Below are 72,089 nucleotides of genomic sequence, written 5' to 3' on the forward strand. Positions count from 1 at the left end.
CATTCCAGCAAACAACTAAATGGCATAACGGTGTAAACGGTCAAATATCAAGCATGAGAAGATGATAAAATAGGACCCTGAAGAATACATATACAACTCAGATCCAGACCCAAAATTTTAATATAACTTTATACGCCTAATTTTATTAGAAGCTTTATACAAAATCATCACATAAGTTCAAATTTTATTATAAATTATACAATTATAAATCTGAGTTTATATAAAAAAAAATTTTTAAAGAAAAATTTCAAATAAATTTTATTGAAAATTTTAATAAATATTATTAAAAACTATTTAAAAATTCTAACAAATACTTAAAAAATTTTTTTAAAAAAAATTATTAAAAAAAATTATTAAAAAATAACTTAAATAAAATTTTTAAACAAAATTGCATGTTAAAATTTTAAATACCCAATAGATATTGATGCCCAATATGTATAATATAGTAAGTTTTATGCAAAAATTTGGGTGTATACTACAAAATAAAAGAAAATACATTTTGTTATATATCTCACCACCCAGTGATCGTAAAAAGATGAAACACAGCTCGTTGGATTCGTCTTGACAAGACGAATCGAATGGTAGTAGTTTCGTGTTTCTAGGTGTGATAGATGATGAGCTATACCACACATCGGCACTTTGTATTTTCGTCTACTGTGCATTTTTACATTTTATCACATAACTCGGCATCTATCGCGCCTAGAAATATGAAACTACCACCATTCGACTCATCGTATTGAGACGAATCTAATAAGCTGTGTTTCATTTCTCTATGATCACTGGATGCTGAGATATATAATAAAATGTATTTTTTTTAATTTTGTAAATGAATTTTAAAAAAATTTCTTCATTTTTATTAAAAAAATGTCTTTAAACGAACCCTTAAAAACTTCTTAAACAAAAAACAATTTCTATTAAAAAATATTTCAAGTGTTTTTTAAAACAAATAAAAAAACTCTTTATTAAAAAATATCTTAAAAATTTCTTAAACAAAAAATAAAAAAAAACTTTAAAAAATTTTAAACGTATATAAAAAAAATTACATAGTAAGTTTATACAAAATTGGATCCCAGTATTATATGTATTCTTCGGGGTCCTGATAAAATTCAATCACCAAATGTAATTGCCAAATATTAAGAACGAACAAATTAATTATGAATTGGCGTAGATGGATAAATAATTAGCTGAAAAGGATAAACATTTAAGAAGAGCAATGATCTACATGATGTAATATTTATCGGATGATTAACAAAGAACCAATCGAATAATTAGAGTCGATCAATTGCGGCTTAGCAATCTTTAACAATAAGAACAATTAGAAAGAATAATTATAAGCCACAAAAGGTAAATCATATAAAATGGAGGGATAGCGGACTAAAGGAACACGCATAACGAAAGTACATACATTCATTCTCATGTTTTATTATTTCTTGCGGACATTTATTTTTCTTTCTTGAAAAATCTCTATTTAATATTTCTTTTATCCTAAAAATTTCTAAAGATTCATTCTTAAATTTTATTGTTTTGAAGATAAACTTCTGATTACAAAATTTACAATATATCTTAAATTTTACTTCCATAAATAATAATATAAAAAGATAATATAAAAGATAATATAAAAGATAATATAACACATATTAAAAAGAACATAAAAGATAGTATATAGATAGAATAGAAAGTAGCATAAAAATTTGTATAAATAGAGAGCGGAATTCAAAGTAATTCCATAGTTCTCATCTACAGAACTCAATAAAAATATAAGTTTCATTTAATTATTTGTTAGTAAAGTTTAATATTAATTAAAGGTAATAGGTTCGCCCTAAACTTTAATTAATGTTTGCTTAATTAATTTTAATTGAATAAAATGGAAATTTTAAGATGGATTAAATATATATTTTGAAAAATAATAATTCGTAGCGAGAGCTATCGAAGTTTGAAATTAAAGGTAAAAGTGGATATAATTTGGGAAAAATTTAGAGAAGTTAAATTTTATTTTATCTTGTTTGATGTTTTATATTACTAACGCTATTTATGTTGTGAACCAAAAATGTTGTCGTTATATGTTATTGTATGTTGTTCGTTGATTACGTTGTTTGTTAATTATGCTGTTGATTATTTGCTTGTTCGTTTATTTGTTCATTCGTTCGATTATTTGTTCGTTCGACCATGAGAATGCCCGTTCGATGTGGCAATTCTGTAAATTAATGACAGAGGGAATTGGGGGATCTCAACGGCAATAGTAGACCATATATTGAACAAATGTTCAACCATTGTATGTATATATAGTCTGCCATTGCTTGCGGTTCCATCTCTGGGCAAAAGGAACATCAATTGATATTTGCACTGCAGCGGGTGATACCTGAGCTTTAGCCTACTGTCCAACTGTTAAGGCTCAGTTTCAACAGTTGGAACGCGAGGGCTTATTTATGGCCAACTTAATTGCTGTTTTAGAATGTTCTGAACAATTATCTGCACCAATAATACTGATTCTTTTATTACAGGAACTTTCTCCTTTTTCACTAATATCTTCATTACCAATATCGCCAATACTTCTGCAAAGTATTTTGCTTAAAAAGATAATTTGTTTAAACTGCCCTTTTGCTGTTTTGATAAAATAAACTTTTCTTGTTTCTTATCCAGAAACGAGGTGAGATAGCATCTGAAAAACAAGTTCATCCAGAATCTAATACTGTCAGTAGAATTCTAAATATAGAAGTTAGAGCCTAGCTTCCTGCAGATACTTCTGATGTTCTATTATGGAAAAGAATTGAACAGGCCAAGAAGTTCTATAAACTATTCAGTGCATTGGGTATTATAGATAAAATCTATTGAATTCGTTTCTTTTCTGCCAACTCTATCTCATATAACGTATAAAGACATCCAGTATACACTCCCCTACAATAAATTACCAGATTTGACAAAATTTACATAGCAATTTTCATGTTGCATATAAGTTTACGAATTTTTAATAAAATTTAGCCAGAATTTTTTTATTTGAAAGTTGATCGTAGATAGTTTTTATGTATCAAAATAAATAAATATGATTAATTATAAATATAAAAAAGTTTTCTCATTGCAAAATAATATAAAAAATCATGAAATTCTCACTTTTTTTCAGCAATGGGTCAACTCTTTAAAATTTTAGAAAATTTTCTTTATTTTTTAATACAAGAAAGCTACAATTGATTGGCTTTCAAATAAAAAAGTTTTGACTAAATTTTATTGAGAATTCATAAAGTTTCATATAGCCCGAAAATCAACAATTTTACTAGTAAATCTTATAAAAATTTGTAATTACATAGTAAAATTAACAATAATTGACAAATTTTAGTCTATATGAAACTTAACGAATTCTCTACAAAATTCAGTCAAACTTTTTTTGTTTGAAAGCCAATCAATTGTAGCTTTCTTGTATTAAAAAATAAAGAAAATTTTCTAAAATTTTAAAGAGTTGACCCATTGCTGAAAAAAAGTGAGAATTTCATGATTTTTTGTATTATTTTGCAATGAGAAAACTTTTTTATATTTATAATTAATCATATTTATTTATTTTGATACATAAAAACTATCTATGATCAGCTTTCAAATAAAAAAATTCTGGCTGAATTTTATTAAAAATTCATAAACTTATATGCAACGTGAAAATTGCTATGCAAATTTTGTCAAATCTGGTAATTTATTGTAGGGCAGTGTATTATAGACAATGTATCCTTTGATTATAACATCGGAGACTACACTACTGTAATTGAATTGCTTAATAGTTTACTAACAAATATTACTGATCAAATCAGTAATTCTAAGTGTTTTGAAGTGTATGAACATATTTTACTAGCGCGATCTTTATATTTTTAGCAAATGAAAGAAATTCATATGGAGACCCAACTTTGTGAATTCAGTTCACGAAGTGATAAGAAAATTCTGACTTATTATGATTCACCAGTTTTCCTGTCCAAAAAAAATTGATATTAAAGTAGATAACGACAATAATCCCTGGATGAAAGAAATCATGAAGGCTTTCAAGAAGGAAGAGGCCAGGATGGAGAAAGAAAGACAGAACGAAACATTACCAGAGGTAAATATCCCACTTTTGATTAATAATCAGGTAGGAGATAGCGGTGGATACTGAACCTGAATTGTTATATAATGTAAGTACTTCTGATTCTGATGATAATTTAGGTGATGATTTCGATGATTCTGATAGCGATTCTGGTAATAAGTCTGATAATACTCGATATAGCATAGTGAATATTCTAATTTTATCACAATTTTAATGATCATTTATCGATCACTTATTCACATAGAATAATGAATAATGCCATTATTTATAAATTTTGTGTGTATTTTTTTGCTAATGTTTTATTGTAAAATCATATGCTAATGTTATATACATAGCAAATTTTATACATGAGCAGGACGTGATGGAAAACCCTCAAAAAGTATTGTGTTTATTCAAAAAATGATATACAAACCTTATTTTCAATAATTACACGAAGAGAAGAGAGGTATGATTATTTATTTTGTCTTTTTTTTTTTATAATAAATTTTGACATGGGTTAGTCCACTGCAAGAGAATAATAGTGAAATATTGGCAAAAAGAATAAGACATTATGAGGATTAACAAAAAATATTACAAAATATGATTATCGCCATTTATTAATTGCGCATCATCTTTCATGGAATGAAGATATTTCAAATAAAGCATGTGGATTGTGTGATAATTGTTTACTAAATTCAAACAATAATCCAGTATAGAATGACTTTTCAGCCGATGTGATTAGACTGCTAAAAATTGCCAAAGAAATTTTGGAATCTAGAAAAATAAATAAAATGATACCTTTGGATACTGCAGCAGTTTTTTGTAAATTAAAAGAGCCAACGAACTTGGGCTTTCAGAATTATCTATTTATAATGAACTATTTGAACGAAAAATAAAAATAAAGAGAATGTTTTATTTGTTATAGATGATCTATGTGTTAAAGGCTTTTTGATTTTGAATTTCCAGCTTTGAAAGACAGCAGCTTTGACCAAAAACTTTTCATTCAAACCAATAATAGTTGGATTGGGAGATAATGCTGAAAAAAAAGTAACGCGTATTATAATATATTATTTTTTTACAATGAAACTAAAAATTTAACTTTATTAATAATTTTAAAAGACTAAAAGAAATAAAATACACATAATACGCGTAAAAAAAAGTTAACTTGTCTTCATAAGTATAAATATTTGTATATAAGAAAGCTAATTATTTTATTAAACGTTAGGTTTTGTTAAAAAAAAAGGTTTGAACATGAAAAATTTACATATGCATTATATATCATAATATATACTGATCATTTTTGATTAGCCATCACGATTAGTGAAAAATGATCTACAGTGTGTACTCTAGCCTTAAAATGATAAAAAATACAATTATTAATGATAACTTTGAGAGGATAACTTCTTCAAAAATGGTCAATTGAATTCTGTCTCTAAAAAGGAATTTTCAGAACGTAAAAAGGTTTTTGAGAAAGTGAACATTACACAGATGGATTAATTTCCACCTAATAGTATTAACACGTATACTAGTTTTCCCATACAGATAAGCTGGAATTTATCAGTGGAAAAAATTGATACATTCTTTGAACGTCAAGATATACGCGAATACAAATTTGACATCGATTCAAGAGGAAACGTATTTATAGTTGAATTGAAAAAAGTGGAACACGCATTTGTTATTGCACGATTTAAAAATTATTTTGACGTTCCCAATAGAGATGTTGCCAATAATCCTCCGATAGATGTTGCGGGTGCTTTAAATAAGATTTTCCTTTGGGTTATTTAGGCTTGTTATCAGTTTTATAATCTACTTATGTTCTATAACAGCTCATTATAAACCACGTGAAAAAGGAAAATCCTTAGCACCTGATATAGCTATATACACTGGTAAAAAAATGGTCTATCCTACACATATTCTACACATATCTTACATATATCGAGCTTTTCCAAAATGTAGAAAATCATACACAAATAATACACATATCATATACATATTAGGTACTTATATATATAAGATACCCATTGCAGATCTTATACATGCCACCCAAATTATTTGGACTGCCGTAATTATAAGTAAAATCCCAAATTCAATTATGGCATCCCAAATTATTTTGGAACTTTACATAGTAAATTATATATAAACCGAATGAATTATGGCATCCCAAATTATAATTGTGGCATCCCAAAATAATTTGGGCAGCATGTATAAGGTACCTGATATATGTATGATATATATATTAGTACCCGATATGTGTATGATATGTGTATTATTTGTGTATGATTTTCTACATTTTGAGTACCCAATATGTGTAAGATATGTGTAGGATAAATCATTTTTTTACCAGTGATATCCAAGTTTGAGCATTATTCCAAAACTTCCAACTCCAGCTCCACTTCCACAACGTGAACTAAGAATTCTTAGAGCTTCTTGTAGACCTTTCTGATATTGTGAAATTCCTCCAGTTGATAAAATGGTTGGTTCTGTCATATCAGATTTTGTTCCTAATTTTCCTAGTCTTAATGTAAATTAATTATATCTCGTACGCGGATAATATGTGAAATTGCAGTGTTAAAGTTACGATCTTTACGAGAGGTTGGAATGCAAAGTGTTGTCATTGGATACGATAGCAATATATAAGATGTATATTCAGAGTTAAAATTTATCGTCAAAGAGCTACAAGAAATGCAATTGGACAGTTAGATCGATGTATGATTGTACGTGTCATACAGCCTATTTATTATTCAATGATTTTGAAATTTTTAAATTTTTTCTATTTCTAATTCTAGGCCAGACTTTGGACATGTCAGTTATAGAGCTCTGAACAGGTTAGCCAAATTCAGGTAACCTGACCTAACCTGATTGACCTGTTGACCTGAAACTATTGATTCTACTATGAGTTGCAGTATTGCGATTCACTTTTTTATATAGAATTAATATAAAAAAGTGAATCGCAATATCGCAACTCACTTTTTTTTATATAGAATCTATATAAAAAAGTGAATCGCAATACCGCAACTCACTTTTTTTATACAAAATCAATATAAAAAAGTGAATTGCAGTATGGGGATTCACTTTTTTATAAGATTTTAATATAAAAATGTTGAATCGCAATATTTCGAGAAAAAACGTTGCGAAAACATTTTTTTATAATATTATATTAAAAAAATGTTTTGTAACGTTTTTTTTTTGATATTTCAATAATAACGTTGTGAAAACATTTTTTTCATAATGTTATATTAAAAAAAACGTTTTGCAATATTTTTTTTCAATATTTTAATAAAAAATGTTGCAAAAACGTTTTTTTTCATAATATTATATTAAAAAAAAAGTTTTGTACCATTTTTTTTCAATACTTTAATAAAAATAGTCCTGAAATTTTTCAGGTTTCAGGTCAGGTCAGGTCAAACAGACAACCCTGATATAACTCGACTCGACACGCATTCGAAAAAAATTTCAGGTCGGGATCTTATCAATTAACCTGATCTGACCTGACCCATTCGGAGCTCTAGTCAGGTAGTACCAATACCAGAAAGACATATAGCAGTAGCAGGATAGCCAGGAGTTTATTATGAGAAGGTAAGATTAGTATGCCATTGATGTTTTTGCATTCAATTTAAATTGCAAATATCTAATATATAATATAAACTTACCAAATTTTTTATAGTGGAATTTCAGTACTCACAATTATCACACTGGTGCTCCTACTACTTGCACAGGACCAGGTTTACTTAATTATCAAGTTAATATCCCAACCCAGGATGTATTCTGGGACTCTTTTGTGATCAGGGGAGCCTCCTCCACAGTTGGGTATGCCATCACAGTCCCCGGTGAAGTCACTGCCCCTAACTTCATTATAGATTTGTATCAAATTCAGCAATTGGTCTTGCTAAACCAAGAAAACTAGAACATAGATTATTGATTAATAAGTAATAGTTAAGGAGAAATTTGCAAACTTTATTATAATAATTTTTTGATACACAGAATAATAGTGTATAATAATAAAATTTGTATCATAAAAAAATCTATTGCTTGGCTTAAGCTTATTAATCAAATTTGATTGGACAATCCGTGTTTATAAATAATTAGATCGGATTTTTGATTTTGTATTAAAAGTAAAATTTAAAGAATTTTATTCAATAATTATAGGTAACATGTGAAATGGGAGGTAATTGTAAAGGGGTACACCCTGGATTAATCAAATCAAATTGAATTTTTAATTTGTGAATTGTGTTACTTGAGCACAATGCACTATTTGATCATCTATATAAAATTTAATCCGTGACGTAGCACCGCTTATCTTCGGAACTTAATCACTCAATCAACCTTTTTTTTCTAAATGTCTTCAAGTTCCAGCAATTATACAGCCCGAATTGCCAAAATACAAATTTATGATGATTTACATAGTTCTAGTAATGATTTAAAAATTGGACTTAGTGAAAAATTATGGGACGAATTAATTAAAGAAACCGTAGAAGACGAATCTGAGGGTAATTTTATTTTGTTTTATACTAGCTTTATTCTCGTTATAAAGATAAACTGTGTTTGCATTTACAGCTATAAGAGCGACGCTTAAACCTTATATTTGTGTTTCTGTCACACCTTTGGATTTATATTTGAAAAATCCACTTAGAACAACAAAACATAAACCATTAATTTCTTCAATTTTTACATACGCAAGATTACAATATCCTGATAGATTTGAAGACACGCCCGAGGTAGACAATAATATATTATTATTTATCCCATATATGTTTAATATATAATATTTTATCATTAACTTTTTCTGTAGGAGCATGTTTGTTATGTATCAAAAGATTTCGTAAAACAAAATAATTTAAGAGATGCAATCGAAGTAGAAATTAAAATTGCCGATCCAATTGAATTAGAAGAGGTGATTGTTGGAGCATTGAATAATGAATCATATGAAAGTTTGATAAAAGGTTTAGTTTTTGTTTTTTTCATAGAAAATTTGTGTTTGAAAGATTTTATTTATTCATTATAATTTTATTAAAATGTTTTATCAAGAAAAGATCCTTCCGCAGTATCAGCCTATTTTTATTCATCACCGCCTGTAGTGGTTAGACAATCGCAAATCTATAGTTTTCAACAAGTTTCTATCCCTGTTTCATCAAACAAATTTAAGGTTTTAATGTGCAATCCAGTTTTACAAGGAATCATTTCAACCAATACGAATTTCATTATCACCAATTTGTCACAAGAAACTTTAATATATGATAATGAAGAAGGAGAAAAAAATATTAATAATCATGATATCGCGGACTTTTATTTTGAAGATTATTTAGATGAACCAAATATTTTAAATTCGAAGGATTATTATATGGAAACTCAACTGGCCTTACTAGAAGTTAATGGGCAGGATACCGGAAATGGATCCGAATCAGATTGGACTACTTCTGCGTCTTCAATATCTTCTGATGAAGATTGTTTAAATAATGTAGCTTCCATTTCAAGAAAATCAACTTTTACTCCTCAAATTTTATCATCTCCTTTTCCTGTTACTTTAATACAACCTATACCAAAAGAAAGAGAGGATCCTGAATCAAGAGTCCTAATCAGTTTAAAGGACTTAGCCAAATTGGGAATTCAAAGTGGAAGTTGGGTGAGAAGTAATTTTATTATTTTCGCAACATTTAAATTCATTCTTGTTAATATATTATTATACCATATTTTTATTAGGCATTAGTATCAGGTCCTATTAATGAGAAAACTAGGTTATGCAAAGTATATGCCATCGATATTTCATTATCAACTATAGAGTATTTATTATTATTATTGTTGTTGTTTATATAGAAATGTAAATAAAAAAAACATATATTTTATTTTAAAAATTTTTTCTAAAATTCAACATTCTTTAATAATCTTTTATTTAGAGTTCCATATCCTCCTGCTTATATTTCACCATTGCTTTATTTTAACCTTGGATTTTCTGATACAAACAAGTTGAGTTCTGAACAATTATTCGTTCAGCCAGCTATTAGAATGCAATCCTTACCTCCAGTAGCTAAATATTTAGTTGTTGCCAGAATAGCTTTTCCAAATTGTACAGATAGATTTATCTATAATGCCAGTATGGATGGCTTAGAAAGCTGGTTTGAAGAAGCTGATAGAATAGTTTGTGAGGGAGATATTTTCTCTATTCCTATAGACGGTAAGTGTTATTATCAAGTATTTGCTTAAAATTTTTTAATTCACTTATTGAATCTAATAATTTAGAGGAAGCTGCAAGATTAAGACCGCAAAAAGTTGAGGGGGATGTTGAAACTTTAGAAGACATTAAAGTTGCTACTGCTCCATTAAATCCAACAACTGCTGTCTATTTTAAAATTTCTAAATTGAAACCTCAAAACAAGAAAAAAATTATGATGTATGGATATGGTAGATTAGTTGATACCAAATTAACTAGAATTGAACAAATAGGGATGGTGCATTCTAGAGTTCCTGCCGTGAAACAATATTATGGAATTAGTTCCGAAATTCCAAAATTACCCAATTCGAACTCAATATTAACATCACCTGGAACATCTTATGCTAAACTTTATGATCTAATTTCATCTTGTCTTCATCCAAATGCCGCAACACTTAAACTTAGTTGTACGGTTCTTTTACATGGACCTCGGGGTTGTGGAAAGAAAACGACAGTTTATTGGGTGGCGGAATCAGTTGGTGTGCATGTTTTCGAAGTGAATTGTTTTGATTTTGCGGGAGAGACTGATGCAAAAACAGAAACATCACTTCGTATGAGATTGGATAAGGCAGTGACATGTTCTCCGTGCGTATTCTTATTAGGTCATGTTGATGCGTTAGCTAAGAAAAGTGCTGTTCTTGAAACCGGTCAAGAGCCGACCATTTCAACTATTTTACAAGATTGTTTTAAGCAGCTTATAACAAATTTTCAAAATATAGGATATCCTGTATTGGTCGTAGGTACAACAGGAGATATTGACAAAATCCCCGCAAGTGTAATTGGATGTTTTAGGCATGAGATTGCTTTCGAAGCACCTTCTGAGCCTGCAAGATTGGCTATATTAGAACGATTAACGTCTGATACACCTTTGGCTCCGGATGTCTCATTATCATCATTGGCAACACAGACTGCTGCACTCGTACCCAAAGATTTGGTAGATTTGGTTGCAAGAGCTGGTTTAGCATCGCTTGAACGGGTTGAAATTTCTTTGAAAAAGACAAATCAATCCGTAAAAGATGTGGACATTGTCCAAGCTGGAATTACTTTGACAGCCGCAGATTTTGAAAAAGCTCTTAATAAAGCAAGAGCGTCATATTCTGATAGTATAGGTGCACCAAAAATTCCTAATGTTACTTGGGATGATGTTGGGGGTCTTGCAGATGTAAAAAATGATATTTTAGATACCATTCAATTACCTTTAGAACATCCAGAATTATTTGCAATTGGGATGAAAAAGAGATCGGGAATTTTACTTTACGGACCACCTGGTACAGGAAAAACACTTCTCGCCAAGGCAGTTGCAACTTCATGTTCTTTAAATTTTTTTTCGGTTAAAGGACCCGAATTACTCAATATGTATATCGGCGAATCTGAGGCAAATGTTCGACGAGTTTTTCAACGTGCTAGAGATGCTAAACCATGTGTGATATTTTTCGATGAACTGGATTCTGTTGCACCTAAAAGGGGAGAGAAAGGTGATTCAGGTGGTGTAATGGATAGAATAGTTAGTCAACTTTTAGCCGAGTTGGATGGGATGGGACAGGGTGGAGGCACAGCAGACGTGTTTGTAATCGGTGCAACTAATCGACCGGATTTATTGGATCCAGCATTATTAAGACCCGGGCGGTAAGTTATTTAAATATTCTTTTTATACTAACGTATTTATCATCATATTTATTCAATGATTATTATTTAGATTTGATAAACTTCTTTATCTTGGAGTAAGTCAAGATCACGAATCACAACTTAAAATAATTCAAGCATTAACAAGAAAGTATGCAATTTTTTCATTTTTAATCATAAGAATACTTCTGGACATTTAAATAATTTTTTCGAAAATTTATTTTGTTAGGTTCCGTTTACATCCTTCATTGGACCTTGGAGTTGTCGCAAAGAAATGTCCTTTTAATTATACAGGTGCTGATTTTTATGCACTTTGTTCGGATGCAATGTTAAAGGCAATGTCAAGAACAGCTGAAGCTATAGAAACCAAAGTTGGTACGTATTATGTAATGAGCGAGATTTTTTGTCCCATTTGATGAACTAATTTATTTAAATTTGATTTTTAAAGCTGAAATAAATGCCAATCCATCATCAAAATTTCCTAAACCTATTAATTCGCAATATTATCTTAATCATCTGGCTACGCCTGAGGATACTCTGGTTGAAGTTAATCAAAACGATTTCGATAGAGCCTTAGCTGAGTTAGTACCTTCAGTCTCCGAAAAAGAATTAGAACATTATAAAATGGTAAAAATGAGATTTACTCAACAAGAAGTAAATAAGTTCGAAAGGAACAATGAACAGAATTTGCTCGCCGAAGAAGAATATTCTAACATTAACATTATTAGCGGTGGGAGTGGAACTATCGATTTTATTGGAAATAACAATGAAAAGTCGCAAGAGGATAAAAAAGGTAAAGCAAAAGTCGGTTGATTAATAGAAATCTTATTCCTGATTTGTTGAGCTTTTTGTAATACTGCGGCAAAAATTACCTTCTTGAGTCCTCGTATTACTTTCTTGACCCGGTCAAAATATGCATGATTATGTATGACAAACATATTCTTTTCTTGACTCGAAACTCGATAACTGATAGTGTGATAAACAAAAAAGAATATTTAATAAGAATAACAATAACTTGTTAAAAACTTTGCTGTTTATATTGTTTTATAATATATGATAATGTTTTAGTGTAACAAAAATTTTTTAAAAAATAAGTACCGTATTATTTTTTCATTAAGTATTATAAATCTATTTATAATATTAATGTCTTGCAAAATTCTTTTTGTGTCTACACTCTTGTAAAAGAAATGAAATAACAACGTGTTAATGTTTTTTAATTTCGAAAAAGAATATGTTTGTCATAAGGTAATTTTTGCAATACTGCGGGTTCTTTGATTTTATTGATCGCGTATTCGCGTGAGTTGGCTGATTTGTTATGTTTATACCAAAAAAGGAAATTATTAACTAAATAAGTTGACCTGTAAATAAAAAAAACCAGATTATTTCTAGAAAAGGCAAAATCCGGAATTAACATTAGCAAATTTAATAAATTAACGGCAAGTCATTACTATAAGTGGAGAATAAAGCATAGCCTTATTTCCAGAAACAAATTGTTCTTTTACGAATACGAGAAAACCATTTTAGGCTAGTCCCAAATCATTTATCGAAAGTGTTACTTTTATTCTTTGTCTTACAACTCCATCTTCCGCAATTAAAGATCCGTAAACAACAATGTAATGAATTTTCAAAATTGTTATATTTTTACGGAGCACGACGATTTATCCTAAATCCATAATTGATAAATTAATAAATTACGACCGCAGTCGAATAACCAAAATTTTGTATTGAACCCAAATTTATCCACAATAATTATATATTAATATTATTAATATTTTGCGTAATTTTTTAATGAAAGAAAATTATACTAGTAATTCCAAACAAACAATGATATCCTGAAATAATTTAATTGTGTCGATTACATGATTATTGATTATTTACATCATTCAAACACCAGCATGTCATACACTCCTTATTCTAAAAAAATCGCCCAATAAAATTTCAATGAATTTCTACTTAAAGTTACAAGAATTCTTTGTTTTTTTTTTGGTTTTTTCTTGTTGAAACAAAAAAAAAATTTTATCGTTATCGTCGCTATTCATTATTTTATTTGCGAAATATAATATTAATTTTTTAAAAAAAACTCCTTAAATAAGGTTGGTATAACTTTTTCAGGTTGGAAAGTGAAATAACATTTGGACAATTCCCGTTTATATTATATTTTATTTTATTTTTATAAAAAGAGAGAAAATTCAACAGTAATGGCTTCTGGAGCGACAAAAGCGGCAGCTAACATTGGTATGATAGTTGCTAAACGGCCCGAAAAGCCAGGTAGTGCTGGCAAAGTCGTTGAATTAAAGACCAACTTTATAGCAGTGTCTACTGAGGTAAATAGAATCAGTAAATATTTTATAAACTTTACATAGTGAAAAATTAAGTATTCGAATTACTTTTAATAGTTTAAATATCCGAAAGTGCACTATTATTCTTTTGAAGTTTCTGATGCGAAAAAGAAAAAAGCTGGAAGAAAGGACTCTCAGAAAGTGTTCGAGCAAATGAAAAAAAATCAAAAATTCGGTGCAAAGGCTTTACCGGTTTTCGACGGTGGGCAAGTTTATTCAATATCACAGCTTGATATAGGGCATAGAAAAGAAACAAGGAGCCATTCGGTAACATTGGAGATATCGATTATATTTGATTATTCAATTAAGCAATAATACACTATAAATTAACTTTGTTAATGTTACGATTTAAGGTAAAAATTCCCGTGGATGCTGATGGTTCAGGACGTGAAAAGGACTTAAAGGTTGAAGTTAAATATCAAGGAGAAATAGATTTGAGTCCTATCGGAGATTATGTTAAAGAGAAATCTACTAGTGCTTGGGATGGGAATATTCAAAGTAGTTTGACTGTCTTAAATGCTTTTGCAAATAATAAAGTCCGATTATCGTTTTTATCTGTGGGAAGAAAGGCGATATTTCCGCCGCCTCGTGATAATAGACCAATTTTTTTGCCCGGTGGTATCGAAATGAAACAGGGGTTCTATCAATCAGTAAGACCTGGATGGGGTAAATTTTTTTTTAAATTTTTTATATTTAAAGTTAACTTAAAGAAACATTGATTTCACATATTGTTAAAACTTTCGCAGGAAGGCTTACAATAAATGTGGACATATGTGCTACCACTTTTTATCCTGCGGGTCCTATAATTGATCTCATACCAAAGATTATCAAAACCAAATTTGACAGGCATGAAAAAACGAGAGATGAATTACGTAGAGGCTTGGATAGGAGAGAAATTGATACTCTTAATAGATTTTTCAGAGGTGTCATGATTTTTGTAACTCACAGATCAGACAACCGTAAACCAAAACATAAAGTGTCTTATCTAGATTCTCAACCAGCTGATCAAGCTAAATTCAAACAAGGCAATAAAGAGATTACAATTGCTCAATATTTCAAAGAAACCTACAAACAAACCTTGCAATTTGGACGATTACCATGTATTGTTGTAATTAAACCAGACAAGACAAAAGTGTTTTTTCCTTTAGAAGTGTGCGAGATATGTCCTGGTATATTTGTATAAATACATATTTTTTTTTGGCTTATAATAATTTTTCTTTGAAGTGAGAAAATAATTACTAATAATTACAATTTTTGTAGGACAAAGATACGAAGATAAACTTTCTGATGATGCCCGAAGGGAAATGGTTCAAAAAACTGCGATCAAACCGTGGGAAAGATTTGATCGTATCGAAACAGCTATCAAAGATATTTTTCGACATCAAAGAGACGAAAATTTGCGCTCTATTGGGATGAATGTAGACCCAGAGTTTATTAAGGTCAAAGGTAATTGTCAGAATGAATGATACAAGGTCTTGTTTTTTTTTTAACTTTTCAAACTCGACATTATAATATTAAGGTCGCGTCATTCAACCACCAAGATTAACTAATGGTACAGAAATAGTCCCGGATGGAGGACGTTGGGATTTGAGAAAATTCATTAAAGTAAAAATTTATAACATTGAAATAATAGTAAATTTATTACTTATTTTATTAAAATTTATAATTTATATGAAATTTTTATTTATTTTTAGTGTCCTAGGCTTCATAATTGGTCAGTAATTGTATTTGAAAACAGGAATTATGCTCCTCTAGAAATGGTCAAAAATGCTATTAGACAATTAGTCAGTTCTTTAAGTGAAAGAGGGATGGTAAGCATAACGAAAAGAAGTTGTCAAATATTTTTAAATTTAAAATTTTATCGTTTTATATTTATTTATACATACGACACCTCTGTGTATATATATATATAGGACGTCTATCCAGATCCACCAATAGAATATGGTAACCCACAAGGCGGTTACGATAAAGTAAATTTTCTTTTTTTCTCACTTTTTTTTTATTTATATATAATTCATGAATTACTTTTTTTTCAATTTAGTCGCTATTACTTGCTGCTCAAAAAGCCAGGATAACGCGTGATAGGCCCGCACAACTCATTATTTGTGTAATTCAGAAAAAGGTCTTAGGTGCATCTGGTATTCATGCTATAATAAAACGTATTTGTGGTACTCAACTTGGTGTAATTTCCCAATGCATTGTTGCCAACAACATGAAAGGCCAAAACCCTAGTCGGTGGAGGCAAATATGTGGTAACATTTCTTTGAAAATTAATGGAAAATTAGGTGGTAAAAATTGTGTTTTAGCTGACAGGGAACTTAATTTTGGAACGAACAAACCGGTACTTTAATATATTATCTCTATCTTAATCCTTTGTTCATAGTTTATATTAATTTTGTGTTTATAATTGTTTCCTATAAGTATATGGTATTCGGTGCTGATGTTTTTCATCCTGGTCGTGAAGAAAAGGGACGGCCAAGTGTAGCTGCAGTTTGTGCATCAGTAGACAAGACAGTTACAAGATATGTTGGCCGACACAGTATGAATCAAAAAATAAAAAATGAAATTATCGAGAATCTCGAAGGCATGGCAGTAGAATTATTAAATCAATTTCAACGAGAAAATAATATACTACCTTTCCAAATTGTGTTCTACCGTGATGGTGTTGCTGAAGGTCAATTTCAACATGTCGTCCAAAAAGAAGTAGAAGCACTAAAACGTGCTTTCAGTCGAGTTTATGGCGAAAAGGGTGAAAAAGGGCAAAAACCACAATTAACGTTTATTATTGTGCAAAAACGTCATCATGCACGGTAGGTTACATTTTCTTACAACATATTTCATGGCTATTTCTATGATTTATAAATTTTACACATTTTATCTATAGGTTTATGCCTGTTCAGAGAGGAGACTCTGATAGAAGCGGTAATTGTAGACCTGGTACAATTGTGGATACTGAAATTGTGGTACCTCAAGAATTCGACTTTTGTAAATAACCAATCATTCATTTTTATTCTATAGTTATATGTATAACAACAGCACTTATGTTTAATATGTACGAATTGCATTCTATTTTAATATAGATTTACAGTCCCACGCAAGTCCTCTTGGAACGGCTCGTCCTACGCATTATCATGTGTTATTAAATGAAGCTAATTTTCCTGTTGATGCTATACAGACCTTAACATACAAATTATGTCATTTATCTGCCAGGTAATATATATCATTTAAGCTTATGAATAACAAAGTAAAAACTTATCATTTGCATTTAAATTTCAGATGTAATCTTGCCATATCTCATGTGACTCCGGTCCACTATGCTCATCATATTGCGAACCAAGCAAAACATTTCGTTTCATGGGATGGTTCTGGCAGTGGAAGATCAGGTAGTTCAGGTGGTCGTGGAGGTGATACTGTTCCAAATACCACCAGATGCGAGAAAATGAAATCCGGGATTGAAAACGAGATGTTTTTTGTTTAGGGGATTTTAAAGTTAAACCTACATTATATGGTCATTTATAGAATAGATACCGGATAACGAATTAAATTTTTCAAAAAAAAAATATATATATATATAATAATAATAATTAGGTAACTACTGTATTATTAATAATGTTCTTAACAAATAATTTTTCCCTTTAATATTATATACTACTATATTTATTAAATTAGGATTAAATTAGGATTAGTTCTATTTGACATTAATTGTAATTTATTTTTGCGAATTTGAACAAATATTAGATTATGTACACATATTTTTTTACTCACGGTGATTTCATATATTTTAATAAAAAAATCAACATTGTATTAAATTTCATTCATTAAATTTTTGTATAACTTCACATTTTTTTTTATTTGATACCTAATTATTTTATAGAAAGTAATTCTAATAAAGCTATTATATATCTTCTTAAATAATAGCTTATAAAAGTAGATTTTCATTAAGTGAATGATTTAATGATAACATCTTGATTTTGATCCCACATGAACAAATGTGTAAATTCAGCAGACCTCAAAAATGAGTCAACATCATAAACATTATATTTCTTTGCCTATAATAATATTAAATTAATAAACAGAATAAATTAAAAAATCATATTTATACACTGACCTGTTCTATCAACTCAGACACGCTTATATGTATATTTCCAGTCCGAGAATGCACATTTGAAGCTTTTTGAAGTTGTACCTTTTCTCTAACCATATCATTGAGAATATGTATAAGTAATTCTGATTGTTCCTTTGCTTTATTGATATATTTTGCAAATTGCTATTTATAATAAGAAAAGTCAATTAATAAAATATTAAAATAATAATATACCACAATATATTTAAAAATATATTCTTTATTTATACTTACCCTCTTAAGCCTATTTGAAATAGAAAATTTCTGTGAATCAAAAAAGCTTTGTAGTACTACGTCAATAGCTATTTCAACATCAATCTTATTTGTATAAGTTCGAAGATGCATTCTAATAATATAAAAATGTAATAATAAATATGTATGTTAATTTATCAATAATACTAATTGTAAAATTTTTGTATTTACCTGGCATGAGCTTCAGCTAAACGCAGCATAGACTCTAGATAACGAACCGTTATTGGAATACCACCATTTTGTGCCTAATCATAAATTGGTTTATTAGTTCTAAATTAAAATATTAAATAAAATATTTTATATATTACTCATATACTCACTTCTTTTCTCAATTTAGAATAAAGATCTGAAATCATGTGTTCATCAAGATTAGTCAATTGGGGTTTTATTTGTTTTGCATAAATAATATATTTTCTCAAAAGATCCTGTGAAATTACCTGTTAAAAAGAATTAAGAAAAATAATAAAATAAATCAATGTAGCGCTAATTAGTAGAGAAATGTAATGATGACTTACAGATCTATTATCTCGTTGAACAGTGAAATCCTCGCCTTCATCATGATAATCTGGATGACTTCTAACATGACTTTCAACAACAAAATTTGCGAGAATTTCATCTACAGTTGGATCAACGGTATCTTTGACAACACAGAGAACATCAAAACGTGAAAGAATAGGTTCAGTTAATTCGACATTATCTGAAAATGGTTTAGATGTATTATATCGACCTCCAATAGGATTTGCAGCAGCAATAACGGCACATCGAGCATTAAGCGTAGAATTTATTCCAGCTTTTGAAATCGAAATGGTTTGCTGTTCCATAGCTTCGTGGATGCTTACTCTGAATTATTTAATAAGTATGTTAACAAATATATAAGTCAATATGATCATTAGTATTTTACTAAAACAATAGTTCTTTTTATGAAATAATCATTATAAATATTTACCTATCTTTATCTTCCATTTTATCAAATTCATCGATTAAGCATACACCATGGTCGGCGAGTACGAATGCACCACCTTCTAGCGTCCATTCTCTTGTTATAGTATCTTTCTTCACTGATGCAGTAAGACCAACGGATGATGAACCACGGCCAGATGTATAGACGGCACGATACGCGGTTTTTTCAACATATTTCAAAAATTGAGATTTTGCTGTACCAGGATCACCAAGCATAAGTATATTAATATCTCCACGTAATCGGTGCTTGTCCTGAATATTTTTAGCTACACCACCAAATAATGATAAGGCTATAGCTCTTTTAATATCTTCGTGGCCGTAAATAGAAGGCGCAATACTTTTATATATCTAATAAATACAATTCATTTAATATTTTTAAAAGACTATCATAAAATATTACGTTATTATATCAACCTTTTGAGCGATTTTTGGATCCTCAGCGAGATTTTTCAACTGCTCTCTATCTTCACCAGTCAACTTATAAGTCGAATAAAAATCTTCCCTTTTAACAATATAGTTTGCTTCAATAACAGTAGCGAACACCGGAAATCCATTTTTTACATTTAATGATATATCAAAATTATTACGATAGATGCCGGTGATTTCCTGAAAATGATAAAAGATAAATAAATGGATAGTAAACGCTGTTATTATATTATAATTATTATTAATTATTATTAATTATATACTCATTATACGTACAATTTCATCACCAGGTTTCACTGAATCTATAAGGTCACAAAGCAAGATGACCTCCCGATGTCGAGGTAACCTTCCAGCAGGAATCGTACCAGGGGTTTCTTGCATAGTGATCTTTTGATAATCACTATACATTGTCTAATTGGTTTAATTAAATTTTATTTGAAAATTTTAACGATGTTTTTTAATGATTTGATTATTAATTTTGCACTCACCTGTTCTGTATTTAGACTAAAAGGTCCCTTTGACTGACAATAGCTGCAATGATTTAACTTTATCTCGGATTGAATATCTTGAGTATAAGGTCCAAGAACGCCGCCACATTTTAAACAATTATATTTTACAAATTTTAATTGAGGAAAAACACCAGTTCGCCTTGTCACAACACCGGAAATGCGTACCAAAGTATTGAGATGGGTATGTCTATATTAAAAAAAAAAAAGTATAAATTCGTTAATACTTTCTTTTTACAGGTTATTATTAATTTATATTTATTTTGCTACCTGAGTTCTCTAAGAGTGTATAATATAGGATAATCTGTTATCCGAACATGAATCTCTTTATTTAACTCTTCATAATGTGGATGTTTTTTTAATATAATATCTGTCGCGACTTCATCAAAGACTTGAAGAATTTCCGCAGGTGATTTCTTAAGAAATCTTGCTAGTATTGGTTTATCAGATTCTAAATGCACGTAACTAAATTCTAAACTCTGTAATTGGTCTATAAAAGTTATAAAATTAAATATCAAGTCACTTTATCTTGTACAAATAGATTAGATAATATGTTTACCTTTCGTAAGTTCTTCAATTCGAGGCCAATATACAGATTTTCCATCCTTTTTGTACTTGCATATGAAATTACGGAATTGACGCACGATACCTTTCTGAACGGCTGGATTTTTAATCCACTCGCTAATAGAAGTCGCCTTAACGTCCGCTAATTCTTCATTGTTCATACCCTAAAATAATATCTATTAATTTATACAAAGTTTATTCGATATTGTATATTTAGTCTAACTTTAGTATATACCTCATAATCATCGTCGTCACTATCTCCATCGAATTCGCCAATTTGTGGAACAACTTCTTGCTCCTGCGTTACTTCAGTAACTTTGCGTCGACGACGTTTTGTCTTTTCTTGCAAATAATTATTCGCTATATAAATATAATAAGTTATTTTAAAATCATACAATAAAAATATAATATGAAATTAAGAAATATAAATATAATTCATACTATCTAAAAGATAATCAGCTGCTGTACGTTCATTTCCACGTGCGTCACGTTCATCCATAATCCTTTCTATATTTCGTCTTATAGTAAGATCAAGTTCTTCATGTTCTTCATCGTCGATATTGTCTGAATCATAATTATCTAACTCGGGACGCTCTTCATAATCCCTAAATCGCAAGTGACAATATTTTTTAGATAATAATTTTATATCTTTAAATTCAACTTTGTATAAATACCTTTCAAAATCAGAGTTATACAAATTTTCTCCGTCTTCCTCAGAAATATCAGAGATATCATCTTCAATAAGATTTTCTTCCACTTCTATGTCGCCATCAGTATCCGAAGGAGGTGGTGGACTTGTTAAATTCAAGAAAGAGCCGGAAGAATAAGGGGAACGACTTTCTGCATTCGGACTAGGTTCTCTTGGTCGTTTTCTCTCAGCCTATTAATGTGTATTTATTTTTTCGAGTGAAGTTCGAATCAATTATTTAACGAAAACTTACGATAAAAAACGCGTTTTTTCAAATATTTCATACCATAGTATAATGTTACAAAATGAACAGAGATAGCGCGAAACCAAAGAAGTAATTTTATATAAACCATCATAACTACCATAGAAGTTGATCAAACACGCGAAAAAAATTAGACAATATTACAACATGTTAATTACACGCAAAACTAACCTATAATTGGTAATATAAAATGTGTTCTCTCTTTGATCCGTTACGGATCTACTAGAGTTGACGAATTTGTACAGCTACAAAAAAAAATCTTCCACAAAGCGATTTACACATCTAAAAGTGTAACATGTAATGAATATTACCATAAAAAAATGGTCAAGCAAGTTAGAATTAGGATTAGGATTAGGCCCGTTAGGGTAAGGGTTAGCAATTTTATAATTATTCTGGAAACTCTGATTTTTTTAAATGCGCACCCATTTTTTAAAAATATATCATAATAAAAATATTTATAATGTAATAAAAATACAATTTTATATAAGTTTATATAAATCTATACTATAATAATATTATAATTATATTTTAATTGCAAAAATATCACACCACTAGTATTCAACATCACAGTTATATGTATGTTAAAATTATTTTTATAATTTTTTTAATCTATATTATTAATAGTCTAATTAAAATGTTTTCATTAATAAAATATTATAATCCATATTGCAATATTTAATGCTATATCATATACTTTACATATATTTTTTTAGTTTTTCAATTTTTTTTTATTTTGCAATATTTGTAATATAAAAAAAAAAAGTACTAAGTAAACTTTTCTGATCATTTAAGCTATAGTTTTTATGAAAACACATATTATAGTATTAAATACCAGTGGTATGATTTATAAAACTTCATTAATAATATATCTTTTTTATTATAAATAAAGTATATTAACAATATTACAAAAGCTTTTTCATTATATTATAGAAAATTACTAAACTTAACCAGGGGAATTTTTCTCCCCTTTCCTTTTATTTCACTTTTTAATTAAAATGTTGATTTGGATAGTAATCTAAGAATAAAATTATATGTAAATTTATGAAAAGAAAAGGTTTTATTAAGTTGAAAAAGGTAGTTGTTCAAATAGTTTTTGAAAAAATTACATAATTTTGATTTTTATAATTAAATTGTATTTTTCATAATAAAAAATTTTTTTAAAACCAAGAATTGCCAAATTTTTATGCAATTAATATCCAATTATATTTATTTTATATATTTCATAAAAAAAGTTTATTTTTTTTAATTTTTAAGAGGAGGGAAAATTATCCCTCTGGTTAAGATTAGCAATACTCTATATTATATATAAAAATTAAAAATTTCAATTTAATTAATTTTTAAAAATAAAAATAAATAAAAAATGCATATATAAATATAAGAAAATTACCAAATGGTAATTATCATTATACTAGCATTAGCAAATATTAATAGTATAACTTATAGAAATTAACTAGTAAATTAACTTTATAAATTAAATAGAAAATAGTAAATATATAACTATATACTGTATTTAGCAAAATATAAATTATATAATTAATATAATAGTTTACAATAACAAACTAAAAAGTGATAATTTATTATAGAAATAAGTAAATCTTTAAAAAGAAGTTGATCAGTTAATTGTACTACTTTAATTATTATATATAAGATTTAAAGCATTAAAAATTTTATAAAGAAATACAAAATTTTAATAAAATTAATAATTTAAAAAGAATTTTTCTAACTATTTTCAGAGGTGATAATCACTGGTGACTGAAATTATGATGATCAACCGACATTAAAAAAATATAGTGCTGGTAAAAATTGATAATTCTGACCAATAGGGATGATCGCTTCCAGTGATTTAAAGTAAAAATCAAATAAATAAAATTTATATTTATTAAAAAAAATTTCTAATTTTAATTAAAGGTGAAATTTCTCTTATAATAAATAAGGGATAGCAAATAGAATTTTTAATAATAAAAAATTTCCAAGTTCTCAGATTAATTAATAAAAAAAGACTTTAAAGTATAATACATTGTAATAAATAAACCTAATTACTAATATAACTTAACTTAATTCTAATTCTAAACCCTATCTAATTCTAATAAATATTAGAAAAAGAAAATTTTCCTTTCAGTTAAATATAGTTATTTTCTTTATTAAATATATATATTATTTTAGTATTTAACTGGTATAAAATATACTTTATTTATAACTTTATTTTAATATTTAACTATATATTATTAATAATAAAAGTAATATTTATTTTATTTATTTAAATATTTATATATAAACTTTTTATAAAAAATATTTTTAATTATTATTTATTCTAGTATTTTATATAAATTGAATTATTTAAGTTGAATTATCAAATTAAAATTTTAAATTGAATTTAAATTTAAGTTAACTATATCAAATTGATTTGAATTTAATTTAAATTTAATTTAGATTTAGATTACTTAAATCAAATTTAATAAATTCAATTCTAATTTAAATTTAAATTTTAAGTTAAATTATATTAAATTAATTTAGATTTAATTTAAATTTAACTTAGATTTGAATTGTTCAAATCAAATACAATTTCAATTTAAATTGAATTTTATCTTATTAAAAACTAAATTTTATTCTTTATATTTTTTTTAAAAAAAATTTACTAATATAAAAAAACTTAATTCAATTATTACTTTTAATTCTATTTATTTTTATTTATTATATAATATTTAAAAAATTATCTTATAATAATTAAATACTTCTATTTAAATATTCTAAATATATTACTTAAAAATTAATATTAATATTACCATTCTTTGTATTAGCATTCAAAGTACCATTTTTATCACCAACTTTACCAGTTTTCTTTTTATCTTCACTAATAGCTACAGTAGAAGGATTATCAATATTAACTTTACCATAATCTGTCTTTGCATCATAACTTCCACTAAAACTAGAATTCTATATTAAAATTAATATTGAAAAAAAAAAATTAATACTCATTTCATGTATAATAAATAATTTTAAGATACTTATAATACTTACGAAATTTAATTGGATATCACTAAGTGAATTTGTAATTTCAATCTTTGGATTAGTAGCATTAGAACTAATCGAAACATTTAATTGAATTCCACCATTATTTGTAATAGCAATCAACTCATTAACAATTTCCGAAACAGAACCTGTAATACCACCATTATTGGTATTTAATGTTAAACTTCCAACTGCAAAATTATTAACATCAATTTCACCATTTACAGTTTTAGCAATAATTTGAGAAGAATAGGGTACTGGATTTGCATAAAAAACAATATCATTTACATCCGTATCAATTGTTATAACAGAAGGAATTGTCTGCGGTAATACTACTTCTACTTTTGCTAAAACACATCTTGGTGGTAAACTAAAGTAACCTATCCATGCCAAAGAACCTTTAAAAGTATCTGCTCGTTCCTAAAGTTAAAGAAGAATATGTTACAGTGACGTGTTATTATTTATGATACGTTTATAATACTTACGAGGAATATTTTCTTTGTAGAATCAGCATTTTCTTCTTTAATAGATGTTGTTTCATCTTTTGTAGCCACAACACGAACCGAGACAGATACATTTGTATCGCTGGTTGAATTACTTTGTGTGACATAAATTTGACCCGTCTAAAAATAATATAATTAATACTTTTAATATCAAAAAAACATTATTTCATTATTTCAATTACTTACTTTAGTTAATATACTATTAAATGAAATAAAATTGAGAATTGGAAAAATTTTTGGATCATAAGTATGAACAGAAGGCGTAACAGTATTAATATCCACCGTTTGACTAAGTTTACCACAAACATTAACATTTACTCCCAAAATAACCTAAAAAAGAATTAAATTAATAAAACCTCTTTATATATATATATATATATATATATATATTATATATATTCGTTACTTACAGCTATAATGACAAGTGAAATAACAACTAAACAACAGAAAACACCGCACAGTGTAAGGATAGGAGTCCAAATGCAACCACAACATCCTGTTATTGATCCTCCGGTTTGTTGTTGTTCATATTCATAATATTGCCCTTTTGAAGACATTACTAACTAAATGTAGCTCAATTATCAAGAAAACTAAATAAAAAAAAAATGAAATGGCAATTCACTTCTCATATTCTTGTTTTTTATAAAAAAAAATTAGAAAAATTTCTATTTGTGAAAGCAAAGCCCAAAGTTACGCGAAAATTCAACAAAAAGTCTTTAGCACATAGCCACAAATACCACCCATTTGCCACCACTGTTAATGATAAATTATTAAAAAAAGTATAAGTATTGTATAATTTTCTTCCGTTACATAATTGTTAATTAAACATAATTTAATAAAATTATTAAAAATTATAACGAAAATATTAGAGAGAAAGTAATTATTATTATTGAACGAGTATTTTTATTAAAGATATTTAAACATCATAATGATCATATAACAGATTGATCATTTGTTATGATCGATATTGATCATAAGTAAATATTTTTGAAATATTTTTAAAGATCAAAAAATTTAAAATTAATAATTAATTTCACAGCCACAACACAAAAAAAAGATGCTTATGACTGATCGCGGCAATAGCAGATATACATTTACAGATGGTGACTTAGTTGTGTAAATTCATCTTCATCAATATTAAACGAATCAAAAGAATTGTTCATAAAATAAAATACAATAAATACATTTTTTTTACGCGATTTAAATTAATAATATATAAAATTACGTCATATTTGGGATATTCATAACACAAATGACACAAAATTAAAAAGGGATCACCTATGTTCTAAAAGAAATATTGATTAGATGATATACGTAATATAAAAGATAAGGGAAAACTGCATTAGTGAAATGGTAAAAAAATGCATAAGTAAACGAAAATCCATATTTTTTTACATGTGAAATTAAATTTTTCAAATGATTTGCTACGCCCAATTTAATAAATTGTGACATTTGACAATATTCATAAATTATTGGTTGAACATTTTTAATATGACTAAAATTGGTTAAATTGAACCTAATTTAATGCAGAGTTATTATCTTTTTCACAAGCACATTCTATTCTTAGGAAAGATAATAAAAGATAATAAAGTTGTGTGAGAAGAAAAATATGCATGAAATTAATACATGTTAGGAAGAAAATGAAACCAAGGGAAATAATAATCATTGATGCAATATAATTCCATTCTGAGCAAATAACCAACTAAAGTTAATACAGATTCAATAGATTAGGGAAAAAAGAGAAAGAGAAAAAGGGATGTACAATTTCAACATTTTATGCATTTTTTTCGCGATTTTTATGAAATCTCTTTCATAAAATTCTAAAATTCTCCTCATTTCCCCGGGAATTATTTACATGATTTTTTATTGCGTCTATAATTTATGATTTTTTACCCAAGTACGCATATATTATGCAAATAGCTGCAATGCTGCATATATGACTGATAATGATAATTATTAAAATGGAAATCAAAAAAAGGGTGATTTAGATTTTAGATTTTAGATTTAATGAGAAAATAAAGATATTCAACGTTGAAAGAAAGAAAGATATTAATTATATTAAGATCATGATGCAGAAAAAGTAATAGAAATAACGTTTTTTTTTTTAATGCATCGCGAGAAATTACTCACTTGAGAGTTTAAACTTTGTAATGCACGTGTCAACCTTTTAATAAAAATTCAGTTTTCTTTACGAAACATTTTTTTTTTTTTTTATTTTTATTATCAAAAAACAAATATTACAAAGGATTACATACAGTTAAAAAGTACTGTACATCAAAAATAAACAAATTTTCTAAATAAGTTTTATTTTATTTTATTTTTTTTTTTATTTCTCTAAAATAAGTTATTGTGTGTGATTATCTGTTATTATAATAAACGAAAATCATTTTTATAGACCTTAATTAGTAAAGTACAAGTGAGATTATTAAAAATTTCTACTTTTATTTTACCAAAAAAACTTTAAATTCCATTTTTTTTTGAGATCACACAAAGTTTTAAAATTAAAATTTCATTGAAGTCATTCCAGTTTAATAACCGGTTTTTTAAATCCGTGATTAATAATTTTGATTTACTAATGATCATTATATCATTATTATCACTAAAGAAGTGATTTACGTATACTTAAATTAGAAAGTTTTTAAATTTAACGTATAATAATAATTAATAATTAAATTATTATACTTACCCTCGTTATTAAATTAATTTTGAATGGTTGAAAAAATTTAGGAAATTTCTTTTCATTTTCAAAATATTATCATATTTAATCAATTATTTCCAAGTAATTCTTTGCATTATAAGCAGGTGATTATATGTATTAAATGTATTTTTGAAATTTTTTATTTATTTTTATTTATATTTACAAAATACTCAGCCAAAAATAACATTATTATTATTATTATTATTATAATACAATGAAATTGATGCTAAATTAAAACAATGTATTGATACAATGCCTTTTTCTTCACTTTCTTTCTTCTCTCTTTAGTCATACTATATAATATTACACAATGTTTCGCTGCGAAATATTAATGCAAGGGTTTTCATGGTCTGTGTATTTTTTTTTTTAAAAAAAATTGATATTGTTCGTTTAATCGTCACAAATTTTATTTGTGGCTGATTTTTTTTTATATCACTTTATCCCAAATTACTGGTCATAATGCATTATATTGTGGGATTGTGGGAATATTTGGGTAATATTTCCTTAGATAATGTGCATTACATCTTCTTTATTTTGCGTCTTTTTTCCGAATCTCTTTTAATATTCATTCTTTTTTCTTTTCCCCGCAAGGTTTCGGAATTCGTTATTTATTTATTATACAGTTTCCGATTTTTCCTTTAAATAGTAATTAAGTACAAAAGGTTACACGCATAATTTTTATTTCTTCATTATACATAATTGTTTATTAACTATCCGCAGCGATCAGCTCATTTTCAATGAATATTCATCGAATCCGCATTTTCTTTCATTTTTTTTCTATTAAATTTATTAAATTATCCGTTTATTAATTATTTATTTCTTTTGGTAAATTTCTCTTTCATTATCATGTGAAAATAGCTTTTGAAAACAATCTGAAAATGGTCAAGTCAATTAAAAAAACTTGTTAATAAAAAATCTTATGATAAATGTATTCGAACGCGTAAATCACCTCTTAATTGGGGAACTCGATAACAATTTAAGATTAGAAGGAAAGTTGATTCCAAAGTGGTTTTTAAAATCATATGAAATGATTTTTTTTGTGTCCGTTATGTTATAAATCAATTTAAGGATTAGGGAGCTTTTTTTTTTCTTTTTATTAAAGTACTTTACTGCGTATTATATTATTTTTATTATTTGTATGGAAAAAGGCGGGTAAATAATTTGTCATTTGTATTACAAACATAATTTTATTCATAACATTTCTGCAATCCTATGACCTTATTACTTTGTTCTCCAGAATAAGTTCAAAACAACTTTTTAATTTTTTTTTCCAGTATCTCTCCACTCAAAATGTTTTGAAAAGGTCTTGATTTATTAAAAGAAATTTCAATATTCAAAAGACAAATACGGTGAAATGGCTGCAAAAGTAATTTTTTAAATTGCCGCTGGAGTATGATTGTCATCTGAAAATGTAATTTTGATTCCGATTTTTCGGTTAGTTTGCAATTTTTTTTTTCTATTTCAAGTAAAACATAACAGTAAAAGCATAAGAAAAAAAAAACCATTAATCAAAAAAAAGAATATTTCCTTAATACACGATTGAATTCGCATCACTCCTATGTGTTTCATATTGGAATATCAAATCACAATTATACAATGTTTCTTCTTATCTTATTAAATAAAGGTGATATGTTGACCTATTAGTCACACGATTTCAATCGTCACACAATAGTTAACCCACATAAAAAAAAAAGTTTAAATATTTCTACTCGAGATCTTCCATTCGTGTATATATATAAAGAATCAGAAATGATGAGTCGCAAAAAAAGTTGAAATTTCAATTTTTTTTTCTTTTTAAAAAAAAAAATAAAAAAAATAAAAAAAATTGAAAATAACTAAAAAAAAAAAAAACTAAAAAACCCTCCAAAAAAGACCAAAAAAAGTATCACGATTGAAAAAAAAATTTTTTTTTTGAATAATAATTCGTTCTCGAATAAAAAAAAAGAAAAACTTTTCACTCATAATAATGGCTCCAACAAAAACAATTAATGTTCACTTAGCAAGGGCTAACCAAGTCATTGACGTTGTTAGGCAATTGCCTTATGACCCGACTTATAAATCCGAAGACGTCGTTCACATTTCTCTTACTATGGCACCAAAAGCTAGAATAGAAATTGCTTCTATAGCAGGAATAATTCAATATTCTTGTGACTTGGTTATGTCAAAAACAATTCATGACGTTATATTCGACTTTTCAAAAGTTAAACTACCTTTCACTTGGCCGGCAAAGAAAACTATTCGTGATATCCTGACTTTGAAACCAAAAGACCCAGTAGCGATTGAATTAGTTAGTAAAGACTGTCGTTTGACAGTTTTCAAAAAAAATGACCCTAAACGCCGTGATGAATGGTATGACCATATCAAGAACTGGAGAAAAGATGTACCTCAACGTTTCCACTTAATGTTGAATGAATTGGTTGAAAATGTATCAGCTCATGCTCAACTTGAAGAATCGCGTTTTGTCTTTACGGTCGGTTTATTATTCAGTACAAAAAAGGTATGTACTTATAATCAACTTAAATTTATTTCACATGCTTATTGAATATAATCATTTTGACATTGTTTTCGTTTTGTTTTTAGCAACTTTTATACTGCATCGCAGATTGTGGTGTAGGCCTTAAAGGATCACTTAATCACGCAATCGTTTCCGAAGCTAAACAAGTTTCAACACGTGCTTGTGCATTAAATTTAACTCGCCCTCAATTCACGTCAAAAGGAATTCAACGTGGTCATCAAGGTGTCGGACTTTTCATCACTTCAGAATTATCGCAAATGAACCAAGGTTACCTCGAAATTATTTCTGGAACACAGGAATATGAACAAAGTGGTAAGTAAAAAGAATATTGATGATATAATATATATTATTATTAATATTTTTAATAACAAATTATTTATAAAATTAAAATACTTTTTCTTTATTCTGTGTAAATAGACAATACAGTCATGCGTATACGTGGTGTTGCAGAATGGAGAGGGACAATGGTTCATGGAGCAATTAATCTCGATAAGGAATTTAATTATCGTCAAGCAATGAGATTATTTTCTGATCCTTCCAAGCTCTCTAAGGACCGTTTCTTGGTTGCTCATCTTCACTTGAATGTATATGGAGAACGAACCTTAAGAACGAGAGAACTTTGTGAAGAAATAATTCGGGACCTTGAACTTTCTGTTGAACGTTCACCAAAAATTATATTAGATTTCAGCGATATTGACGAGATCAGTCAGGCCTTCCGAGGTTTCTTACGACAATTCGTTGTAAATAATAAACATGTAAAAATTATGATTATGGTTCCTCCAAATGCAGACGAAGATTTGAAAGAAGATTTACAAGAATTAGTCGAGCTTGCTGCTCAAAATTTAGATGATGATTAGATGAGATTTTTTTTTTATTAGATAAATATATATACATTATAAAAAAAAATTATCATTAATAATTTTCTTTTCTCTTTGTATAATTTGTATAATTTTCAAAAAAAAAAAAGAAAGAAAAATAGACTAGAACTTTTTAGTAGATAATAGATATTGATTATTTCTTTTTAAAAAAAAGGCGGCGTAATGAATGCGCGTGGTTATAGAAAAATTTTTTTGGGATTATTATTTCATTAGATTTCTTTTTCGTAATTGTATCACATTTAAAAAAAAAAATTCAATATACATTTAACTCTTTAAAAAAAGCTTCATTAAAATTTTCTGTTTTCAAAAAAAAAAATTTATTTTTATACATATTCGATTCAAACTTTTTTGTGCCTTGGGCGTTTGAACATATGTCCATTAAAGTTTCAAACACTTTGCTGTTACGTCTGAAATTACAGAATAAATTTTAAAACTACCAAAATTAAAAATATTCTTCAATAAAAATCACTTTAACAAACCATCCAAGAAAAATTTTATATATAAAAAAAAACCAAAAATTTTTCTGCTAAATTTTAATGATATATAACCAAGTATACAAATATATAATATATATAAAAGAAATAAAATAATTTTTTTTTTTGTTGATAAAAAATAATTACATACAGAAAATATATATATATATAAAAATTTTCAAAATATAAAAGTCAATAAATTTTTTGATATAAAAAATAAAAATAGGAAATAAAAAATAAAAAGATATACAGAGAAAAAAAAATATGTATATATGTTATGTATATGTATATATATAAGAATTCAGTAATATAATATATCCCAAATATAATAATATAATAAAATATGTGATGGTTTATATATAAAAACAAAAAAATATGTAATATAAAAATAAACTACAAAAAAAAAAAAAAAAAAATATATATATATATATATTTCAAACCCAATGCAATAATAATAATAAAATGATGAAATTAAAATGTCAAGTAATCAAAAAAAAATTAAAAAAAAACCCACCCACGGCACAAATTTGTGCAAATCCAATAAAATATCCATTTCTTAAATTTAAAATAATCGAATTATCTTCATTTTAATGAATTCTTGTCACCTAATCAAACAAATTGTGGAAAATATTAATTACATCTCTATTTATCATTACAATTGATATTATCCTCAAAAAACCCAAAATAATATTCCATGGTCCTTCTATCTAATTTTCACGTGACTTATTCGATCTATTGATATTGGAATTTTCGTCTCCATTGGTTGTCATACGAGAGACAGAAATCGACGTTGACAAACCAGAATCTGAAGCCGTACTACCCGAATTTGAACCTGTAGTCGAAGAAGAATGGCAAGAATCAGATGATGAAGATCTAGATGCATTGCCGTGTCCGTGATTTTGCAAGTGATGATTATGTTGTAAATGATTATTTTGACTATTATGATGCTGTCCATGATTATAAAGTCCATGATTTGAAAGATTATTGTTAACCACCACCCAACTACTTCTTTTAGAAAGTTCAGCACTCGGTGTACCATGAGTTGTTGATACACCATTTGTGTGAATATGATTATGTCCATGACCATTCACAATCGTATTTTGTTTTCCTGACAATGATGATGACGATATTGGTACTGAAGAAATTGATAATGAAGACCCATTACCCATTGTCGAATTCCTTGATTCAGGATTTAACCCACTAGCACCATTTGAACTTCCATTATTACCATTAGATATACTACTTCCACTCCAAGCAGGAACAGAACCACGTCGTACAAGACCAGGACTCAAATTATCAGGAGGAACTGTTGATACAGGAGAAGGTATGCTACTGCTAGTAAATCCGCCTAAATGACGGGGAAGTGGTAAAAGAGCAAGAGAAGCTCTACGAGCATATCCTCCTATGGCATTACTAATAGCAGCAGTATTAAAAGATAGTCCTGGAAGTGAAGGAGGTAAAGTAGTCACAGGAGTTGTAGGTAATGACTGTGTTGATGGAGCTGGTGGATAAGCCGGATAATGATAAGAAGGTGGAGGATATTGAAAAGGATTTGAAGGAGAATCATGAGACATACGTCGCATAAGGTTTGTTATATTATGTGTAGGAGATGGAGTTGGTAAGGTAGTATTGTTAGACGAAGGCTGAGGACAATTTCTATTACCATTTATAGATTTTGAAGTTGGTATAGTTAATGTGGGAGTTGTTGGAGGAGCTGATGAATATGGAGGTGCCGCCGCTGTTCGATAAGCGAGATCTTCTGGATTCATTGGTTTTGGTGATGAATGTCTTGGATGATGATATTGTTGTAAATCATCTGACAAGTCACCACTTCTTGCACGACTAAGTAACGAACCGCTACTATTTGCACGTTTTATTGTGGAACCTAAACTCATTGATCTATGATGTTGTGATTGGTGGTGTGGATGATGTGGATATGGTTTATGCAAATGATGATAAACGGGGTGATGGGCATTAAACACGCTACTTGAAGCGAAAGGAGCGTGCATGGGTGAATTATTAATGGAATTTCCATTTCCATTTGATGCTGAAACCATTGATGGTGATGAACCAGGTAATGGAGGTGGTGGTGTCTTTGATAAATGTGTTGAATATTGTTGTGGAGATGATGTTAACGTTGATTGATATGATGAGGTAATGTTCAGTGACTTTGTCGAAGAAAAACTACTATCCCGACGATGCGAACGAATAACATGATGATTATTTTCTATTTGATCTTCTTCTTTCATTGCTTTCGATCCACCACCTTTACTTGTCGTATCATCAGTAGAAGGGAATTTACGTGACCTTTTGCTTAGACTCTTATCAAAGCTATGTCCTGAATCCCATCTGCCATGTCCATTAGGATATCTTATATTATCGTATATGCCCGCACCTTGTCTCATTTCTTCTTCCTTTACCCAATGTTTGAGTAATTGATCACCGTATTTCTGCAATTCTTCCACTGTAATTGCTAAACGAAAGTCGTTTAAAACGAGAAATTCTAACTCGAGTTGATTTAACTCCGATACCGGTAGTCCTCCAACCTATTAATTTTGGATGATATTGGGTAAAAAAAAATACATATATGTAACAGACATCCAAAAAAGGAATTCAGAACGAAAAAAATTTTTATATATTAATCCAATATTTCTCTGAAATAATTTCAAAAAATCAAAAAATAATAAAAAAATAGAAATGGACTAGAAACAATTAGTATTTTTGATTTCACTCATTTAAAAAAAAAAAAAAATTTCGTAAAAGTAATAAATATTAATTGTTTCTTAAATTATATCCAAACATATATATATACATACATACATATACATATATATATATATATTTAAAAATCAATTAAATATTTTAATTCTAATGAATTCCATATTAAAAAAAAAATTATTATTAATTTCCCCAAATTTTAGGAATAAAAACTCCGAGGTTCAAAAAATTTTTAATTGAATTTTTATCCAATTTTCAAAAAAAAAAAAATTAATTGAATTAAATTGAATTGATGGATAAATCTTTTTATAATTCATTTATAGCTCACATCCTTGATTTATCCAACAATTCTGTTTATAAAAAAAAAAATAAGGAAGAATTTCCTTTTCGCCCATATATTTCTTTGGCTACAAAAAAAAAGAAATTCATGTTGCACCTTTGGAACATAAAAAAAAAAGTTCCTTAAAGAACCTGCTTACCATACCTTTGCGTATCTTGAATTCGTGAAAAATACGTCTGAAAAGAATTTGGAAGAGACCATGATACCAGCAATTATTAGACGATGAATATTAAAAGAATCGATAGAGAAAGGTTTTCCAGTTGTTGCTATGGCATTCTTTGACATACGATCAAAATAAACTAGTAATGATAAGAAACATTCATTTGTTGTTGGACAATATTTCAGTATCCTTGAAAGATAGGAATGAATATCTATTGAAGGAACTGAACGAGCATGAAAACGCGTGAAAGAAGGTGTGGAAGCTACTGAAACTGTTGAGGGTGATGTCTCCGTATGGTTTATATTGTGTGACTTTAATTGGTCATTAGCACTTGTAATCTTTTCTAGAAGCGAAGCTAGCATCTTCAGAGTGTCCGTAACAGGGAAATTTGCTAAATCCAGCGTGTGCATCATGAATGCAAAGTTTTAATTTATTATTTTTTTTTAAAAAAAAAGTAAAAATTGTCTTTTGACAGGAATAAAAATAATATTAGCGTCAAAGAATAAATAAAGAGATGTATAGTTTTGTTTATGGAAAAAAAAAAAAAGAGTGGAAAAAAAAATTGTATACCATATAGCCAGGTCTCAAGCTCTTTTAGGTGAGAAAAGCTATATAACAGGTAAAAGTATTGTATTTGGAGTAACAAAGTGGTACAAGGAGGAAAACCACAGCCAACCAACATATACAATGACAGGCGTCATTCACTTTTTTACTGACATAGAACACTGACTTTATAAAAAAGTAGTATTAAACAAGGTTTGGGTTTTTTATTTATTCTATAAAATGTGAATCGAAAGGTCACACAAAAATCGTAATTAGTTTTGATATGTGATGCGGATTATACGACAGATAGTGTAATTAATTCTGGCAGCACAAGATTATGACGAAAATCTTGGTAGAAGACTTGGAAGACTAAGACTAATTATTGATTAAATTAAGAAAGAAAATCACCTTTTCTATCAGATTTTATTCTCTATTTATGAATTACCAAATTTCTATGACTCGAATACTTTAATTTCGAGTCCGGTCCGCATTTTTTTATTTGAATTGAACTTCAAATTTATCACAAGATTTCTCGCCATGATTTTTCAACTAAAAAATAGATTCGATTCGCGTTATCAATAAAAGACTTTGGTCAAAAAAACATTCATTACTAAGCAATAATTTAGGCCACAAAACTATAAATTAAAATTGGTTATGGACCGAATTCACGTGATTTAAACACAATGTAACTTAAGGGAATTCGTGTAACCAAAAACGTTTCAAATATATGCATATTTAATTAATAAATGTTTCGGAAAATGCAATTACAAATATATTATATGTATTATTTATTATCATTACTTTTTGAAATAAAAAGGATACACCCGCAATTAAAAATTTTCTCTTTTCCTTTTTTTTTTTTTAAAAAAAAAAACCACATTCTCACATATTTAAAAATAAATATACCTTTCATTTATTCTTTTCTTACTTTTCTTTTATTTAGAAAGGAAAAATGACTTTTAAGAAGAAAGTTGTTGAAGAAATTTCAGGGTATGAATATATTCATTCCGATATAGTGATAATACCAGGATTTAGAGGGTCAAAATTAGTGGATGAAAAAAGCAAAAGACCAGGATGGATATCATTACATACCCCATTTTTTCCTAATAGTAAAGAATCAATAGATTTACCATTACATATAACCAAACATGAACATGATAGATTAATCCCAGGCGGAATTGTGAAAAAAGTTGCATGGTTAAAATTTTATGAAAGTTTAGTTAATCATCTGGATGATTTATCTAAATCTCGAGAAAGAAGTATAAAAAAAGAAGAAAAAAAATTAAAAAAAAAGGAAAGAGAAAATATTGAAGAATTGCCATCGTCATCATCTAGTGCAACATCCGATAGTATGAGTGATGATACAAATATTAATATTAATCAACAATTTAAATTACATAAATTTTCATATGATTGGAGACGTACAAATGAAGCTTCAACTGAAGTTTTTATTGAATTTCTTCAAAATATTTATAATAATAATGGGAATAAAAAAATTTATATAATCGCACATTCAAATGGTGGATTAATAAGTCTTTCGGCATTACATCAAAGACCTCATTTAATAGGAGGGATCATATTTGCTGGTACACCATTTAATGGAGCTCCTGGAATATTTGGTAATTTAAGACATGGTATTTCATTATTATTTAATAAAAGATTACAAGATGATGCATCACATTTTGCTCTACGTACGGTATTCACATTAATGCCACCTAAATTAGATGCTTTCAAACATCCAAATAATTTAAGTAAAAATGCCAATGTTGATTATTTTGATATTGAAGAATGGAAAAATAGTGACTGGTCACTAGTTATTAATGAAGATAATCCAAGATATGATGAATTAGGAAGTAAACAAGAACGTATTGATTATCTTCAAAGAACTTTAGAAGCCGCGAAAAGATTTCATAAAACTTTAGAAAAACCTTTTGAAGATTTTGAATATCCTCCATTATGTACATTAGTTAGTAATAATCATCTTACCAATGGTGGTTATGCAATGGGTAAATGTGATGGTAAACATAGTATCTTATTTGATAGGGCTATCTATACTAGTGGTGATAGTGCTGTTCCCTTTGAAAGTACCAGATTACCTCAAGGAATACCTTTTGAAACCGTTTTTTCAGAATTTTCTCATGGTTCTTTATTAGAAGATGTAGAAGCTGTTGGAAAAGCATTAGAGATCATCTTTAAAAAGTATTAAAACTTGATCATCATATAAGGCAAAATTATTGTTCCCCTTATTAAGAGAGTAGTACTTCTTTAATTACAATAGATACAATTATACTATATGCATATTTAAATATAGACTTGACAATAATTATTTACTTAACAATGTCCCCCCTATTTTTGTAATCAGTTAAGACTTTTTAAGTCGATCTACTAAATAAAAATAAATCAAAGATTTAATCTTTCATAATAAATTGCTTATGTAATAATGTCAAAATAAATAAATTGAATAAAATTGATAAACTCCTCTTTCGTGTGGAATTAGTGAATTTCTTATTATAGATATTCGTGCAACATGTAATTAAAATAATTTCCATATTTGGATAAAAAAAAGATTTTGTCGCATATTTGTTTGTTTATTAAAACTGGAACATTTAGAAACAACTCCACACAACTCCTGAAATTAGTTTATGTGACAAATTTGGTTATTTAATAATTTTATTGTTAGAACTCGTCGTTGTTTCATTAAATTAATTATACAAATTCAAAACAATATATTTTCTTTGTCACATTATGATTGGGAGTGAAGTGTAACGTGTGAATATATTTTTTCCACCTTTTTTTTGTGTAATATTCCGAACGAGCGTACTCAAACAAATGGTTTTTCACATCCTGTTCCTTGTTTGTTTAAGGTCGCATAGCACGTTTTATTTGACAAAAGTTTCAGACCTAAATTTAACTCTTTTCTTATCACCTTTAATTACAAATTACTAAAATAAGTATTTGCACAATGAATTGAAAACAACGAATTTCCTGGGTTTCACACGCATGGGTCGATTAAAAACAGGGAACAAATAGAATACATACATAAATTTATGCAATGTAATATTTGAAAAGACTATCTACATATTATTCTATTTGTGCACTTGATATTGTTTTCTTAACTGAAATTGTCTTTGTAAACATGTAATAAAGTAATGATCTACACGAAACTAATTTGTGCGAATAAGATGATTTCTTGCAAACGCCCGGGAATGATGAAACTTGATGAAAAACAAGGGGTGATGTATTAAGTGTTAATTCTTTATTGAAGAAAATAACGTCTTTACTGTAAGACAAATCAAAAAAATTTTCTATAAATATGGCTTGATTTTATCGTAAGATGTTTCTTCATCCAAAAATAATACATTTCATAAGATCAATATCCCTCAGGAGGGCTCTATTGTTTTATATACAAAGTTTGAAAAAAAAAAATACACATACTATAATTCTTCCTTCTAGCAGGCTAGAACTTCTTGTTTTTTAAATATAATATAACTTCGGATTTAGATTTTCATTTTCGTTTTATTTATCTATCAGTCTTTTCTACCTTTTTTTTTTTAATTTACTAAATCCTAATAATGAAGTTCTCTTCTGCTATTTTCACAATTGTCGCTACATTTATCGCTTCCGTGTCATCGCACACTACAATGTCATTTCCTCCAACTAGGGGACATCCATTAAATAAAAATGCAGCTGTCCAAGACTTTGAATGTATAATGGCACCATTAAATGGTGGATCGGGATGTGCACCTAAAAAATTTCCATGTGGTGGATATCCAAAAGATAAAAAAATCGTTACAACTTTCAAAGCAGGAGAAGTTTTTGAAGTTAAATTTTTTAATCAAAACTTCCCTAAATTAAAAGATGAAGATAAACAAAAAGATCAAGCAAGACATAATGGTGGTTTATGTGAATTTTCTTTATCTTATGATGGTGGTAAAACTTATACCGTTATTGCCTCTTATAAAAAAACTTGTCCTGACATTTTCTTTGAAGGTTGGAAAGTTAAAATTCCTGAAAATGCTCCTTCTTGTGATAGTCCCGGAAATTGTATCTTTTCTTGGAGTTGGATTAATGCTGTTGGAAATCGAGAATTTTATCAAAATTGTGCTGATGTTAAAATTGAGGGAAATGCCACCGAACCTTTACCTATTATTGATATTACAAGAGCAAATTTACCTCCTCTTTTCAAAAAGATTTTAACTCCCGAAGGTGATGATTTAAATAGTGGTAATGCTGTAGGTTCTGGTCCAAGAAAAGAAGATGTTCAAGCTAATTTGGCTTTAAAGATTGGTAATGGCAATAATGACAATAAAAAACCTCCACAAAATGATGATAAACAAGATGGTGATGATACACAAGACGACGATAATAAAAGCCCTCCACAGGATGATGACAATGATAACAAAAGTCCTCCACAGGAAGATGATAACGATAATAATAAACCTCCGCAAAATGATGATGATGGAAATAACGATGATAACAATGACAATGAAAATGACAATAACAATGACGATGACAATGACAAAAATGACAATGACAATGACAATGATAATGAAGACGACAATAATCAAGATATTCCATGTAGTGAAAATGGAACGATGGTTTGTGGCAAAGAAGGTGGTGCTGAATTTCTTACTTGTGATAATGGTAAATTAGTTTCAAGATCTTGTCCTGGAATTTTAGTCTGTACACAAAATGGTAAATCAATCTTTTGTGGTTATCCAAAAAGAAGATAAACCTTCAAAGCCATTTTTCCGTTTCAAACTTTGTATATTTACATAAAAAATAGAAAATTTTATATAGATGTATTATTTTTGGATCAAAAAAAAAAACTTTATTATGTATTTTTAAAAAAATTCATGTAATGTAATTTCTCCTTTCATTCTTTTGTTAAAAAAAATTTTTTTCGTGATTTAATACGATCCCTCAATAGAAATAAAAAATGAATTTCAAACATAAATGCTTAGTCAAGTTGTTATTGGTTTTTTTAAGTTTATAATGTAATTTTCACTTTTTTTTTCAGGGACGTAAACACTATTCATAAACCATTGCGTATAACTACAAAAATGAATTTATACTACAGTGATGAATGATTCAAAAGCTAATAGTTAACTAAGAGTACTTGTTATAATCAAATGGTAAAGGAATATATATTTATAATCTCTTAGTTATTAAATACAGTGAACTATTCGGTTATAAAATTGGCCAATAAAAATATGGATATGTGATCATTCGCACACTTTCCGAACCAACAAAAATTGTCTATAGTTACCATATTATACATTTTATTATATTGATTATTTACATATTTCTTGTTTTTTTTTGTTTATTGTGCAAACAAATGGATTTTACTATGTAAAATATATAATTAAATGTTTGAATTTTTCTAACTATCACCGGGGGGTGATGATCACCGATGACTGAAATTATGACGCATTAAAAAAAATAGAGTGCCGGTAAAATTTGATAATTCTGGCCAACGGTGATGATCACCTCCGGTGATTTGAAGTAAAAAACATTAATGTTTATAATTTATAAATATATATAGATCTTTGGACAACAAGAAAATCAGTTTTACAATACATGATTCAGTATAATAAAAATTTGGTAAATAGATTTGCTATATTCAGAATTAATTGTATAGTAATATATTTATTAAATAAAATTTAAATATATTTTTATAAACTGAAATTATATATATAATTAAAGATTTTACTTTATATAATTATCTGACCATATATTTTTATATTTGCTATAATAAAATAGTAATTTTTTATGCATTTTTAATATATACAAAAGTTTTGCACTTTATATAAATAAGATAAATAAACTGCAAAGAATATAATTAATAATTATAATATTGGAAAAATACTTACTTAAATTTTATTATAATAAATTTTATAGGTAATCTTAATGCTTATTAGAAGTAAAATTCATTAAAAATAAAAATTCATTAGAAGTAAAGTTTATCTATATCATGTAATTTATATTTATTATATTAAAATTTGAATTTTTTGTTTTAAAAATAACTAATAATTTTTATTAATAAAAGTATTTAAAAAAAGTTTACTCAAATACTTAATAAATATATACTAAAAAAAATTTATTGACTAATTAAATTTACAGTTAATCAGATAAACTAATTTTATTTATTGCATAATCTTCTTTTAATGTAATCAAATTTCATTTATTTTTAATATATATTATATTTCAGCTCGCTGTTCCTTTTTAACAAATTTTTTCTTTACTAATTTCTTTTTTTTCAGGTTTCTAATCTTAAGTTTTATAAATAGTAAGTTTCAACTATTAGTATTACTTTCAAACTTTTTTTTTTATTTAATTATTTTTTTCTTTTATTTTTATAAGCATTTTATATATAATTTTGTAAATAGTAAGCTTTAACCAGTTTTATTATTTTTTTTTAAATTATTTTTTTTAATTAATTAACAATAAGTTTTTTTTTCTTTTGGATATAACTTCCAAACTTATTTCAAAAATATTTCAATTTATAAGTAAAGTTACTGAAAAAACTAGAGGATTTTAGCAAGTTTGTAAAATGCCAAAATAGCTAATATTATATAAAAATCTTATTAAGAAGTTAGCAAAACTTTAAAAAAATATGAAACTTATTATAAATGCCAAAATTGCTAAAATTTTACTAAAATTATAATAAAATTATAAAATTATAGTAAAATTTTAAAGAAACTAATTGTAGAATTATTATAGAGAAATTTAAGTAAATAACTTAACTTATAAGTATTTTAAAAGTTTTTTTTATTCTTTTTAACCATTTTTTCCACTTATTAGAATGTAAAAAAAATACTAAAAAACAAAAAATATTAAGATAAAAGTTCTTTAGTATATTATAAATTTTTTTATAAAAATACTCTAAGATTTATAGGTCAAAAAATGAAAAATCAGGTATCAATTAGTTACCAATTAGTCACCAATCAGATACCTGATAAATAGCTAATTGATGATTGTCAAATACTGTTACCAATCTGGCAGTTTACTAACTTTTGATCCAATAATCAAAAAAGAATGTAATATAGCTCATTGGAATCATTTTTGATTATTGGATCAAAAGTTAGTAAATTGCCTGATTGGTGACTATCAATTAATACCTAATTTTTCACTTTTTGATTTAGTATGATTTAAGAAAATACTTTTTCTTTGATTTTATCTGATAAGAACTTTTTATAAATGCATATTTTTATAAGGTGGTAAATTTTAATTACTTTTTTTTTTAATTTTTATTTATACTAATTATTACTGATTTTATTTTTTTTTTAAAAAAATATTTTTTTATTTATTATCTAATAGAAACTTTTTGTAAATGGTATAAGTAATAAAATATTATCATAAAATTCTGTATAATCCTAATAAAAGTTAGAATAGATTTTATTGCAGATTATATTTATATAAATTAATTTAAGATAAAAAGTTATAAAATGATATTAATCAATTTACAGTGTATTGCAAAAAAAACTGGAAAACTATTTACATGATAAAAATATATGTTATACATCCAAAATAAATTTAATTTACATTATGTAAATTGTATAATAAACCTAAGACTCAAGACTATATTTTAATATCTTTTGAAGTTATAAATACTTCATTATCTTTATTTGCAATAATTATTTATTTTAAATTAAAAATATAACAGAAAATTAAATTACATTTATAAAATAATAGTGGATTAGATTTAATTTAAAATACTCAAAAATTATTAAGAATAATGCCAAAAAATAAATATCAAAAAATTTGCAGTAAAGAAGCATTTATGATAAAATGATGGGAGTTTTATTCTATAAATTGTCACAATTTCAGTATATAGTAAAAAATACTAATAAATGGTTCAAATTATAAAAATATGTATAGTTTACTTAAAATAAAATTGAATATTGGGACTATATTTTGATATCATTTAGGACCTTACATTTTTTTTTTTTTACTTTTTATAAAAATTTCAATCATACCAAGTTCAAAAGAGTTGTATTTATTTTTTTTCTGGTTTAATTTATTGTATGGAAGTGAGTAGGGTGAAGGGAGAATTTATTCTAAACTTCAGCTTTTTTTATATATTTATGTTTTTTATCATGCGAATTAATAAAAGTGAATAGAAAAAAAATTTATCTATAATACAGATAAGTTCAGATTATGTAAGAATGATCCAGATAATCCAAATGAAAATATTACGAATATTTCAGATGATAGATTTCTAATCAGATTAGATAAACGAAAGATGGATTTTAATTAGATCAGATAAAATGGTGACAGATATCTTTGCTATACCTTAAGTAAATTTTACCCCTAATCTGGTGACTGGTAAGCATTAAGATTATTCTTTAATTTAAATAGGAGATCTCTTTGATTTATATTTGAATTGTAAAATTTTTACTAGTTTAACAGAATTATTAATACTTTTAATTATATCTTATTGTAAATTTTATTTATTATATCCTTTATATCTTTAGAAATATGGTGCTAAAGTTATAAAACATCTATTTTGGCATATCACACTAAATAACAAATAATTTTTCCTTTTATGAATTTTTTAAAATTCAACTTATTAAGATAAAATTATTAGATAAAATATACAAATCCAATTTACTAACTTTTGACTTAGTGATCAGAAAAGAATAAAATATAGCTTATTGGAATCGTCTCAGTAAGATGAATCTAATGGTAGTAAAATTGCATTTCTAGGATTAATAGTTGATAAGAAATTAAATTAAATATAAATAATATGGGTAACATTATTTGACGACCCGTCACCATGGCGATACTCAAATTTTTTTTTAGTTGTACTACGTAATTTTTATACTTTAATTTTTATGACATTTATAATAATTTGTAACCGTAATTTGAATAGCAATTATAGGTATTCATGAACGAAATTTGACTCATTTTTTATTGGATTTATTCATATACTGTACTACTGTACTTCGTTAGCTTTAATAGTAATAATAACAGTAAATCACATGTGATTAGAAGCATATTAACGCATTTGAATAAAGCTTACCTTTCAAACACTTCATTCTCTTTATTAGCATTATCCAATTTTTCCTTACAAGTTTTGCTATTATGTCCCTTTTGTTTACACAATTTACATGTGTATTGAGTTTTAGTATTAGATAACTCTAAAGTATTTTTCATTCTCTTGTTTGATTTAGGACGACCTTTTGGCCTTCTTTCAACAGGATTTCGAATATTCATGATATTATCACTTTCGCCGTTGTTATTACTGTTACTAACACCACCATTACTATTATCAACAACAATTCTTGGCTGTAATTTTTTTTGAATTGACAGAAAAACCTCACAAAGTTCTCGGTAAGTATCCTCATTGTTGTTTTCAATTACATCAACCATTACTTTTCTTCCTAAACCCCAAAGTTCTCCAAACTTACGTTTTTTTGATATAGATTTAGTTATTTCAGTATTTATTGCCGAAGCTCCAACTTGAATAGCAGATCCATTTGAATTCAAAAATTGTGTTGGCAGAGAATGCGTCTTTAATGCCGACATTTTCATTGAAGAAATGGCAACAAATTCTTTATTTGATATATCAGTCCCTTGAAGTATATCTTTATACCAACGCTGGTTTACCAAACCAATGTGAAATCTAGCAGTAGACGTAAGAGTCATTACACGGTAAAAATGGCGACATGGATAACCATGAGTCTTGTTGATCATACACGTGCAGAGAAAGGTACCATTATTCAAAAGACATACAAAGTGGGATGTCTTTTGGCTTGTTAAATATACAACCTCCCATACTTCAAGAATCAATGAGGTATCTTCTAAAAATAAACTTATTTGTACTTGTGGGCAATCAAATAGGTTATCAATACATTGATTTGACTCGTCAAGTATCTAAGTAGGAGTTAATAAATTATTTTTTAAAAATTATTGCCGTTAGAAAGCAAATTAAGCTAAAATTAATAGCGTAAGTCTTACCATTTCCTTAGAATGCAAAATTTCAAGCTCAATTTCCACAGCATGATAATAAAGACTTAGTTCCATTTGTTCCTCCTGCTTCTTCATAATATTTGGCATTACAAATTCATTCAGCTGCTGCGCTACTGGTCCAAAAATAGATGTTGATACATTTTGAGGTCTGATTTGAGGTATAGTTTGATGCCAATTTATGAATTCGCAATAGTCAACTTCTTCTTGATATCTCTCTTCTAATGCATCAAATAATTCACATAATGAAAGGTTTGAATTTCCAAAAAGCCGTTTTAATACTGAATTTTCACCTTCATTGCGAGAAGTTGTTTGTGCACCAGCAGTAAAATATTTGCTAGTAAAAGCTCGTGCCCATGATTGAAAATTACATCCTAAAGACCTTATCAAATAATTTTTAGCTTGTGGGTAATTCTGTAGTAATATCTCCCACCTTTTATTGAATGAACAAATACATAAATTAATTACAATATACTTTCTATTAAAATCAATAAACAAATGAACAATTAAATTTATTTAATTTCAAAGCACAATAAACAAAATTCTACAATAGATGATATACTGTAAAACAATGGAAGAATTTGAATAGACTATGATAAAAAAATAATGGAGTCTAATGAAACAATGATAGAGTCTAGTGATTACAACAAAAAAATTAATGATGGAGTCTAATTAAAAAATGACAAAGTCTAATGATTACAATGAAAAGGTTAATGGAATTACAATAAAAAAACAATGGTAGGAATGGCAAAATTGTAAGTACAATAGAAAATTTGTAAAACAATTTAACACAATAAGTATACCTTTCGTTAAACTGTTTTTCTGTTAAACTGTTTCTTGTCATGTAAAAGTCCTTCATAAAATTATCAAAATTAGATCCAAGCTTCCCCTTTAATTGCTTTGGCAAGTTTTGGCCTATATGCCAAATACAATGCATATGAAAAGTATCAGAAAATAGTGTTGCAACAGCACCACTAACTGCTGGATCACTATCTGTAACAAAAACTTTCGGCGATATACCGGTAGCCTCTTTTACACATTGAAAAACCCATTCATATGAGAATTGTGTCTCATCATCAACAATTGCCTGAGCTACAATTCGTGTTTTCAAATTATTATCAGGTGTAACAAAGATGGATAATGGTCGATTATAACGGTTAGTTTTACAAGTATTATCATGCATTATCACATCATGATAACGTAACCATAATATTTGTTGTTCTGGACTCATCCAAAAAAGATGAGTTAATGAAGAAGTAATAGGATCTAATTTCATTGAGACTACCCATCGAGGATCTTCTATTTTTTTTTCGTGGAGTCTTTTTAGCAAGATTCCCGCATCTGCTTCACCTGGTGTTGATTCACGACGAAATTTACTAATAGCATTATAAAGATCTGGTCTATGTATTCTAATTTTAAATTTTTCTCTAATAATTCGATATTGTATAGTTGCATCTGCCTTAGCAACAACTGTTAAAAAGCGAATTTCTTCCATAATCTCATCTGATAATTTTCGTAATGTAGGGACAAATTTAATTGCTGATGGATGAAGCTCATGACCGACATGTTGATCATGTAAAGTTGTGACCTCAAGACATCCTTTACTTTTTTTTGCCCAAATATTTACTCTCCATGGACATTCAACTCGGCAAGATGAAGTTTGTCTTTTCGATGATTTGGACTTAGCTTTTCCAGCATGGCGACACAAGTATGTTCGTTTTGTTATTTCTTGTGTTGTTTTATCTACCCTTCCTCCTCCACCAATTCTTACTCCATGGCCTTTGGTAGCAGCGTATTTTTTCATAAAATTTGCTACACGATCCCAATTATGAAAGGTCTTGCCAACATAAAGCTTCATAGTATCCTCCTCCTCCTCCTTCTCCTCTTCCTCCTCTTCCTCCTCTTCCTCCCCTTCGGCAATATCTTCAATTTCATATTCATTATCGGACATGCCATTTAAACTATAGTAACAAAAGGCATAGCTAATATCATTAGATATATTCTAACTACCTAAGAAAATCTCTATTACTTAACCTGTCAGTATCAGAAAATTCTTCCGCACTATCATATTCCAACAAAGCTTCTAATTCGGCGTCTTGAATGTTTTTTTCCATAATACACAATTGTAAGTTAAAAAACAAAGGTAAAGTGTGTGTAATTAGTTTTAAAAGAAGTAAACAAGCAGTTTATTGTCAAATAATCAAGGTAAAATATGTATTTTAGTTAAGAAATACAGGCCATTTATTCTGAATAAACGTGAATAAAACAAACAAGAGTGAAAAAAAAAAATTAGTTATTGGTATTTGGTAATACGATGGTCACGCACGTGATTATTATGAATATGTACGCGTGTGATAATATGTGATAACTCGCGATCTATCATATGCATGATGTCATAAATATACGTGTAATACAAAATTATATGATTTATTTATAGGGGTCGCCATGGCAACCTGGGTCGCCAGCTACATTTTGCCAAATAATATATTTTTATTTTTATATTAATATTAATCCTAAAAATGTAATTTTACTACTATTAGATTCATCTTATTGAAATGGTTCCAATGAGCAGCTACAGTGCGATACCTCTATAACCAACCCAATTTTATAGTCATAATGTGACATTTTCAAAAAAATGTCACATTAGCAAAAAATAATATTTTAAAATTCTAACTGATAATTTTAATAAAGCATATCAAGAGCTTTTAAACTTATCGGATTAGATTAAAAAATAATAAATTTTGCTAATGTTACATAAGTTTGAAGTTCAGGTAATTTATTATGATGGGAAAAATTTAAGAATAAGTAATTTTCATGTAACATAAAAAAAAACAATCATTTGATAGTACTTATTCAAATAAATCATTTTAGCTTATAAACTTACTCATGCTTTATTAAAAAAATTTTGAAAAAAAATTTAAAAAAAATTTTGGTAGTTTTTATTTATTGCAAATTATATTATGTCTATTTCTCAAAAAGAAATTACAGGAAAACTTGCTAAAAAAAATATAAATCACATAGAAAAGTTCTTGATGATATACTTAATTAAATTACTTTAAATAATTATAATGAATAATAAATTATATATAAAAAATTATGCATAAGGCCGCTCCAACAAATAGTTTCGTTTAACATCACATGACATGAAAAAAATAGAGGGGGTGGGAGGTAAAATTTTGTACATATTAAATTTTAAACACATATATAAAGTCATGTTATTTTATTAGATGTAATGATTGTAACATTAAGTTTGCGATATTGTATTACAATCGACCACTTGTATCAATACTTAATTTATATTATTAACATGTGAACAAATCGTATTTTCTTTTTCTTTTTGCTTTGTTCGATAAACTTTTCTTTTTCTTTCGTGTAGTATCTGTAAATAAAACTGCAGAACTGACGATACTTTTTTTGGAAATTATATACATCAAATGTTGTATTTGTTTGTAACAGCCTATGAAAATGGCATATCTTTAGTAAAATCAGCAGTGGTTGGTATTAAAGAATCCGGAAATTTTGAAGATTTATTAAAAGAAGCACTTTCAAATGAACTTTTTTTAGAAGATAAGCTGGTAAAAGTTGATCTTCAATGTAATGATTCTTCAGCTTGGCATCCTGTATTAAATGGCCTTACCGAAAATTTAGAAGCATGTTTTCAATTGAAGGCGCAGCATGTACGTTTTACAATATCTCATAGTATATCAATTCCCGATGAGTTATCTAATGAAGGATCTTCAGCATTTAATTTCATGATGACACAACAACGCCTAAAAAAACTTCCACTACTTTACAACTCCCAATTTCGTAATGATTTGCTCTATAATGATTTTTTAAAAATTTTGCAAGAAAGGAAACTGGGATGGCTGAATGATAATCATTTAACTATTGGGCATTCTTTTATCTGCAGAGTTACCGATTTAGTATGGTATTTGGATCCTCATCTTGGCAAATTGGAAAAACGCGGCTTGAAACTACCAAAAATTATAGCCAAACTTCCTGTATATGCTTCTGAAAGTCATTATAATCTCTATCATGATACTACGAAGCATAAAAAAATTGAAATATCACGAGAAAAACTTGAGTCATTTGTTAAAGCTTTAATTTTATCTATTCAACAACCTTGGACACGCCTATTACATTGGGAAGAAGTAATTAAAGATATTGATGATCTGATAAAAATAGCTCAAGAATATGCCAACTATTTTCAAGGGGTTAATAATAGAATGCGTACTATACATACGAGTCTAGTTCCTGTAAGAAATGGGCGGGATGATATTACAGTTGAGGATATTGAAGCTGTTGACTTATATCCATCTCAATATGAGTTTTTAGCACAGCTTCTTCGTGAATCCAATGATTATGATCTTCTAAATATAGATCATTTGCTTCCTCCCAAGCCACAAAATATATATCTCTTTTTTCAAAATATTTGTGCTGATGTATCCTTCACGCTATATCGTTACTATCATGGCAATTGTCTCAATACATTAAATTTTGTATGGAAAATTCCTTCTTTGGATAAATGTGACAAGACAAAAGAAGCAAAAAATATTTCTGCAGCATATGATCAAATCCCAATCTATTGTACAAGACAAATGCGAAAAAATGTGATAAATAAGGTTTTTTTCTTTTTTTTTTTTGTTTATACTTCAGTTAAAATATTTCTTTTGAAAATATACTAAATATACACCAACCTTTTTATAGTATTCTTTAATAGTTAAAGCATCACGCTCAATTCTGCAAGTACTTTATCAAGATTTAACAGGAGATGTATCAACACCAGATAATGAAATCAATAAGAAAACACATGAACGGATAAATTGATGCTAGATACCCAAGATCCTGATATTATTATAGATCTTCGTAAGATTATTAATGAAAAAGGCACAAAATTTGATGTCTTTTGGAACGAAATGCAAGATTACTTTAATGAGGTAATGATTATTAATTTAAATACTATTTTTGTATTTATATCTTATATAATTTATATCAAGATCATCTCAAATTTTAAAAAGGTTACGCCTGCAGTGCATGATTGATGACATACCTCAACTTTATATATGCCAATTGCCATCTCAGTTAAGGATCTGGTGCAAATCATAATTGAACGATTAGAAAATAAATATGGCACCATACCAAATGATATTGAAATACCTTCTACTGAATGGGTGCGATTACAATTTTGGCCAAAAACAGAATTTTCAGAAAATCGGTATACAGGCAGGTTTCAAATTCGATATATGATTCAAGCTCGTCAAATACGCAAGTCTCATATTGATTCACATTACTGTTCTGCACTTTGGAGATATTTACGTGAATTTGCTATTAAATTTAAAGAGTATACAACATTAATTTGTGCTGATGACAAACATAAAGTTCCTATTGGAGAATCAGTTGCTACTTCAACAGGAGTGAGAAATAAATCAGCATTAACTACTATAGATGGAATACTTAATTCTTGTGATCACAATTTTACAAAATTATCTTTGACCCCTTTGGCATCTTTATTTGTTGACATTCCAAATAGTATATCAGATTCATTTTACCAGGGTCAAGTATATATAGCATATAAAGATACAATTTTCCAACCAAGTTCTGCTATACGACATGCAACAGAATTCTATAATAATTATTCTATTCAATATCAAGATAATATTAACAAACCTAAAATTTTACTTTTATATACTGATGGTGGTCCAGATCATCGATGCACATATGGATCTGTTCAAATATCATTGATAGCCTTGTTTTTAAAAGGTAACTTTGATTTCTTAGCTGCTGTACGAACTGCTCCTTACCACAGTTGGGCCAATCCAGCTGAACGTATAATGTCAATATTAAATCTTGCTTTGCAAGGTGTTGCTTTAAAGCGAGAAGATATGAGTGGATTATCAGAACAAGCTTTTGAGAAGCTTAAAACTTTATCTGAAATCCGTGAAGGAGCTAATTCTAATTCACATTTAAAAGAAGAGCTTATTAAATCAATTAAAATTACTCAAGAATTCCTTGAAAATCGTACTTCACGACTTTCTTTACATGATTTAAAATTCAAAATCGCTTCTCCTGCCATAGAAACTGAAATTGATTCTTTATTTGAGGTATTTTTTATATTAATATTTGCTTAAATTTATTTTTGTTAATCATTAATATTATAATAGTCTATATTAACAGCTGAAAGTCAGCTTACAATTAATGATACAACGCTAGTAGAATTAAGAAAATTTCATAAATTAAAGGAATTTATTGATACGCATTGTCAAATTAGACAATATTCATTTCAGGTATGTCAAATAGAGTAAAATGCACTTATATATATTTATTGTATTCGAAATTTATCACAAAACTCTAATTTCTGCAGATTAAGAAATGCAATAATAGTGAATGTACTATCTGTTTACCAGTTGAATTACCAATTGAAGTATTTGATGAATTGCATTTTTTGCCTGATCCTGAACCATCTATTGGTAAGAATTATACAACCTTTTTGCATAAAGTGCTCAAAATTCTAATTATGTTTTTGGGCGTTTTTATTTTAGCTGATTCTAATCATTATAAGGATTTTTCAAGTATATATGGGACTCAAACATCTGAAAACTTTCGTCCAAGTAAAGCAGGACAACTAGAAGCTGATAATTTACCCCAGGGCATTTTCAATAATAATCGTGTTCGCGAATTTATTGAATGTGATTTTTGTGGAAAAATTCGATGCATTTATAGTATGAGTGCTTTAAAAAAAGAGCAGATATCCACATTACAGCTCAAAATAAATGATAATGATTTTACTTGTGGAATTGAAGAATGGATGCCACCTTCACATGAGCTGAAAGGTATTGTTTTTATTCGTCAATCTCTTAGCTGTGATTCTCCAATTGAAAGTGGTTATTATTCAAATCGCCTAAAAAAACCTCCTATTTGTTATTATTGTGGTAAAAATAATTCATTGGTGGAGGCAACTGACGATTTACTTCATGGATATCAATCTGTATATCCACTTTGTTCTAATTGTCAACTTTTGGGTCATTCTTTTCATACTTGGGGCAAGAAAAAAGTTGGTGAATTAACAAGAAAAAGGAAAAGAGAATAATTTTTGTATTATATAATCTTTTAATAAATAATTTGTTAAGTAAAATGATTGTTATTTTATCTTTATTATCGTATTTTTATAAAATCACGTGATATACAAAATGTACATTTAAATCTGAATTTTTTGAAATAATGAGGGGGGTTGATGTTAAACGAGACTATTTGTTGGAACGGCCTAATTCTAATTAACATTAAGTATTGCATTAGCCAATCAAATTTATTTTAAGTCATGTGATTTTGTATTATGTCAGCAAAAAAAATTGAGAAAATTTTTTTATTTGCTTAATGTATTTATCTTTTTAAAAGCTATCTAATTTTAAAATTTTATAAAATTCTGACCATTAGATCACAAGATATAAGAGGTACCTATTATAGAGGTATCGCACTGTATATTTCATCCTTTCTGATTACTGGATCAAAAATTAGCAAACTGCCTGATTGGTAACAGTATTTGGTGAAAATGCTAATCGATTACTAATCGGTTACCAATCAGCTATCTATTAAATACCTGATTGATGACTGATTGGACCTGTGTCAGCTATTTTTTTTCTTTTTTTGATTAATTTTTTACTTTAATTTTTTCTTAAAAGACTATATAGCTTTATTTTTAATAAGTTTATTTTATATATTTTTTTTATTTGTTTGTAAATTGTAAAATTTGATAAATTTAATAAGGATAAAAGCTACTATACCATGTTTATTTATGTCAGCTATTTCTGGTCTGAATGAACCAAAACTTCATGAAATCAACAATTACTTATTCCAATTTAATAAGTTATGGAGTGGATATAATGTAATAATATGTAAATACAACAATAGTCATTTTGTCTGAGGAGTGATAATTAGTTATTTTAGCGATGTACCTGCTATTCAGAAACTGTGCTTTTATCTCTGCATGTATCATGTATTATTAGTGAATAATCAGCCAAATTTTGGAGGGTTTGCAGATTTTGACAAATGGTTTGTTAAGCAAGATATCAATATAATTAGAGAAAATGAAAGAGTGTACAACTGAAAAAGCATATATAAAAGCTCATGTTTCTTAATTTCATATCCATTGGTCAGAAATTTACTGGTTGCATTATTTTAATATGGTATAGTTTTGTGTAATTATAGATTGGGAAAGGCATTTTAAATAATTAACAGTTTAAGACAATGCAAAGGTGAGCTGACACAATAAAAATAACAAGTGATCTTGGATGTTACTCTGTCAGGTTTATTATAATTTTTGCAATACCTATCATATAGGACTTTTATGGTTAGATTGACAGAAAGATCCTTGCATATTTTATATGTTCCTATAAAATTTTAATAAATCAGAAACTACGAAAAAATGAGCTAAATTAAGCATTTAGTAAACTAATCAAAATGAATAAACTAGTTGAATACAAATACAGTCAAGCCTGAATTTGCATTTGTGCTTATATACTCATTCTGGTGTTTCATTTTTTAGGTACTGTGTATAAATTAAAATTTCTTAATGACTATATATATCAAATATGTTGAATGAAATAAACTGTTTTAAATAATAATCTTTTTTGAATAAAATATATAAGTTCTTATAATAATAGTATTGAAGATACTTTTGATAACTAATAACTGGAAGCCTATCCCTTTTTTGAAAATTTTTAAATAGTAAATTTGTGGATACCAAATCTTCCCAAAATGATCCTATTATCATTTGACATAAATATTTTTGTTGTTTATCAAGTGGAAATTATGAAGCTCAAAAAATAATTGATCAAAAATCACATCATTTATGTGGTACTATCAAAGAATGGAAAACTGTACATTGTATAAAATGTATAATGATAAAAAAATGTCAGAAAGTATTGTTTGATTTAAAATTGATACCAAAAATGGCCAAATTTTATTGATTTTTATTAAACTTTACGTAAAAAAAATTTTTAAAGTAACTAATAATATATTGGCCCTCCTTTTGCTTCTAACACTGTCTTCAAAAATGGAGCAATCTAAATTTTCACTCATGGTTCTTGGAAAGGCCTTACAGGCTTAGATATTGTCTTTTAATTGTTTCCAGATGTTCTCTATTGGGTTTAAATCTGGAGAATTTGTCAGCTAATCAATAATGTAAGTATTTGAATTGATTTTTTTCATTTCCTTTATTTTCATCACAAAAAATTAATAATCCTTTTATTCCTCCAACTGTCCAGCAAAACATTTCCAAACTATAACTGATTTTTAATCACTTTTAAAAGTAGGTGTCAAACATTCAATGTTAAACCTTTCTCCTGTATGTTTCCAATAGTAGTTAGATCTGTGGATGACCTATTAAATATACGAATATCCAGATGATAATTTTCAGCCACAGATAAATTTTACAGATTTTATGGATATTTTCATATCATATGACAATGATGAATGATCTACTTATAATCTTGTGACTTGTGACTTTTATTATCTGTGCAATGTCTTCTTAAAATTAAATTACCCATATTTATCCAGAATTAATGTTATGAAGCAAAACCATTCAGTTGTTGGTTAAATGGCAATACAAATATCAGACTCTTAAAGTCAGATAGTTTTCCACAAGTTGAAATCTGAAATCTTTGAGAAAGGAAACAAAGAAAAAAATTTCAAACCGTTATTTATGATATTTTGGAAGAAATGATAATGGCTACCTTGTGGGATGAATATAAACTGATACAAACAAGTAAAGGAAAGAGGAAGCTTGTGGACTATTTCAAGAATTGGAAGGTCACACTCAAGGTCTTAAATAAACCACAAGTTTTCCTGACCACAGAAAAGAGTTGAAATGGTGTTGACACTCTATACCTAACTTGATGCATTTTTTTAATTTTTCTTATCGGTAATGTTAACCTTAAGAAGAAAGATAATAAGTCCTCATCTAATGCCAACAAGCAAGTTAAGAATCCCATGTCTCAGAAATCGAAGTCCAATAAAAAAAAGAAGGCTAAAGGAGGTGGTAATACAAACAAAGAGGTTTTAGCAGAAATTTTAGTATTACTACAGAATTTAATTTAATTTCTACTTTATTTTGATTTTGTAGCTGAATAATTAATTTTAAGACAGGAATTTTTTTACTTTTGACTGAGAATTCAGCTAAAGTCATGCTTTGGTGGGTAAAATAGATTCTGTGCACCTTTATGGAGGGCTTCACTGTTAATATCTTAATTTAGGTTTCCACAGTATCAGTCTTTATTTAAAAATTAAAAATAAAAAATAAATTATTAGTTACGTTTTTTAATTTTTTTTTTTCATATCAGGTATTAAAACATGACATATATTAATGAAATCCTCAATGATATTACATTTGATGAGCCTGGTATTTCAGAAGAGAAAGCTGAAAATTCACAAAATGTTTTATAGCTGATTGCAAAATTGTAAGACCACCCTATGACTTTTTAATTTGAAAATTTGATATTTTGAATTTTTCAATTATTCAACTCCTTAAATAAAAATAGAAATATATCATATGATTCAATATAAATAAATTACTTTAAAATCTTTATTAATTTTAAGGAGTTAAAGTTATTACCAAAATAGGTATTTAAACTTGCTTTTTTACTAATTCTTGAAAAATTCAAAATATCAAATTTTCAAATTGAAAATCATAGGGTGGTTGTACAATTTTGCAATCAGCTGTAAAAAAAATTGTAATTTAGCATGCGGAATTTTTCCAAAAAATGATAATGTATTTTCAATAATTCAAGATTAATATTTCATAATCTGTAATTATTTCTTATTTTGTCAATATAATTTTGAATATAATTTTGTATTTTTGGTTTTGACATTTATAAATAATAAAGAATTGAACATTTTAGTTAAGTTACATGAACAATTGTTAACAAATTTTATGAATAAGTCACAGATTGGATAAACTGGATCTAACCACTAGTTTCCAAACTCTTATCTGTCTTGACTGCTTGCCAATCTCAACACTTGGTTCCAATCCTGGATTGTTTTTTCTTTATATTTCTCACACCAACTAACATGAGATAATGTATGCTTTTTTGATACAATAGGTTTTTTGCTGCAACATGAAAATGGATTCCAGCATAATATAGTGTCTGTCTAGCAGTTGTTAGGCTGCAACTTAAGCCCAATGTATTAATAATTTCATGTAAAGGTTCATGTCTGTTCTTCTTAACTTCATTTAGGTGGAGTTGGCAGGGGAAACTGTAAGAGCAGCATAGATAGCAACAAGTGGAGGAAGGCCATTCTCTGATAATTCCATGAGATAGAGTTGAGGAAACCAGTATCTTTCTTCTTGGGTAAAATTTCATTATAACATGAGTGAGTTGGAGGAGGAAACTATTGGAGATTTGGAAAAGGCATGGAAGAAATATCCATGGGAGAAAAGTCAGGGATGATATCCAGATGTGAATAATAAGAATGAACCACTTTATTGATATCAGCCCAAGTAAAAGGGAAAACAACTTCTGTAGTATCATACCTAATATGTTCATTAGCCATGGGAAGGATAAGAGAACATAAAAGAGAGGCCTTTTGGGTACAAAGAATAAGTTCAGCAGGACGTTTTTTGGGGCAGGCATAGGTTTAATAATGTCATCCAATGTACGAAAAAGCAAGTGGCACGAGCAGAGAGTTGTTTGCCAAATAAAGGTGAACTAGAATCATCTAAAGTAACAATCCAATTTTTAGTTGAAGGTGGAAAAGAAGTACAAGGAGGCAGATATTTATCGATCAACTGGTTGTTAGAATTAGGGATTGTGGTTTGTGGTTTGTTTCTGAATATCCAAATACCACTTATGAAAAGAACATAACCACGCTTATCAGTTAAATTGATAAGATATGAAGCCCAAGATAAAAGATGGGTGCCTTGTGGAGTGATAAATTGAGAGAGATAGAAAAGTTGTTTCTTGCAAAAACCTTAAGAGTCATACATTTATACAAAGGAGTATGGCAAGAGATCAGGAAGCTGTGAGAAATAAATGAGCAATTGTGCAAGTGATATAATCTTTCTTAAATGAAATAAAGGATGACCATATAGATCAATCATTAACTAATAAAGGTGAAATAGGAATCAAAAACCTATATTGAATTAATTTTAATCTATAAATAAATAATAGATTGAATAAAAAAAGAAGAATTAGCTTAATAAAAATAAATAAGTTAAATGACATTGTTGTTAATGAGCAAACAAATTAATTTAACCCAAAGCTTGAGATAAAATAAAATTGTATTAGGAAGAGAATGGTAGCCAAAGAACATTCAGATTCTGAGAGGTGAGTGACTTGCATATGGTATTTGAGCTTTGGGATAAGAACTGTATTGTGGAAATAAACAATTTGTTTAGCAGAGAGTTTAGTGGCAGCGAAAGAGTTACATTTGTTTTCTAACAAAATCGCATGAGCCATTAATGTTAAACCAAACACCTAAAAAATGAAAAGAAGTGGTCATAGGTATTGGTGTAATGGATATAGAAAAAATCTTGTTCAAAGGTGACAACTGACAAGGCCAAGTCAAAAATAATTAGAGATGGAGACTAGGCAGAAGTTAAGGGTAGTGAATTAGTAGTTAGCACATATTTTCTGTGATTAGCTGAAGTATTGTTAATAAAATAAAATTCTTCAGTGATGAATAATATCAACTCCATGCTAGCTTTGGACAAGGAAATAAGAGTAGAGTCATCCATAAAAACCAAGTTGTTAATACGCAAATCAGCCGTATCAATGGGATCATGAGTTGTTGTCAATAAGGGAGAAGATAGAACATAAGGGTCCATCATACTATTCTTCAAGACAGTAAGCAATGGATTAATATAAATGACCCATAAAAGAGGGTGAAATAACTTCGTCCTGGTCAATACAGTAGATGTTGGACTGGTTGAAGAGAGTTAGGGAAGTAACAGGTAGCTGAGAGATTTTTAAGGTAGTCATAGTCAGACGAGAAGGGGGATCAGAGAAATGTAAATTGACCAGAACATGAGTTACAGAAGGATCCTCTTGCATGGGTGTAGGGCCAGAATCATTAAAAAAAGCAAGATGCAATTCAATATGAGACATCCTTTGATTAGCTAATTCAAACATTAGCAACTTCATATTGCAATTCGCAGAGTAGAGTTAGAATATTATTTGCATCATCTTTAAATAAAGCAGAATTAGGAGTTTGTGGAAAGGCTTGATGTTTCAATGATTGAGAAGAGGAGGAAAATGAGATAGAGCAATCTTTGCCATGGTTATTTCGGGACTGGGTATGACCATTATTAGTATTATCAGGTGAAAAGAGGTTTTGATTGCCAGCATTAGCATGGTGGGAAGCAGAAGCAGAACGATCATGAGATTTAGATCTAAAATGAGAACATTGGCCAGCAGCTTGACAAGAGTGGAAAGGTTGATTAATGTTAAAACACTCCTTAAGTTTAGCTACAGGATCCCAAGTATAAGAATTAAGAATGACCCTGGATTGTTTTAAGGGGCAAAAGTTGAAACACAACCAAGGCAGAATCTATGGCTTTCTGAGAGTTAAACGTAACATAAGCCCATTTCTTAGGTTTGTAGGAATTAAGGGAAAGAAACATTTACAGCTTTAGCTTGAAGATCATGGGTTTAAAGGAGCCAGATCAATATCTTGAGTCAGCATTATTATAGACAATGTGAGCTTGTTGGACCTTAGCGTTTTTCCTAGAGAATAATAAATAGGAGGTGATATTACCAAATTTCTTAAAGTAGGTAAGGAGGTTGTTTTTGTTAATGAAGAATGGAACATCAGTAATCTGAATAGCTCAGAGATCTTCATTACTTCAGAGTTGGTGAGGGTCGGGAATTCAGCATGAGTACCAGTGTCTCTGTCCTGAGCAGTATGGGGCTGTTTATCTTTGTTTTAACATTGGCTAAAGTCATGATGTAACTGGACATAGAAGACGCAGCAGAATTATTCGGAAAGACATCTGCTGAGTTGGCAACGTTGAGTTATCAGAGTTCAGTTGTTAGCATTATTATTTTTTCTATCTTGGTGGTTAGCTTTCCTACTGTTAGGATTATGGTTGCCATGGCCTCTGAATTGAAAATAACTGACTGCTAAGTTTATGCTTATTTCTTCATATGAAAATTATCTGCAATTATTGACAAAATTCTTCTTTTTCTATTAGGTCCTTTTTGTTTCTTTTTAGGGATTCGTTAAAACAAGACCAAAATTTACAGTCAACTCTAAGGTTGCTGGAGAAACTAGGGAGTTTTGGCAAGTTGGCGAAATGCCAAAATAGCAAAACTTTGCCAAAACTATATGAAAGTCTTATTAAAAAGTTGGCAAAACTCTGGAGAAAAGCGAAACCTGTCGAAACTTATTATAAATGCTGAAACTGCCAAAACCTTGCCAAAACTATAATAAAACTATAGTAAAATTTTGGAGAAACTAATCATAGAATTTTGGAGAGGTTTAGGCAGGCAACCTTAGTCGACTCTGGTTATAACGAACCTGTTTGTACCAAAACCTCACTATACTGAATCATAATTTCCAGAACCAATTTTTTATAAATAATTTCACTGGATATAATGAACTTTTATAATAAACACTATATAATGCATCTGAACCAAACTTAACCAGCCCCTATATATATATTTTATTTTATGCAAAGCAGGAGGGGAATACATATAAGAGCATATATCAACACCAAAAGTGCTGAGTTCACCCTAAAAGAAAGACCTGCCACCAAAAACCAGAGAAGCTGGCACCCGACCTTAACTTCTTGAAAAAAAAGACCTATCTACAAGCACGCCCACAAGTAGCTAGGTAAACACACTGAGTAAAAAAACAAAAGTGGAGAGGACAAGTTCCCTTTTCAAGAAATTGTGGTACTAAACATAAATTGATTCGGCTATGCTAATATCAAGTACAAATTAGTAGAAATAACTAAATTCTATTAAGACTAAACTAATTTTTGTAATAATTCTAAAATTTTTGCTAAAACCTCCTTGTTCGAACTATTACCACCATTCACCTTCTTGTTCAAATTGTCCAATTTCTCAGATGCTTTCATTTTCTGACCCAAGGGTTTTTTCAACTTATTACTTGTATTAGGTATTTATTTATTTATTTTATGTGAAGCAGGTAGTTAATATATATAAGAAGAATGCGTCTTAAAAAAAACCTATCATCGAAAACCAGAGAAGCTGGTGCCTGACCCTAACTTCTTGAAAAAAAAGGACCTATCTACAAGCACGCCCACTAGTAGCTAGGTAATCACACTGGGTAAAAAAAAAAACAAAATGGAGAGGACAAGTCCCCTTTCCAAGAAATTGTGATACTAAACATAAAAAGATTCGGCTATGCTAAAAACAAGTACAAATTAGCAGAAATAACTAAATTCTATTAAGACTATACTAATTTCTGTAATAATTCTAAAATTTTTACTAAAATCTTCTTGTTCGAACTATTACCACCCTTCGCCTTCTTGTTTGAATTATCCAATTTCTCAGATGCTTTCATTTTTCTGGCCCAGGGGTTTCTTCAACTTATTACTTGTATTAGGAGCTTTGGATGAGGAATTATTTTCCTTCTTCTTTAACTTTGCATTACTGGAATGGTCTTTTTTTCTTCTGAGCTCAAAACTTGATGGTAATCTAAGAGACCCCGAACAATATATATATAGGTCAGATAAAAAATTCAAGGTCAATAAGCAAATATTTTTCATGTCTGCTAAGCAAACTTTTATCTAACCCATAAATTTTTTACACTGCTAAGCAATTTATTTTATAACATATATATATTTATGAAAAAGTCCTCTTGCCACCCGGGGTGGTAACATGATTTTTACCACTCCTACTGCACGTGATACTATAACGTTATATAACATGTGTAAATATTTTAAATATTAACGTAATGCGTCGATAGTCCAAAAAAACTCTTTCCCGAATACATTTTTTACGAAAATTTCTGCGTAATAATTTTTTTTTAAAAAATAATCCCCTTTATTAAATTTATTACATAAATATAAAAATGTCTATGGATAAGAGCCGAACACCAAACGAAGCAGCTTTAGACTTCGTTTCCAAGTTTAACGAAATTTATTTTCAAACTTTGACACACCACTTAAGTTCTTTTGTACAGGACGGTTTCCTCAAGGACTTATTTGAAAAAAACCCCTCAGTGACTAAGGATAAAGCTCAGTTACTGATACAGAAGTTTGGCGAAACAGCCAACCCTGCGAACTTCACTTCACAAGCCCAGGCTACGAATATACAACCCACCACCCTTTCGCTAATATTTTCTATAGCGCTATATGCTGCGTCCAAGTCTTGGGATAATTTTTCAACCCAATTCTTTTGCAATTTTGGCGATATGGGTGATGATGATAATGACGATGATGATGGATCTCAGAATACTGATGATTATCTGATGGATGAGTCATCTTTGCTAACGCTTGATGAAGATGATCTTATACGCAAAGGATTACAAAAACCACCAAATCCAGTACCAATCAAGCTTCCATCAATGCCTGATTTAGTAATGACCCTGTTGTTCAAACTGTAATACCCGAAAACTCCCAGAAGAAAGATAAATAAAAGGCGTGTGTTACAGCTGATAAACAAATCACGAACTAATCAACGAAGGCAAAACCTGATGTAAAAACATCAGCCAAAAATTCCCATAAGGGAAAGAATACCTGAGACCTGCAGAAAATTATAGTAGAGTTAAAACTTTGGGGGAATACTATCAAGTGTTCTGTCAAACGACAGCACAAGTATCAGACTCTTAGAGTCAAGATAGCACTATCCTCCTTTGCCCTTCCCCAGTTTAATAAATATTGGATGACAGACCTGGGAGGTATACCCGGTAGATAGTTCCCTGCAAGTTGGACTTTACGAGAAAAAAAACAACGTGAAAAGTTCCAAGCCGTCATTCATGACATTCCAGAGGATATGATGATGGCTACCTTGTGGATGGACCGTAAACCATGTGAATTTTTAATGAAGTGCGGTGCTAGCTCATTTAAAATAATTCAAACAAGTAAAGGAAGGAGGAAACTTGTGGCCTATTTCGAGAATTGGGAGACCACACTAAGGGCCTTAGATACGCCACAGTTTTTCGTACCTGATGGTAAGGAGTTGAAATGGTGTTGACACTCCATCCCTTCCTTGAAGAAAGCACAAAGTAAACCGAAGGCTAAAAATACTCTGAATACGAAAAAGTCAGGTAAGTCTGAATCGTAATCAGCCTAAGAAGAATGATAAACCTGCATCCTCGAAACAAGTCTCTAAAAATAATAACCAGGAGGAGAAATACCCGAATACTCAGAAGATGCCACAATTTCTTGAAAAGGGAACTTGTCCTCTCCATTTTTGTTTATTTTTCCCAGTGCGTTTGTCTGGACCTTTATCGGACGGGGTAGTAGTTCAGGTCTTTTCTTTTTAAGAAGTTAGGAGCTCCTCTGGAATCTGATGGTAGGATTATGTTGGGTTGTATTACTTCGGAATCATGCCCTCTTTGTATCCCCTGCCTGCTTCACATAAAATAAATAAATAAATAAATAAATTAACGTAATGCGTCAAGAACGATACATTTGCCAATGTAACATTTAAAACAAATATGGATAACATCAATTTAAATAAGGAAAACACTTTACCAAAATCTATAGTCTCAAGAAAAAACCGTTTGAGAGTTCTTCAAGAGCTTCAGACTAGTGACAATCTAAAGGAGCAAGCACTTGAGTTAAAGGTTGGCTATAAATTTGAGAATTGGGAGCATGTAGACCAAGTTCTACATACATATGCCAAAACAAAAGGTTTTTCCTGGAGATTGCAAAATACTTATCATAGAGTTGATGGAAGCGTTAGTAAAAAGGTATTTGAATGTCATCATGCTGGTAAGCCAAGATCGCGTAAAGGAAATAATCCAGATATAACATGAAATACAACATCATCTCACATTGAGTGTACGTGTTATATAAATATTTGTTGGCCAAAAACTGACTCAATTCCAAGAGTAACTACTTTTGAACCAGGGCATAAAAACCATAATCTTAACACTTTAACAGCAATATTCGCACCATCATATCGTAGTTTACCTGAGTCAGTGATGAATCGAATAAAATTGCTGAGTTTCCACAGCAAACATTTCTAGAAAGAGATGTAATAAATGCGATTCAATACTTTAAACAGGATAATTCTCATAGTGAAGTTAATGATCCAGACAATGATGCGTTTTGGCTATTGAAATGCTTGAAAATCAGCAAAAAGAAGATCCTGGGATGTTTATTGCTAAAAAAATCCATCAAGGGAGGTTATTTCATATTTTTTGGATGGATTTGAATCAACAGGATTTATATCAGTATTATCATGATGTTATTGTAACAGATAACACTTCAAGAACAAATAAGTACCACATGGCTCTTTGCATCTTTGTTGGTGTTGATAATCGAAACAATACCTGTATTTTTGCATAAGCATTATTATCTGATGAAACATCAGCGTCTTATACATGGGTTTTAGAACAACTTTTAGAAGCAAACAATGGAATCACGCCAACTATTATTATTAGTGATGCAGATACAGGCCTAGATGCAGCGTTAAAAACACTTTTATCTCATATAAAACACATCCATTGTATATTTCATATTTGTCAAAATCTGGATCGTCATATGCAAAGCTCTTTGGGTGAGAATAATCGCAATTTTTTATCTAAATTTTATAATTTTAATGTTACGCGGATGCGTATTTGTTTTATCAAAAACACATTACACAATCACGTCTAAAAATGTTTCCTGTATTACATATACAATTAACTTATTCTTTGTATTAAAAATAGTAAATTTTTTTTACACAAAACTATTTATAACTTTGTTTACATATTTTATTAAATTTTTTTTAATGTGAAAAATGTAAATATATATTATATTATATGATAGTGAAGGGTCAAGGCAGGAGAGAATTTGCACTATTTCATCCTAAATTTACAAAATAAAAAATAAATAGATTAGTGATTAGTTATGAAATCCGAATTTGGAAAAGGTCACGATACCTATACCCTAAAACTCTTGAATTGCCTTTTGGTCATTTTTTCTAGTGGTTTACGGGATCTTTGTTTGTAACCACCAAGTGGTTCAAGTGAAACTGAAATAGTTCGATCTCTACCGGCGAGAGATTGAGATAGTACCGCCGATTGTGTGGATTGTGAGGATTGCTAAACTACTAATTTCACTAACAAGATAATCAAGAGTCGAATAAATTTTTGCAATTTCTATCGTATATGATTATATACAAATAAAATTAGTAAGAATAATCCCATATTCTAATTAAACTTAATACATTATACCATTTTTATCAACACTATCGCTTCTTCCACGTTTGCTGCAGCCATCACTTCTACTTCTACTGCTGCGGTTGTTACTTCTGCTGCGGTCTCTTCTCATACTTCTTCTCCGGTTGTCATTTCTTCGACTTCTACTGCGGTCTCTTCTTATACTTCTTCCACGGTTATCATTTTTTCGACTTCTGCTGCATTCACTACTTCTACTTCTTCCGCGGTCGTCTGGACTGGAAGTGCGTCAAGATTTTGATCGTGCGTTATGATCATCCAGACTAAAACGAGACATCAATCGTCTCTTCAGGTTTGTGATTAATTTAAAGTAATTATGTCGACGTAGTGTTTGGAATCGAATATATTCGAATATACTCGAGTATTCATTTAAATTTATAAAGTGTATTCGAATAATATTCGAATAAGTTAAATTTCCTTTTATAGTAATGATTTACATAATTTTTAGCCTGAATTATGATTTTAACTCAGTTAAATTTAAGGATTTAATGCCCAATTAGAATTTTAACTATACTATATCTGGCTAAATGAATACTTGAATAACCACTATGCTTATTCAAATACTCGAATATACTCGAGTTATTCGAATAACTGTTACATGATTCCAAACACTATGTCGACGCATAAATATTTTTTTGAAATAGATAGAATTTTTGATTATGTGAAATTTTTTTTTTTTTTTTTTAAAAAAGAAAAGTTGAAGAATCAAATTTAGGTCAATTGATTCTTTATATACTTTATCGAAATAAACTTTTTTATACTTTTCTTATTATTGCACAGCAACGAATATTTGATCAACTGATGTTGATGTATAATCCCATTTAAATTTGATTATACATTTTACTTTTATTATTATGTAATATAAATATTTTATATTTAAAAGTGCAAGCAAAAGTATTATAAATTTATTACTGATAATTGACATATTTTATATATAAATATATCTCTTGTATTTATTAAATTCTCGCTAAAACTTTAATTACAATGGTTCGCAAATCAAAAAAAACTTTTGTAATGACACAGATGACACAGACAAACCTTCGAAAAAACAGCGTAAACCGATTTTAGGTACTTTTAAATCACGTTCAAGACAATTTGTGGCATGCAACTGTAATAAATGTAAAGGTCGTAAAGTTGATCCACGTACAAGAGAGTCGCATATGAGAGAAAGAGAACTACCAATAAGAAGTGAATCTTCTAATATGGCAACGGAAGGGGGAATAAGCCAAATAAATGCTCCATATGATCCTATAGAACTAGACGAAATAAATATTAATGATGTTGATAGTGATACCGATTTTAATAATAAACAAGTGTTTAGCTTTCTTGTTAAAAATCCAAGAAACCCTAAACAAAAACAAGCAAGTAGTCATGTTAGTTTTCCATTAGTTGTAACTGAACAGCTCTTGTATAATAGTGAAGAAGAACAAGCCACCAACGAAGATGAAGATGTATATTTTAATGAAGATGAAGATGATGATGATGACTTGTTGGGGCAACATGTTAATTTTGATACTCCAGAATATGATGGTGGAATTGAAGGTGCTGAATTACCCATTCCAGATATTAATGCAGGATTTACATGGATTGTATATTGGATTTTTAAGTATCAAGAAAGATACCGTCTACCTGATACAGCTATTGATTCCCTTTTAAAATTTGTTAGATATATACTGGTCTTGGTTGATGAAAATACCTATTCAAAGTTTCCGAAAACTTTGTATATGGCACGTAAATTATTCGGCATTGGCAATCAATTAATTAAATTTGCAACTCGTAAAAAATGTTGCAAATTATATGCAGTAAAAGATTTGCCGACCGATCAACCTTATCATTGCACATTTCAAGATTACCCAAACCACCCAATAAGTAATTTAAGATCTTATTGTAATAATATTATTACAAAGCAAATTCCCACAATCAAGGAATGATGTTTAAACCATCACTTATTTTTCCCATTATTAGTATTAAACGAAGATTGCAACAATTATACAATACAAAAGGATTTGAGGAGTCGTGCAGGAAGTGGACCAATCGACCTAACAATGAAAAAGAATTGGCAGATATCTTTGATGGAAGAATTTGGAAAACTTTTGAAGATCCAAATAATAGCCAATTATTTTTTTGACATGAGGTAGCAGACAGTCATTTGGGAATCATGATGAACCTTGATTGGTTCCAACCCTTTGACAATTCTCAATATAGTGTTGGAGTAATATATGGGGTCATATGCAACCTTCCGCGGAGTGAAAGGTTTAAGGTTTCTAATATAATTACTTTGGCAGTAATTCCTGAACCTAATGAGCCAAAATTGCATTAATTGAATCATTATTTGGCTCCAGTAATTGACCAATTTATTGAGTTATAAGAAGGAATTAATCTGTCTAGTACGTATGAAAATCCAGCTGGCAAACATATACGAGCTGCAATTATATGCTGTGCATGTGATATACCAGCTGCAAGAAAACTTTGTGGCCATATATCTGCACGTGTAGCTTGCTACAGATGTCAAAAATTGGCTGATTTTACCATTGTAAACCAGCCAAATTTCGGAGGTTTTAACAATATGGAACAATGGTTTGTGTCAAGAAATGTTGAAAAAATGAGAAATAGTACAGTTTTATGGAAAAAATGTAAAACTGAAGATGCACGAAAGAAACATGTGTCTGAGACATTAGTGCGATGGTCAGAGATGTACCGGCTTCCATATTTTGACCCTGTTCAATTCCTTATTGTTGATCCTATGCATTGCTTATTTTTGGGCATTGCTAAATGGATCGTCACCCGATTATGGATTGAGGAGAGACGACTAACATCAGAAAACTTGACTACCATGCAGGAACGAGCCAATAGGATGAAGTTACTATCAGATATTGGTAGAATCCCAAGTAAAATAATGATGGGTGAAGGTTTCTCAGGGTTTACAGCTGACCAATGGAAAAATTTTATCCTTATATATGCTACTTCTATTACTTGGGATCTACTTAAAAATGATGATAGAAAAATATTAAGTTACTTTGTACGAGCATGCAATATTCTTACATGTCGCATTATTTCAAAATCTGGGTTAGAAGAGGCGCATAAATGTCTTTTATCTATGGTAAAATTAGTTGAAAATAGTTATGGACCAGGAAAGATAACGCCAAACATGCATTTATGTTTACATATATGTGAATGTGCATTGGACTATGGTCCACTTTATGCATTTTGGTGCTATAGTTTTGAAAGAATGAATGGATTGCTAGGTAATTACTTTGATATACTTATAATAAATATTCTGATATTTAACCAGATTTTTTTTACAGGCTCATTACAAAGCAGTAATCAAAACATATAGCCAGCCAATGAAAACCAACATCTTTCAGAATGTTTGCCTTACATCACTCATAAAGAAAAGGTCGGTAGTCTTGCTCATGATGATTTTGACTTGTTGGAATATTTTGAATTTTTATCAATGTCAAAGAATGTTAAAGAGAAAGCAGGAATAGGGTCAGAACCTTTTCCAGGAGCATTGCTCAAGCCGAAAAAAGAAGCAAATCTTCCACAAGATATATTAAAATTACTGATAGAGTATTACAATAGTGCATATGATAATTACTTTTTCATAAGCTTATCAGATATTCATAACACATTACCAGAAGCAATAGGAGTTTTACCAAAAGTCACTAAGTTCGGTAGATTAAGAATCGGAGTAGAGGTGATTGGCTCAACATTTTCAGCAAGACATATAAGATCGGTGAATGTACTATCTCAATTTATTTTAGATGATAATCATACAACCGATATCTATCCTGGTCAGGTTCAGTTTTTTTTCGAGCATACAATTCACCTACCGGAAGGTTCTAAAACTCACTGTTTAGCTTTTGTAAGATGGTACAAGAAAACAGAAAATCGTAAATATCGATTTCATTGTCAAATTGACAATGATGATTTGAATATTTGTAATATTGAACTGTGGGAGAATGAGTTTTATGAATTAAGTCAAGATTGTATCATACCTATACACAATATTTTAGGACGATTTGTTGTGGGAAAAATGACAATTGGTAAAAAAAATCCTAAAAGTTATTTGTCAGTTATCCCTATAAACAGAAAAATACATATATAATAGAATAATAAACTGCTTTATTATTATTATCCAATGTTTGTAAATATTATATACGATGTATAATGGCTTTGTTAATAAGTTAATAATAAAATTTATTGGAATACTGAGATTGCTGATACTTCTAATATTAGGAAACGGTAAACTGTTGTTAAGAATTTTATTTATTATAAAAAGTTTATTCAGTGAATACAATGATAATGATTGTATAATAATAAAGTTTTTATTGTAATAGTAAAGTCTTAGTTTTATATTATAATAAAGCATTTCTTTGTATCGACATATCTGATATTATAAAAATTATTCCATGTAGAAAGACAAGACACATCTATAGCTAGAAAGCCACAATAGCGAAGATGCCAACGAATCTTCATTAGTACGTCTATCATAAAGATGGAAAACAAAATTTTTAACCACAGTACTATTCGAAAGCGAAAACCAAGAGAAAATGAAACTTCTGAACATTGTCAGGAATGCATTGTAAGCAATGTGAGAAAAATCGTTGAAAAAAACGGCAGAAACTGAGACGTGTGTCACGCATGTGAATGTGAACGAAAATGTCTAAAGTTAGCATCAGAAATCAACCAACAATGTGAAAGGCGTTTAGAAAACAATCGTTATATTCGAACCATTAAACGGCAGCAGTTTCAAGCGCTGGAGTCGCAACAAGATCAAATCAATGTGGCATCTCCGCTTCTGTTCTCTCTTTTTGTCTTGTGATACAAAGAATGTTTTTCATCTATTGTACTTATACAAGGAAATGTTAACGCTGCCGCAAAGAAAAGAAACAAAATAAGTTTTCATGAGAAAACGATATGGATCCAGGTGATGTGCCGTAATAAACTACACCAAAAATGTGCAAGAATTCGCCATTCACTTTCCTCGAAATCTATTGTCATTAGAAGTACCTATTGTATGTCGCCCATCGGCAAATAACCTGGCAGGACTTAGAGATTTTAAAAGTTCATCGTGCTAAGGTCGCTCATGCATTGTGTTGGTTGAAAGAAAATAATCGTTATTACAAAGATATGATAATTATAATCGATAATGAATTTCTTCAATCCTTATCTGTCGATGGTTCCATTGATGACCAAAATACTCAAATAGTTGCTGAAGATTTGGATCATGATGAGGAGGATATGTGATCACATGCACCTTCATTCCGGTTACCTAAAAAAAAGAGAAATTGAAGAAATCCCATGCGTCCAGAAGTCCATCTAAAAAAGATAAATGGAAACGTTAATAAACGTTTCGTTGAAAAGAAAGTTTATAAATACTTCCACTCTTATCTGAAGAAATCGTCTAAAAAAGATAAAAACGTTTCATCAAAGAAATATTCAAAAAAACTCCATACTAAATTTCTCAAAAGGAATAAAATTTGAAGCATTAGAAAACATTTCATTAAGATAAATAATTAAGAAATAAAAAATTATTCGTTAAATAAAACAAGTAAAGAAAAAAAATGACTAACCAAATGTCACATCCAGGAAGGCTGAAAGAATGTCCAAGTCTAACGGCGTCTCTATAAAAATAGAAAAAGAAATGTTTTTATAATCTCTTAATTAAAAAAAATTTCCTAAATTCCCATTTTACCTTGGGAGTCGGTGTTTCTACAAAAGTTGCAAAAGAAAAAAAAATTTTTTTCCTCCCCTACGATCCATCGATCCGTACTAATTATAAAATATCAGATGATTATCATATGACATATCGAAAGACTGATATGCATCTCCGATATTTTAACAATATGTTTTCGAAAAATAAGTTTATTAATAATAAAATATCAGCGTAATATTATTATACTCTAATATTTAATAATATTTTTTCAAAAAACAGTTTTATTATTAGTAAAAAATCATTGCCATATCAAATATTGATATATATATGATTTTTAATATTACCTATCACATCTATATCGGGTTTATGATATCTGACCGATATGTTATGATAGCATATGACCTGATATACCATCATTTGACCTGTGTTTATTACAATGATAAATTATTAATAAAGCACCTCAAAAATAAATTACAGCAACCCGTATACATGAAATTTCTATCTAATAAGCATGATTATTTTTTTTCAAAATACTCTTGAACTTGTTGTTTCTTCATTACTAACTCCTTCTCAACATCTACCTATTCTTCAATAACCCTCTATTACTCGCTTTACATTTTTACACAATTCTTTTTTGTCCTCCAAATTCTCTATTAAAGCAGACTCGGTAAATCGGATATTAAGAGGATTTTTACTTGTACAATATATTCCATCTGAAGCATAAAGGATGAAATACCAATCCATAGCTGTTGTAACGATTCCATAGATATAATCGAAGTCATCTCTGAATGCATCACCCAACTTATGCCTTCTCTTATTTTTATTTACTTGCAACACACTTTCGCCAATGACCACTTGATATAATTTCCCTTCTGTGATGCAAATAAGTTCCTCAAGAGCCTTGATTGCATAATCGACTCAACCAGTATTTTCTTCACCAACAATTTCTAACTGGGGAGCCAAAGTAATCTCCTTTTTTATTATTCTCTTGACAATATATAGCGAAGTGTGAAGAATAACGAAATATATTCACACTGCATGGCTTCATTGCTATCGGCAAGAATAGTCCCCATATTTCCCAACCTGCGTTTTATTTCCCTTATACATTGTTTTAATTCTTCATCATTGTCTTCAAGTGTATATGTTTCTAGAAAGTGGAACATTAAAATTAGCCCATCAACTCATGTAATAGTTTGTAAATAATAAACTGAGAAAATAGGACTCACTTGGTGGAAATTGATGGATTGCACCTATCCCATTACCATCAATCCCATACTTTGCTAATACCTC

At 28.6% G+C, this 72,089-nt stretch overlaps 13 protein-coding genes across 13 annotated transcripts; 8 read left to right on the plus strand and 5 right to left on the minus strand.

The window, feature by feature from the left end:
- Positions 1-3,928: 3,928 nt before the first annotated feature.
- Positions 3,929-4,271, plus strand: OCT59_027599 (uncharacterized protein; the record flags this gene model as incomplete). The annotated part of the gene is made up of 2 exons (XM_066137099.1): positions 3,929-4,115; positions 4,177-4,271. 2 exons carry the CDS (start codon positions 3,929-3,931, stop codon positions 4,269-4,271), a joined length of 282 nt encoding a protein of 93 aa, XP_065993519.1.
- A 2,102-nt stretch (positions 4,272-6,373) lies between these two features.
- Positions 6,374-6,651, minus strand: OCT59_027600 (uncharacterized protein; the record flags this gene model as incomplete). The annotated part of the gene is made up of 2 exons (XM_066137100.1): positions 6,374-6,546; positions 6,615-6,651. 2 exons carry the CDS (start codon positions 6,649-6,651, stop codon positions 6,374-6,376), a joined length of 210 nt encoding a protein of 69 aa, XP_065993520.1.
- A 1,721-nt stretch (positions 6,652-8,372) lies between these two features.
- OCT59_027601 (uncharacterized protein) lies at positions 8,373-12,884 on the plus strand (the record flags this gene model as incomplete). Its single annotated transcript, XM_066137101.1, has 10 exons — positions 8,373-8,523; positions 8,591-8,751; positions 8,826-8,976; positions 9,067-9,656; positions 9,734-9,813; positions 9,928-10,205; positions 10,271-11,867; positions 11,938-12,015; positions 12,094-12,239; positions 12,313-12,884. 10 exons carry the CDS (start codon positions 8,373-8,375, stop codon positions 12,675-12,677), a joined length of 3,597 nt encoding a protein of 1,198 aa, XP_065993521.1. The 3' UTR covers positions 12,678-12,884.
- A 5,257-nt stretch (positions 12,885-18,141) lies between these two features.
- Positions 18,142-22,011, minus strand: OCT59_027602 (uncharacterized protein; the record flags this gene model as incomplete). The annotated part of the gene is made up of 16 exons (XM_025318973.2): positions 18,142-18,252; positions 18,312-18,470; positions 18,561-18,672; positions 18,750-18,823; positions 18,899-19,015; positions 19,094-19,418; positions 19,525-19,886; positions 19,953-20,144; positions 20,241-20,375; positions 20,453-20,660; positions 20,741-20,960; positions 21,030-21,198; positions 21,270-21,394; positions 21,476-21,639; positions 21,709-21,914; positions 22,009-22,011. The coding sequence occupies 16 exons, from the start codon at positions 22,009-22,011 to the stop codon at positions 18,142-18,144; spliced, it is 2,682 nt and encodes an 893-aa protein (XP_025174898.1).
- Positions 22,012-24,652: 2,641 nt separating this feature from the next.
- OCT59_027603 (uncharacterized protein) lies at positions 24,653-26,053 on the minus strand (the record flags this gene model as incomplete). Its single annotated transcript, XM_066137102.1, has 5 exons — positions 24,653-24,918; positions 25,003-25,413; positions 25,479-25,616; positions 25,683-25,826; positions 25,907-26,053. The coding sequence occupies 5 exons, from the start codon at positions 26,051-26,053 to the stop codon at positions 24,745-24,747; spliced, it is 1,014 nt and encodes a 337-aa protein (XP_065993522.1). The 3' UTR covers positions 24,653-24,744.
- Positions 26,054-29,927: 3,874 nt separating this feature from the next.
- On the plus strand, positions 29,928-31,893 carry OCT59_027604 (uncharacterized protein). The gene is made up of 3 exons (XM_066137103.1): positions 29,928-30,691; positions 30,775-31,021; positions 31,127-31,893. The coding sequence occupies exons 1-3, from the start codon at positions 30,161-30,163 to the stop codon at positions 31,564-31,566; spliced, it is 1,218 nt and encodes a 405-aa protein (XP_065993523.1). The 5' UTR covers positions 29,928-30,160; the 3' UTR covers positions 31,567-31,893.
- An 874-nt stretch (positions 31,894-32,767) lies between these two features.
- OCT59_027605 (uncharacterized protein) lies at positions 32,768-35,688 on the minus strand (the record flags this gene model as incomplete). Its single annotated transcript, XM_066137104.1, has 2 exons — positions 32,768-34,606; positions 35,263-35,688. 2 exons carry the CDS (start codon positions 35,686-35,688, stop codon positions 32,768-32,770), a joined length of 2,265 nt encoding a protein of 754 aa, XP_065993524.1.
- A 996-nt stretch (positions 35,689-36,684) lies between these two features.
- OCT59_027606 (uncharacterized protein) lies at positions 36,685-38,246 on the plus strand. The gene has a single exon (XM_025318975.2). It carries the CDS (start codon positions 36,774-36,776, stop codon positions 38,025-38,027), a length of 1,254 nt encoding a protein of 417 aa, XP_025174902.1. The 5' UTR covers positions 36,685-36,773; the 3' UTR covers positions 38,028-38,246.
- A 919-nt stretch (positions 38,247-39,165) lies between these two features.
- On the plus strand, positions 39,166-40,789 carry OCT59_027607 (uncharacterized protein). Its single transcript, XM_025318976.2, has one exon. It carries the CDS (start codon positions 39,394-39,396, stop codon positions 40,552-40,554), a length of 1,161 nt encoding a protein of 386 aa, XP_025174903.1. The 5' UTR covers positions 39,166-39,393; the 3' UTR covers positions 40,555-40,789.
- Positions 40,790-58,906: 18,117 nt separating this feature from the next.
- OCT59_027608 (uncharacterized protein) lies at positions 58,907-59,727 on the minus strand (the record flags this gene model as incomplete). The annotated part of the gene is made up of 2 exons (XM_066137105.1): positions 58,907-59,285; positions 59,627-59,727. The coding sequence occupies 2 exons, from the start codon at positions 59,725-59,727 to the stop codon at positions 58,907-58,909; spliced, it is 480 nt and encodes a 159-aa protein (XP_065993525.1).
- A 3,685-nt stretch (positions 59,728-63,412) lies between these two features.
- OCT59_027609 (uncharacterized protein) lies at positions 63,413-63,733 on the plus strand (the record flags this gene model as incomplete). The annotated part of the gene is made up of 1 exon (XM_025329249.2): positions 63,413-63,733. One exon carries the CDS (start codon positions 63,413-63,415, stop codon positions 63,731-63,733), a length of 321 nt encoding a protein of 106 aa, XP_025174905.1.
- A 1,078-nt stretch (positions 63,734-64,811) lies between these two features.
- Positions 64,812-67,071, plus strand: OCT59_027610 (uncharacterized protein; the record flags this gene model as incomplete). The annotated part of the gene is made up of 3 exons (XM_066137106.1): positions 64,812-64,905; positions 65,179-65,364; positions 66,164-67,071. 3 exons carry the CDS (start codon positions 64,812-64,814, stop codon positions 67,069-67,071), a joined length of 1,188 nt encoding a protein of 395 aa, XP_065993526.1.
- A 1,523-nt stretch (positions 67,072-68,594) lies between these two features.
- Positions 68,595-69,180, plus strand: OCT59_027611 (uncharacterized protein; the record flags this gene model as incomplete). The annotated part of the gene is made up of 2 exons (XM_066137107.1): positions 68,595-68,876; positions 69,157-69,180. The coding sequence occupies 2 exons, from the start codon at positions 68,595-68,597 to the stop codon at positions 69,178-69,180; spliced, it is 306 nt and encodes a 101-aa protein (XP_065993527.1).
- Between the last annotated feature and the right edge of the window lie 2,909 nt (positions 69,181-72,089).

Source organism: Rhizophagus irregularis, chromosome 7 (assembly GCF_026210795.1).
Source record: "Rhizophagus irregularis chromosome 7, complete sequence".
Classification (NCBI taxonomy): Eukaryota; Fungi; Glomeromycota; class Glomeromycetes; order Glomerales; family Glomeraceae; genus Rhizophagus; species Rhizophagus irregularis.

Coding starts and splice junctions, on each gene's coding strand:
- OCT59_027604 (XM_066137103.1), top strand. CDS start 30,161: ATGGCTCCAACAAAAACAATTAATGTTCACTTAGCAAGGGCTAACCAA. Junction 30,692..30,774: donor TATTATTCAGTACAAAAAAG/GTATGTACTTAT, acceptor TTTTGTTTTTAG/CAACTTTTATACTGCATCGC. Junction 31,022..31,126: donor ACAGGAATATGAACAAAGTG/GTAAGTAAAAAG, acceptor CTGTGTAAATAG/ACAATACAGTCATGCGTATA.
- OCT59_027606 (XM_025318975.2), top strand. CDS start 36,774: ATGACTTTTAAGAAGAAAGTTGTTGAAGAAATTTCAGGGTATGAATAT.
- OCT59_027607 (XM_025318976.2), top strand. CDS start 39,394: ATGAAGTTCTCTTCTGCTATTTTCACAATTGTCGCTACATTTATCGCT.